This window comes from Haliotis asinina, chromosome 11 (assembly GCF_037392515.1).
Source record: "Haliotis asinina isolate JCU_RB_2024 chromosome 11, JCU_Hal_asi_v2, whole genome shotgun sequence".
NCBI lineage: Eukaryota > Metazoa > Mollusca > Gastropoda > Lepetellida > Haliotidae > Haliotis > Haliotis asinina.
In genome coordinates, this window is record NC_090290.1 from 41,357,997 (window position 1) to 41,430,085 (window position 72,089).

The 72,089-nt window shown below is 39.9% G+C and overlaps 4 protein-coding genes across 4 annotated transcripts; 1 reads left to right on the plus strand and 3 right to left on the minus strand.

Annotated features, from left to right (window-relative positions):
- Nucleotides 1-1,557: 1,557 nt before the first annotated feature.
- LOC137255434 (uncharacterized) lies at nt 1,558-2,736 on the minus strand. Its single transcript, XM_067792875.1, has one exon. It carries the CDS (start codon nt 2,734-2,736, stop codon nt 1,558-1,560), a length of 1,179 nt encoding a protein of 392 aa, XP_067648976.1.
- Nucleotides 2,737-9,925: 7,189 nt separating this feature from the next.
- On the plus strand, nt 9,926-11,086 carry LOC137255435 (uncharacterized). The gene has a single exon (XM_067792877.1). It carries the CDS (start codon nt 9,926-9,928, stop codon nt 11,084-11,086), a length of 1,161 nt encoding a protein of 386 aa, XP_067648978.1.
- Nucleotides 11,087-22,143: 11,057 nt separating this feature from the next.
- Nucleotides 22,144-39,634, minus strand: LOC137256195 (E3 ubiquitin-protein ligase ZSWIM2-like). The gene is made up of 12 exons (XM_067793913.1): nt 39,466-39,634; nt 39,052-39,169; nt 36,836-37,055; nt 35,188-35,430; nt 32,122-32,206; nt 31,747-31,874; nt 30,801-30,972; nt 26,214-26,338; nt 25,307-25,531; nt 24,324-24,580; nt 23,200-23,333; nt 22,144-22,580 (listed from the first exon to the last, which is right to left on the minus strand). The coding sequence occupies exons 1-12, from the start codon at nt 39,613-39,615 to the stop codon at nt 22,353-22,355; spliced, it is 2,085 nt and encodes a 694-aa protein (XP_067650014.1). The 5' UTR covers nt 39,616-39,634; the 3' UTR covers nt 22,144-22,352.
- A 9,990-nt stretch (nt 39,635-49,624) lies between these two features.
- On the minus strand, nt 49,625-55,514 carry LOC137255882 (uncharacterized). The gene is made up of 4 exons (XM_067793464.1): nt 55,223-55,514; nt 52,075-52,092; nt 50,361-50,546; nt 49,625-49,827 (listed from the first exon to the last, which is right to left on the minus strand). Exons 1-4 carry the CDS (start codon nt 55,512-55,514, stop codon nt 49,625-49,627), a joined length of 699 nt encoding a protein of 232 aa, XP_067649565.1.
- Between the last annotated feature and the right edge of the window lie 16,575 nt (nt 55,515-72,089).

The following is a 72,089-nucleotide window of genomic DNA, read 5'->3' on the forward strand; positions in this document are numbered from 1 at the left end:
GTCAGAAATGTTAAACACGGAAATAAATTAAGAACTTACAGAAAATTGTAAAGAGATAGGGTTCCAGAAAGCTACTTAATCTACCCAATCTCAGGATACAAGCGAATACTATTAGCTAATCCACGATGTGGGACTCTCCCACTGTGTATATATATATATAAACTGGGAGATACACTCGGCCACCGACACCCCTTGAATCCGCCACTGTCCATTCTGTACAGATGCCATCGAAGATGATAAACATTTCTTGATTGACTGTCAGATGTGCACAGATATTAGATATGAACATTTTAACAGTGGTCATCTAAGTGACAATTTCATAAACTTCATCTCTACCGAAAAACTAATAAATGTCATGTTGTTCCCTGAAATACTGAAAACATCTAGCCAACTTTATTGATTGGATGTTCCGGAGAAGAAAAACACTGATATATAAGATAACTCAAAATTGCTACATTTGTATGTGCGTGGCTGAAAGTACATGTGTGTTTGACTGTGGTAGTTGACTGTATATATGCACATGTGAACAGTGTATGAAACTCCTAAATATAAGAGGAAGCCCACAGCGCTGATAACTGAAAAATCTTCCTGGCCCTGCTAACATGTAACCAGCCCTGTAATTTGAAATAGGAAACAGAGATGAGGAGTTTTACCATTACAATAATGTAAAAGAACAACATTGTTCATTGGGTGAAAGCATTCTTTAGACCAATCACATTTAGTGTTAGATAAATGGGTAGGTTGATGTGTGGAAGTTATGGTTAGATTGATCATGAACTGTACAGACGTGTCTAGCTCCGCCAGCTGTAAATCATTTTTGAAATATTTCCCGTAGTCAATGACATGATCAAATGTATACCCTTGGAAAAAGTTTTGGTCAACCGGGATGGCTGTAAAATAAAGTTGTTTATGCCTGACATGTAACTAGCAAGCAGCGGGCCGCCGGGTAGACGTTATTTCATACAGTGATGTGAGTACAAATCTGGTTGTAGGTGTGTGTTGTATGTGTACGTATGGGTGACGGATGTGAAAAGAAATCCAGAAAAATACCTATGCACGTTTCTGTGTGTAAAGCGCCTCGGTGATTACCACTGATACTCTGTGCGTGGGTGCGTGCGTGCGTGTGTGCTTGCGTGTGTATGTGTGCGCGTGTGTCTTGTTTTATCTCAGCTGCATCATTTTATGAAATTGATTTTAATCATTTCATCCATTTCACGTATTTTAACGATCTTTAACTCTCTTATAGCCTTTTGGCGTCCTGTGCATGCACAGTTTTATAAATATGTGTGTGCATTATGTATACGCGCAAGATGAGACTAAAATAAACATATATCTCTCACCCTCTCTCTCATTTCCACCCTCATTCGTATCACGAACATCGCAGTACCACATCTGGTAAAGAGGGTGCCCTGTTCTGTTCAGTCCAGGCCATCGTGTTATAAAGAGAACCAGTGTGTATGATTGTATGAAACATTACTTTAAAGGATAATCTAAAATATAACATATGTAGTATGTCCAAAATTTATTTAACCAATTTATTTTAACATGACAGTGACTTTAATAAATGATAGATGGATCTAATCGTTCGCTTCGTGTTATGTTCTTCAGGGTAGCAAAAAAAAGTCCATTATCAGATCCCCTCACAATGGCAGCCATTCGGCCGAAACCACTTTTCGACATTATCAGAGTGTCGCACGTTGAGAGGATATACTCATCTAAAATAGCTTTCTCCATGCCAGAACAAGCATCAACCCCTTTTGTGAGGCCAATGTGAACTATCTGACCTTTAGTAGCGATGAAGTGTTCAGGAAATGCTCGTTTGAACACAACTCTAGCCTCATCTGAGTCTGTAGCGATGAACACTCTACACGAACCAGCCATCTTTACTTGTTCCTTCAAGAACAGGACAACTGTTTCAAGATCAGGCCGATAAGTGGTTCTAGGATGATCACGGGGTATTGTTTCAGACTTCCCCATCCGTAGATGTGCACAAATTAACTGTTTAGATGCTCTTTCTGCTTCCGCGTTGAAGGAATCGAACTTTGCCTGTGTTTTGGGTGCAAATCGGAAGAGCTGTGAAAATGCAGTTCTGTAGATATCATGGAGACTTTTGTTCTGTGCCCATTTTACCGAGGAAAACAGAGGGTTCTTCATGAGACTTGGAATGTAATCTCTATTTCCCATGTAGAAAGTGACGTCCTTGTCATACATCGTTTCCAGGTTACTGTGTTCCATTTCTCTACCAAGCCGTACGTTATCCATAGCTCTTATAGTTTCTTGACTCCGACCTTTAAGCTTTGCCTCTTCAATCCTCCATTCCACCAGATTTGGAATGACAAATTCTGAAAACTCACAGGGGGTTTTCATGAATAATCCAAAGTTCCGTTTCAACATCTGTGAGACTATATAAGATGTAACTATACCTTTCTGTCTGTCTGCCAGACCACCGCAGTGAGAATTACATTCATAAATTATGTATTTATCCACCAAGGCGTCCATTGGGTGTACAACATCCTTCACGACACCAAACTGACCTGATTGAATTGTCTCCTCATGCTGAACAGTTCGGCTAAAAATCGGTATAGCCTGACGAGTGAGATTCTTTTCTGAAATATTCATCCCAGAATGTTGCAAGACGTAATCAGGAACAAGATATTTCATCTGTGAGACACCGATGAAGCACAGCAGTGATGATACGCAAAGGAAAAGGAAACATGTTTTCTTCGTTTTCTTCATTTCCTGAAACAAAAATGAAACACTGCAATACTATACTGTCCCCTAAGAAGAAACGCATAGACGAGAAATCTGTTACGAAAATGTTGTATTTTCAAACATATATCACTCGTCCACAAATGGACTTTAGTAAATGACATTTTACACCAGTTTAGAGGAAGGTAATGTCTGTACAACCAAGTGGATAGTTTTAGATAAATGAGATGCTGAGCGCGATGGTGACGACGTAGCACGACCCCAATGTCGGGTTTCCTGGTTGTAAGAGCAATCTCCTTCAACCTGTTCCGTGCAGTTTGACCGGGAATGCTCTGAAGTCCAGACACCCTGGCTGCTGTGCAGTGCAATCACGCAACTGCAGTACCCGGATATATCGATCTTGGGCTGAAGTGGTAATTCGAGGTCTGCCTGTGCGGGGACGGTCATTTGTGATACCTGTTTGGTTGCCATCGAGCCATGACATCTTGCTCAGACTAACATTCAGACGCCTGGCAAGAGAAGATCGCTGATCTCCAGTGTGCAATGATCTCAATGATCCATGTCGCGTAGTCAAGACCTGACGTAGTGATCTGATCTTGAAACTCCTTCAAAACCAATTTCTGAAATTAATCTGTTTTTTTAATACCAGACAGTGAATGCTCTTTGCTACACTATTTCAACTGGAAGGTGACTTCTATTGAATTCGGCGATGCCTTTATATGTAAGAAATCTCCTCAAAATCATCATTTTTAGGCAAAATCGATTTTCCACTTTGGCGATTCTTTGTACACAACTGGTAACTGATCGGTTTTTAAAATACAAATCGCCAATGCGTTTCTTTTTTTTCTTTTTGAATAGTGTAATGGATTGTTTGCTGGACTGGTTTTACTGCAAAGTAGATCGTAATATATTGGAAAGAGGGTTTGATGCGGCGGTATTTAAGAGAAGGCTCATCTGCTTCGACATAAAGACTGTCAAAAGCGGAATTTCGAATAGATCCCTTAGGCCTTGGTGGTGGATAGAATCAAGAAGTTTAAGGTTGCTTTTGCAGGCCCCACCATAAGCGATGGAGTAATATCCGAGTTTTGAACGGATCAGAGCCCTGTACAGTTGGAGGAGGATCTTCTGGCTCCCTTCCCTCCTCGAGTTGGAAACAACTTTCAATATGCCTTCAGACATTTAGTTTTAAAACATTTTATATGTGGTTGAAAGGTCAAATGTTGATAAAAAACAGACCCAGGAACTCGGCCTCTTTACCGAGTTTGATAGATGTACCGTCTAAACTAATTCAGTGTCCTTGTGTGGGTTATATGTTCTACACAAATGGATACAATTAGTTTTTGACTTCGAAAATTTGAATGCGCTTTCTGGACACCATTTATGCACAAATGTACTTGTAAACACATATAAGATGATCCACGACCTGACAAATGAGCTCAATTTGCATACTTGGGAAAGCCCCACAGAACGATCCACTTGAAACAAGAGGGAGACAGATTGTCTGATAAATATCGAGAAGTTCATTTTCCCCGTGCGTTTCACGCATGAATTGTTATAGCACACTCGATTTGGGAACAGGTACAATCCCAACGAATTGAATCAACACAATATACTGAGCAAATATGTTTGGGACCACCGATCCATTTCACGAAGCAAATGACATTTTCCTGGTTTGTTGAATATCTAAAATGCTTGTCAATGCCCCAATCATCTATTTGTCTTCGTCTTAAATAAAGGTTAGCGTGGAATATCAGTATCTTATGCCTGAATTTGCAGTCTTATCATTCGAAGGAATATGCGGTGTTGTTTTAATGGGTAAAGTTGACTTTTCGTCTGCTAAATATTAAATAGATAATAACTACAAATAGTTAATTGTGTTTCATTTAACTTTTTAATATGTTAAAAGTTATCTGTTACTGAATGGTGGTGTAACAGAGTAGCAAGGGGGAAATATTTTTATCCCATAATTTTGTTCCTATTTCTCTGTACGGGCTGATTTTCGTCCATAAATCCGCTGTTGATCGACCGGGAATACATGTCTTGGAAATTTATATAACCGGTTCCAGAGAAATGGTCAGTATTCAGACAATATGTCCAAATTTATGTCATATTTTTATTATGGTCATCAAAATTGTGTACAGAAAACTGAAAATACCTTTTGACATTGATAAGTCAGTGAGAAATATCTTTGTACACAAATTTGTCGGTTTGGGGATTACTCAGTACCAGACTCAGTAGATTTATCAGTGACTAAAAATTGTAAAATACAGACAACTCACCAAAGATGGGAACAGTAAAAACATGATATACATATAGTATGTGTCAATTATTATACAAGACACACCAACGCTGAAAACGTTCGCACGTTACACAGTAGCGAGACAGGTGTTAATCAGTAGCTGTGTTGATATCATTTCACGGTTAGCATGTATTGCACGTGTATAATCGTCAAGCTACATGTAGCAGCCAAGTGTACTCGCCCAATTCGTTGTACCGCCTCTCTTGTCACAAATGCGTTTAGCGCGCAGGATCATCTAATATGTGTCTAGCAGTTGTTGCCTTTTTATAGTGTGCATGCTTTTGCCATCACAGGAAAACATTAAAGTCATCCACAATCACCCACAAATAACGATCCATCAACTGAATCACTTAGAACCATTGATAAACTATTAATCTTTCTGCTTAACAATGTTACAGACTAAGTATAGCTTTGTGGAACACCCTGACCCTGGCTGTAATTTCCTGACAGGGTAGAACTCAATCGGACCTGAAATTGCTGTCCTTTAAAAATGTGCCCATTATTTGAGGCAAACGGCCTCGCAATCCAAAATCGTGTAAATCTCTCAAAATGTCATGTTTCTATCTAGTGCCGTATGCTTTCTCTAAATCGATAAGTATCGACACTCATGTTTACGTAAACGACATTGTATATTAGTTAGAAGACTGTTAGTTTCCAACAACCAAACCAGACGATCATTTGACATGTAAGTGAAAATCGGTCGATAATTCCTTTCTCCCTTCCCTTCTAGCTTGTTTGCACTATTCGTTAAACCAGGGTTGTGGAATGTGTGGAATTGCAGAATACGTTTAGGTACGCCTGTTAGCTATGGTAATTAGAACATCGGCAAAACAATTTAGTGAGTGAGTGTGTGAGTGAGTGAATTTGGTTTTACGCCGCACTCAGCAATAGCCTAGCCATAAGGCGGTGGTATGTAAATAATCGAGTCTGGATCAGACAATCCAGTGATCAACAACATGAGCATCGATCTGCGCAATTGGGAACCGATGACATGTGTCAACTAAGTGAGCGAGCCTGACCACCCGATCCCGTTAGTCGCCTCTTGCGACAAGCATTGTCGCGTTTTATGGCAAGCATGGGTTGCTGAAGGCCTATTCTACCCTGGGACCTTCACGGGTCAAAACAATTTAGAGCATCAGAAACATCAAAACGTAGTTGAAGTATAAGTTTGCCAGGAGACTGCGATTCACATAAAAACCATTTGCTTTTTTAAAATTAACAAGCACCCACCACGAAAAGGTGGCTCTTCACGGGTGAGGAAGTTCTACAAGATGCGCATTATTCAACCATGGTAAGACTGAATACTTGATTATAACTGGTTACAGATAAAGCGTTTTGGTATCAGTTTTACATTAATTACAAATCGGTTAGATTTATCTCTCTCACACAGAGGAAGCCAAATGACCGGAAATACGTGACAAATATCATCAAGCACTAGACAGTGAAATTCGTGAAAATTATATTCATGTACATATTGTATTTGTTATATTTATATTCAGTAAGCTATCACATACCAAATACATACGTAATACAGTAGTTAGATAGGGAGGGAGTGAAGTAGAAAGAGAGAGAAGGGGAGCCAAAACACAAGAACTGACCGTTGCATGAAGACAGACAGACAGGTTCCTTATCATTACAAGTGTCATACATATGTTATGAAGGGCAGTACGTACCAGGACAGATGAATGGAAGGATGATCCTTACTGCAATATGCAGCGTGATGTGACTAATTTCAAGCGCAAATGGTAACGCCCCATGTCGTCAGACAATCGATGTAACAGGTGCTCGGTGTTCTGGGTACTAAATGTGAAACAACACTCGATAATAAACTGCATGAAGAAACTCAAAAATAAATATTTCTCATAAAGTGATACACAATAAAGTATGTAGATATATATGTAACATGCTTACTTGTGATTTGAGAAATTCAACAAAACGTTCTTTTCAGAGCAACCCTGTACATTAACTCTTTCTTAGTAAGCTCTGTAGAACGTTGGCACCTTTATCCTGCTGATATTACACAAATACTACTTGGTAAACCTTGCACAGATAAAATCTCAAACAACCCGGGTATTTACATTTGCATATGGTACACATTTTGGAAACAGATTCTCTCAAATTGTGCACATATACATCGATTACGGTGTAGTGATACAATGATACCGTATAAACAGAGGAAGGAAGGTCAATTACCATGTGCTTGGGACTTAAGTAAACACACTCTCCTCATCCTTCTGCGACAGTCTGTGAATAATCGAGCCTGGACCAGACAATCCAGAGATCAACGTAATGAACATCTGTTTACGCTATGACCGTGAGGGTCCCGGGGTAGAATGGGAATCCAGCAACCCACGCTTGCCATAAAAGTCGACTATGCTTGTCGTAAGAGGCGACTAATGGGATTCGGGTGCTCAGGCTCGCTGAATTGGTGAGTGAGTCAGCCAGTCCAGTGGATAGAGTAATGTGTGTGTTTTTAACAGTGAAAAAGCCATATGAAGGCATGGAATCTCCAAGCCGGAAGAAATTGTCGTCTTCCATAGGCAAGAGATTTACTGTAAAAAGAATATATATAAAATTCCATTTTCTTTCATTACCAAATGATACTCAGATAATGGAGGTATAGTTTACATTGATTAGTGGGTTTATACCTGGTCTGTTTATAATTGCAAACCAAAAAACATACTCGGCTCTTTCTTTGTTTGTTGTTTGACGCGGCACTCAGCTATATTCCAGCTATATGATGGGGATCTGCATCAAGTAAGAGATATGGGCCAGGCAATCAAGTGGTCAGCTGTACGGGCATCGATCTACACCAATGACAAACGATGACGTGCCTCAACCAAGTCAACGACGCTGACAACCCGATCGAATAAGTCGGGTTGTGTTGACCAAATGTCCGGATCTTCACGAATAACATTTGGCTCTTAAAGACCATGGTGACTGGTATGCAATGTTTGGTCGACTGCAGTATTTGAAACCAACAAAATACCAAATCATTGTAATTCCAAATTGTGTCAGAGAATTATGTATGTGACGTAATTAGTACTACCTACTTGTGCAACTAAGGTTATGGGTTGCGCTAAATTTTGAGCAATAATCTAATCTATCCCCTAAAGTTAATTTCCATGATATAACAACATTTCATACGTACTGGATGTTTCAAAATGGGATGCCCCAGCAAGATTATTACTGTATGTTATTGCTCAAAATTTAGCGCAACCCATAACCTTAGTTGCACAAGTAGGTAGTACTAATTACGTCACATACATAATTCTCTGACACAATTTGGAATTACAAATATTTTGTATTTGTTGGTTTCTCACTGATACGAATAAGACAAGGGGGATAGATTAGATTATAAATATGTTCGTGATAGATATATTCTGCATTGATATGTTAATGCAACCTGTTACACCTAGTATCCTACCACAGGCTGTCACAGGACCAGATGTGTCTGAAATTAATCACAAAACGCTGTGCATTGAAGGAAGGATCACCCTTCTCTCCCAGTAAGTACTCTCTATATGACACTCTATGCATGCATGCACGCACGCACGCACACACAAACACACACACATACATAGATGCATACATACATACATGTGTACATACATGCATGCATGCACACACACATACACACACATACACACATACACACATACACACACACACACATACATACATACACACACACACATACACACATACACACATACACACATACACATACATACATACATACATACATACATACATACATACATACATACATACATACATACATACATACATACATACATACATACATACATACATACATACATACATACATACATACATGGTCAAGACATTTTTTCAACACAACCCATTCTTGTAGTAAGAGACGACTTATTCGATCGGGTTGTCAGCCTCGTTGAGTTGGTTGAGGCACGTCATCGTTTGTCATTGGTGTAGATCGATGCCCGTACAGCTGACCACTTGATTGCCTGGCCCATATCTCTTACTTGATGCAGATCCCCACCATATAGCTGGAATATAGCTGAGTGCCGCGTCAAACAACAAACAAAGAAAGAGCCGAATATGGTTTTCGGTTTGCAATTATAATCAGACCAGGTATAAACCCACTAATCAATGTAAACTATACCTCCATTATCTGAGTATCATTTGGTAATGAAAGAAAATGGAATTTTATAAATATTCTTTTTACAGTAAATCTCTTGCCTATGGAAGACGACAATTTCTTCCGGCTTGGGGATTGCGTGCCTTCATACGGCTTTTGTACTGTTAAATACACACACATTACTCTATCCACTTGCCTGGCTGACTCACTCACCAATTCACTCACTTGTTGATTCGTGAAGACACGGGTGAGAAATGATCTTCGGTAACCCATGCTTGTCGTAAGAGGCGACTAACGGGATCGGGTGGTCGGGCTCACTGATTTGGTTGACACATGTCATCATATCTGAATTGCGTAAATGAGTGAGTGAGTTCAGTTTTACGCCGCACTCAGCAATATCCCAGCTATATGGCGGAGGACTGTAAATAATCGAGTCTGGACCAGACAATCCAGTGATTAACAACATGAGCATTCATCTGCGCAATTGGGAACCGATGACATGTGTCAACCAAGTCAGTGACCATGACCACTCAATCCTCTTACGACAAGCATAGTCGACTTTTATGGCAAGCGTGGGTTGCTGGAGGCCCATTCTACCCCGGGACCCTCACGGTCATAGCTTAAACAGATGCTCATTATGTTGATCTCTGGATTGTCTGGTCCACACTCGATTATTCACAGACTGTCGTAGTATAGTTGGGATATTGCTGACTGCAGTGTAAAAATAAACTACCTCACTTGTTACCTCGAAATGTGCTTTGAAATGGTAATGCAGTGTTTCAAATTCTTTTCAGGAAATGAAGAAACCGTGTTTCTTGCTCCTCTGCGTATCATCGCTGCTTTCTGTCATTTGTTTTTCACAAATGAAATACCTTGTTCCTAATCACCTCTTAAAATATTTTGGAATGAAGAGTTTTGAAAAGAATGTCACTCGTCAGGCTATACCGAGTGTTAGACGAACTGTACAGCAAAAGGAGGCAACTCATCCAGATCAGTATGGTGTGCTGAAGGATGTTGTACCCCCAATGGACGTCTTGGTGGACAAATACATAATTTATGAATGCACTTCTCTTTGCGGTGGTCTGGCAGACAGACAGAAAGGTATCATTACATCTTATATAGTCTCACAGATGTTGAAACGGAACTTTGGATTGCTCATGAGAAGACCTTGTGAGTTTTCAGAATTTGTCATTCCAAATCTGGTTGAATGGAAGATTGAAGAGGCAAAGCTTAAAGGTCGGAGCCGAGAAACCATCAGAGCCATTGATAACGGAGGGCTTGGCACTAAAATGAAGAACAGCAGTCTGGAAACGATGTATGACAAGGACGTCACTTACTACATGGGAAATATTGATTACGTTTCTTGTTTAATGAAGAACCCTCTGTTTTCTTCGGTAAAATGGGCACAGAACAAAACTCACTACGATATCTACAGAATTGCATTTTCACAGCTCTTCCGCTTTGCACCCAAAACACAGGCAAAGTTCGATTCCTTCAACGCTGAAGCAGAAAGAGCATCTAAACAGTTAATTTGTGCACATCTGCGGATGGGGAAGTCTGAAACAATACCTAGTGATGGACTTAGAACCTATTCTCGGCCTGACTCAGAATCAGTTGTCCTGTTCTTGAAGGAACAAGTAAAGATGGCTGGTTCGTGTAGAGTGTTCATCGCTACAGACTCAGATGAGGCTAGAGTTGTGTTCAAACAAGCATTTCCTGAACATTTCATCGAAATTGAAGGCCGCATAGTTCACATCGACCGCATACATGGGAGTGATGTTTGTTCTGGCATGGAGAAAGCTATTTTGGATGAATATATCCTCTCAACGTGTGACACTCTGATAATGTCGAAAAGTGGTTTCAGCCGAATGGCTGCCATTGTGAGGGGATCTGATAATGGGCTATTTTTGGCTACACAGAAAAACATCACACGAAGCGAGCGATTAAACCCAATTTAAATGCTTAAAGTCACTGATATGTAACATTTAGTTGAATGATTTTGGACATGTGATAGTGGTTATATATGGGATTGCACTTTCCCTCATTCACCGAACTCAGAGTTGGTACCACATCTCCAGTCCGCAATCTCACAGCCATCGACTTTTTGGACGCAGTTATTCGTTCTTGTCTGTTTGTGTAACTGTAATCCCGCCTGTCACTATCCTTCCGTGAAACAGGATCTCATGGATGTTTCAAGAGACATTTATGGATTTCTGCTATTATTATAATGCCAACATGCACTATTTTACACATGTTGATTCCCGTGGGAATTTCGGATTTCACTAAGTTTGCTTATACTGCCAGAGAATCTTTACTAAACGGGGCTTCGAATGTCCTCATCTGGATTCGGCTATGAGTACTTTCGTTTACAATATCAGTAATGTGACTTAAGGTGTGTCTGTTTCTGGTCACCTGTAAATGTCGTTGTAAATAATTTTGAAAATGGTTAGAAAAAGATGGTACACACGTGCACTAACAAGAAAAAAGATCTGACGATCATGGAAGTTAATCACCTTAATGCAAATGAAGCGGAACAAAGATGTAATCACAAATTACATACGATAAAACCAACTGCAGTCAGTAGGATGACAATCTTTCTGGGTTACTATATACATGTAGCAGATGTAAAGTCTCCATAGTCAAAGGGTCCCGTTTCACAAAACTCCCGTAAGCCTAAGATCTCGTAACTTTTCTCATAGCATCCGTACTCCCTATGTTACAGTAAAAAAGTAGAAAAGTATAAAAGTTACGTGATCTTAGGCTTGCGAGAGTTTTGTGAAAGGGTGCTCTGGTCTTGTGGTCCATCGGTGGCTGCTGGTGACCTATAGCCCAGTTTTATTTTATATGGTCATGACTAAACACATTTGTTTCTTCAATAGTAGTTTCAAATATGCGACTGTGATGTTGGAGTTAATGAACTCTACATTTTTGTTGTTGTTGGGTTTTTTTTAAGTTAGATGGGGGTCGTATTAAGTAGTGAGTGTTACAATTATAACATTGATGAAATGTTGCCGACATAGATCCCCACTCACTAATTACAAAATCTTAAATTAGTGTTAGATTGATACTGTCAAATAGCAGCATGCCACCAACCCTTGGCTCTGACCAATAAACGTTCACCAGCCATCACATTTCAGTGTAGGATTCCATGGGGAGCCACAACAGTCAGGCAGACTGTGAAGAAGCTCTCTCGGATCAACAATCGTTCCCCCGCGATCAATTATCAGTGTAGAATTCACTTTAAAAACACAACGGCTAGGGAATACATAGACAGAGAAACAGCTCTCTCGGACCAAAAACCGTCAGCGTAGGATTCCTTAAAGGTCACATGCAACCAAAAATTGAAACATAATTAAAACGCATTTATCACTTATTCATGACATATAATATACATTGCTGCTTTTAAAAAAACAAATAAACACAATTATAAGCGTACAATCGCGATTCAAAAGTGCAATATTTTGTACTTGGGCTTACTTTCCCCGAAACGAAGCCCTCGGGAGACAGAACCCAGTCATAGCGGGTGGATATGCACTCAAGTGTAACGACGGCTTCCGATTGGCTGTTTCATTTGCTGATATGCCGAGGGTTCATTGTGTGTACAGAAAGATGATCTGTTTGATGGGCATTTTAGAAGTATAGCCAGTCACAAGAAAGTAAGATTCTTTATGGATAACAACTTCTTTTTGTGTACTTGATGCGTCGTTTCAATATGGATTCATATACTGCTGTCAAACAAAATTATATACACTAAAAGAAGTTGTTATCCATGAAGAATGTAAATAGAGATGTTGGGTTTGGAAAATATCTGTTCTCTGAATTTGCGTTCGATCCAATCAAAAATCATGTCTGTAAAGATGGTAAACTACTGGGTGGCTGGAATCTGTCATTCGTCCAAGTACAAAGCAGGACTTAAAACTGACAAGAGTTTGCACCAGTTTCCGTCAGATACAGTCATCCGAAAAAAATGAATGTAGTATGTTTACAACCCACAGACATAAAAACATGTCATGTGTATCACACGTGCCTAATTACATAATGTGGCAGACACGGGACTCGGGTGCACGAGTCATAAATCAACATATTTTCTTTATGTCGTATAGTCTGATAGGTGTTAAGTTTAAATTGCACGTGGTCAGTGATTGAAGCTGTGTATTGCATGTTGTCTTTAGCAGACAGGCAGGTGTGAATAAACCAGACACTGAGCTTTCTCTGTGACAGAGACTGCTTACCACAATCAACAAGTTGTTTTTACGTAACAAGTAGATTATTTACTTGTTTGTGTACACAACCAAGACTAGACTACTGCTCACGCCCTCAGACGCTGGGCATGCATGTTGTTTCAAGCTCCGCGAGCCTATTCACTGCGCATGCGCTATGGACGCAGCGCAGCGCAGCTGTTGAAACCAGTTTTCCCCCCAGCGCTGGGGGGAATTTAGTGAAACGTTTGAACTCCGATTTCGCGGGCTTTTTTTCATCGCGGTTTTTTTCAACTTTATAGGTTGAATTGGCATTTTTTATGATTTGTTTCGGTAAGTGCACACCGAAAGGTACCAGAATCTGCAAAGTTGTGTTTTACGTTGCATGTGACCTTTAAGAAAATAGCCAAGGCAGAGAGTGAAACAGCTTTCTCGGATCAGCAAACAAATGTTCATAGGCCATTAAATATCGGTATACGATTTACAAAGAAAACACAAAGGACACGGCAAATGGTGAAACAGCTCCCTCGGACCAGCAAACATTCCCTAAATATTATTGCAACACAACAGCCAAGGTAGGCAGTGAAACAGCTTTCTCGGATCAGAAAATGTTCCCCAGCGATCAAACATCAGTGTGTGATTCAGTTAAGAGACCCAACAAAAAGGGAGATAGCGAAACGGCTCTCTCGGAGCAAAAAACGTTCCTGCGCCATCAAACATCAGTGTAGGATTCGCTATGGCCGAGCAGACAGTTTCTTACACAGACCAGTTTCTCATGAGTAGGTCACAGTGATATGCCCCAAAACACATCTTTCAGACTTATTTTTTCATAACGTGAGTCCCTTGCCCTTCAAACTGCAAGAAAAACTGGTTAATTGTGAACACGTCATCGCAAGATATTCATATAGGACGTCAATCTCCATCTGTTTTAAGCTGGTTTTAAGTCTTGGGTGAACACACCATGGGCCAAACCATATCGTTGTAAACTTACCTCATCACCTCTCAACTGAAAACTCAACTCGGTATAACCGATTGTTGATTTCAAGTCCTGAGGTTTATTCTTCCCACTGGCTGCCCAATTTCTTTGCATAAGGTCTCAATTATAACTTTTGAAATTAACTTTAATGACAGTGCTCGCCTGTTAACAATTAGATGATGGTCAGGGCGGCTGCTCGACACACCTGCAGTCACTAGAGGCTTTCAGTAATCCATTCAGATGGATTGTATCCGCTGTCGTTTCTGAAACCCGTGTAGAATGTCTTCAGCAATCCATGCTTGCCACACAAGGCAACTATGCTTGTCATAAGAGGCGACTAACGGGATAGGGTGGTCAGACACGCTGACTTGGTTGACTCATGTCATCGGTAGATCGCTACTCATGCTGTTGATCAGTGGATTGTCTGGTCCAGACTCGATTATTGGCAGACCGTCGCCATGTGGCTGGAGTGCGGCGTACACTAAACTCATTCCCTCGATTTTAACCTTTGATAGTGGGTTTGAAATCACTAATGACAATGCTCAACAGTTAACAGATGAAGGTCAAGACTGCTGCTCGAGACACCTGTTGTCACTAGAGCAATTGATCCAAATGGATTGTATCCTCTGCCGTTTATGTCAAATGAAACAAATAAAACGTTTCGTTCGATAAACGAGACTGTCACTGGCGTTTCAATTACACACACCTGTGACTGCTGTCATATACAACACCCAGCAAGGGGCCCGGTAATTACCTGGAAACAGTAGTGTAGCCTAAAGTACAGTCGGAAATTAAAATAAATGTTTTAGATTCTTACTCTGTATATAGTATTTACACAACTGCAAATAGCAAATGTCGAAATAAGGGACCATACATTAATTAGGGGTGAGGGTGATTGACATGATTAACATGGAGAAGCACGATTCCCCTACCTCCCTTGACCAAAATGGGTGACCAATCCTTAACGTCAGTCAAGTTTGGTCCTGAATATGAAGAAATCCATAGTAATTATTTTTGCGATAACTTGCTGACATGGGTAAAACGTCAAAAGTCCCCTTGTGACCTTGAAATGAAGGCCAAGGTCATCAAACCTGACTGGGTCCTAACCTAGGTAGTAAATATGAAAAGAAACTAGTAAACGGTTCTTAAGACATTCTATTTCGTATATATGTACGTACGGACGGATGGAACTTAAAACTATATCTCTTGCTTAGCACAAAACGCGTGCTTACCGTGAGGTGAGATAACTTATAATATACTCCTTCTCGTCATGCCGACATGTGAAGATCCAGATGAGAACTGATCTTCAGTAACCCATGCTTGTCATAAGAGGTGACTAACGGGATCGGGTTGACACATGTCAACTGCGTAGATCGCTGCTCATACTGTTTAGCATAGGATTGTCGATTAGACAGCCACTATATTGCTGGAATATTACCGAGTGCTGTATATAATTAAACTCACTCATTGTGCGAGTGAGGGGACGATTTGAGTTGCATGCTGCCTTGAACAGTATTCCAAAAGCTGAACACACTGGCAATTTACATTTGGCATTGCTTTTAGCAATATTCCAGCAATATCATTGTGGGAGACAGCAAAAATGGGCTGTAAACACTATACCCGTGTGGGGAGTAGAACCTGGGTCTTCAGCATGAGGAGGAAATACTTTAACCATTGGGCTACCACACTTCCCCTCAACTTTGGTGAAATCCAAGAGCACTTTTATAGTTCTGTCAATTTTTGGAGAAACTGGATTTGAACCCTCAAACTGTTGGGTCAAAGGTGCTGTCTACTTAATTTGGATGAAGGATGAAAAACAAACGTATCAATGCAACAATTTACATTTATCATCAAACAAACAATTTCAAATAAAACTTGGTACAAAATAAAGGTTCTGTCAAGTGTTGAAGAAACGCATTTCAACAAAAGCAATATCACAATCAAACTTAAAAGTTAACAAACTAAAACTGGCTTAAGGATCTGTTCCGGATACTAAATTTTTTAAAAAAGTAGGGAATATTGAATTTACAAGACTGATGAAATGCAAGTGATGAAACAGTTGATACAGAAAAATTAATGGAAATGTGACAATTTTTTCCATTCCTCTAGAAATATTTCATCTGTATGGATACATATTGCTTTTATTCATATACGTTGACATTGGCTAGTGGTATACTCGCAAAATAGAATATCCCCTACTCTTTTTAAATGGTATATCTAACCTACTAAAATCATCAGATACAGGGACATCATTCACACTCTGAAAATAACACCAGATTCATCCCTGCTTTACAAAATATGGAGACTTTATCATACTGAGGAAGAACAGGACTGGTCCAATGTTATCTTGATATCCAGCCTCGTTTAAATAGCATGCCCCATAATGGCAAGTGCTCACATTTGAGGCACTGAGGACTAAGACTGAGCCTAATTATATTGCTCAAGGTCTAATATCATGTTCTTACGAGGCATTTAACAGTAAGCCTAACATAAATACATGACACATTTTATGGATAACAACCTCAGTGACAGCAAAGTTCTTTTTTTACTCTATATTGGTGATAACTTCATTTTCATATTTTACCAGCGATCAACAACAAAATAAAAATTGTTATCCATAAAAGGAGCCATGTACTCATGTAATATGAAAATACAGAAAGACGCAAACAAGACATAAATAGTGACATGGAGGAAAGGAATTACTGATATTGTCACAGTTGGTGCCATTTGACCTGTACACATATACTGCTTGACAAGTATTAGATGAGCCAGCGCAGTTAACTCGTTTGTGACAAGCAGGCAGGGCAAGTAATCTGGATGAATACACTTGGTTGCTACAGGTAGATTGGCTACTGATTGGATCAATACTGCTACTGTTTAACATGTGTCTTGTACGGCGATTTAGTGCAACAAGACACCATCACAACATGACGAAATTGAACTTTTCAATATTTAGACGGCATCCTGTTTCCCTCTTGTTTCAAATGGAATGTTCTGGAGGCCGTTCCTATATATGCAAATTGGGGTCATATGTCAGGTTGTGGCTCATCTAATACTTGTGAAGCAGTTGTCTGTTTGCAGTGAAAACAGACCAATGAATGTCACTTTAAATGAAAAAAATAAATCAATTACAGTGAAAAAAAGATCGTGAAACCTCATAATTTGACAATTTTAGGGGTTGTCTCAGTTGACATTCATCATGTACCACGCATATATTTGTTTCACTGTTCAAGCTACTGCACTTATCTACTTGTAATACAACCCTTTAATGAAAAAACTACAATAACTACGATCTTTCGTTAAACAACTTTTCAACTAAGTTGAATAAAATTCTGAGATTTAAGTGGCCAATCGGCAAGATCAAATTATGAGGCTTTGCAATCTTCATTTCACTTTATTTGAATTATATTTTTGTTGAAATTCATCAGTACATTTTCACTACAAACAGACTATAGATGGGATGCGAAATCTGTAAAATTGAGATGACGAGTGAATCAACCGAGAATTCATCAGGCAGATTGCACGTGAAAGAAAATCAAAATATTGTTTCATAGTTCTTCAAATAATCACACAATCTTTCTAACGTAAAAAGTGTAGATGGCTTAAAAATTCCTGTATTTTCATCACTGGTTTTAAAATGTTTGACCATATTTAGTATATGGCAATCAAGAGATTTCAGGTTCATTTTTGGAGGAAAAAAATGAGAATTGATGTCATATTTTCATCAAGTCTCTGAAGTTTCATGGATGTTCACAAAACAAAAGAGTACAATACACTTCGGTTCTGTCATCATGATGATAAAACTTGAACACGAGTCTAATATTCAAAAAACTAATAAAATTCGTAAACTAACACTTCCATAAAAAAGAGCAAGTACAAAACCTAAACACAATAAGTCAATGAAAAAAACCAGACATAACATGTACATATAAATAACTCCAATAAAAGTGTGAGAACGCAATTTAGTAGTGGAAAGATGCCTCATTCTTTCAACTTAGAACAGAATCACAGTGATGTTTTGTGTCACAAAAGAACACTACAAATCACAGTTTTCATTTAAACACGAAAATAATTGCATGTAAACAGCAACAACATAAATAATAACAAGTAGGACATTTGGCATTTTGCTAATACTCAAGTTGTTTCTGTGTCAGATCATATCTGATAATCGTTTGTGCGGCATTCTAGAAGTTAGTGAGCTAGTATTGAAGTATATGATGCTGCGGAAAACAAATTCTTGTTTACTGCACAGTGTTGTGTCAATATAGATTCTTACACCATTATCAAGCCCACCACTAAATGGTAACAGTTGTTATCCATAGTCCTACTTGCTCAGTACATAGAGTGGTTTTTCTTAAACTGTTATCAAGCTGGCAAACTAAATATCACTAAGCAATAAAAAAGTTGTTATCCACAGTCTTCTTGCTTAGTGCATAGAGTGGCTTTTCTTAAACTGTTATCAAGCTGGCAAACTAAATATCACTAAGCAATAAAAAAGTTGTTATCCACAGTCTTCTTGCTTAGTGCATAGAGTGGCTTTTCTTAAACTGTTATCAAGCTGGCAAACTAAATATCACTAAGCAATAAAAAAGTTGTTATCCACAGTCTTCTTGCTTAGTGCATAGAGTGGCTTTTCTTAAACTGTTATCAAGCTGGCAAACTAAATATCACTAAGCAATAAAAAAGTTGTTATCCACAGTCTTCTTGCTTAGTGCATAGAGTGGCTTTTCTTAAACTGTTATCAAGCTGGCAAACTAAATATCACTAAGCAATAAAAAAGTTGTTATCCACAGCCTTCTTGCTTAGTGCATAGAGTGGCATCTCAAACGAACAAACTCAATATCATTCTAAGCAATATACAAGAAGTTGTTATCAATAAACCTTCATATTTATTACACAGAGTGACATTTTGGCATAGATTTTTACACTGTTATCAAGCTGTTGTATGATGTCTTTTACTGGCATTTAGAAGTTGTTATTGATATCAAGGCCATTTCATGGATATAAGCTGTGGGATCATTACAGCTTAGATCATAAATGTTTTGTGGGTACAATGAATATTGTGTCCCTGGAGATGCAGTGAAGGTTTATTCACTGTCCATTCTCTACATTTGTATATACTGGACACCCGTCTAAGTAAACTTAGCCCCAGCCTTATTTTCATTTGTTGAGAGATCATTGTCAGTGACTGGTGTATTTTGTAAGTCCCATCAAACCCATAACAGTAGCCGTTGTCTGATTGGTTAAATCTGTTTAGCCGTTTTGCATTTGATTGGACAGTCATAGGTCGCTCACAGGTTACCTGACGCGACCTCCTACTAGGTTTTGTTAGACCCAGTGTAGGAGTGTAACGAATAACAGTGGGGCTACGTTTACTTAGACTGTACTGAACACATATTTGCGCTTCACATAAAACCCCGAATATGGGAGTTATGATAACTTCAGAGGTAAGATCGCTTCAAACTCAAGTAGGGCTGGGATGGGACTAAATCTTCTACCCAAGTACCACACCCCTATTAACCAACCCTACCCAGATACCCATTTGTTAATTCCTGACATCAAGTTTGTAAGAAATGGCAATTTCAGCTTTGACGCTCAAATTTTTTAGTTTTCACAATATCATAGCCATGTATTATATTCGAAACAGGTAAATTATGTCAGAATCTTCAAAGACAACACAACCTTTTAATCATGAAGGAATAACATTTCATTGTTTAATCTAGTAGTCACATGATCAAAAGGGGCAGGATACTGAGATGGGTACCCGGGTCCTACTCATTATCCAACCATCTCAGGTATCCAGGATACCCGTCCCAGCACTTATACAAAGGCACCCCTTATATTTATGCAGCTCTGAATTTCACATGCACTAAAATGGGTATAATATTGATAAGTCTCATCAGTTATTGTATCTACATAAATCACAGAACGCAACATCTCCGTGACTAGATGAATATACATAACAACTAATCATAGCATAAACATTCTCATTGCTATCTCAACTATTATCTAAAATATAACTGGGTCATAAATAAAAGTATACTTATCTTTTCACTGTCATACTTTTTGTCAAGAAAAATTTGTGTCTTGTTGGAAGTCTATGAAGTGTTATACTCTTATGATTTGTTAATTCATGGCAAGAGGGCAAAATCAATGACAACAAGGGGTGTCAAAATTCATAGATGCACCAACAATTCAATACACAATACCCATACCATATATTATTTCATATCTTGATTTCTAATTTATGGTTTGTAAAAGGTAACAATTACAAACTTTGTTATAATAGCCTTTGGAAAAAGTAATACACTGTATTGCCTTGCATCTTTAAAGAAAATAAATGCCAAATGTGAGATTGGACAAAAAAACCTACATGAAAAATTCCTGTTTCATATGCTTTTTTACATCAAACTTTGATAAAGAGAGCTGAAAACTTTTTAAACAAATTCAAGATCATTTAAATATGTCATTTTAAACTCTGTTAAATTGAAAGTGATAACAAATGAGTTTATTTTCCTTTAAATATAACAAATTTCTGATTGGCCAGAATAAAAACCAAATGCTTCCCACATTTCTGTTCTTCAAGTCAGCAGATTTGACAGGCAAATTTGATAAAACATACATATTTGGCCTTAGATATGTTGCACATGTACATATAAAGTATTGCAGTCATAACCCTGTCAAAATTATCATCTGGGCAGTATATCTCCAACAATCCCAAAGTGGTGGGGTAGCCTAATGGTTAAAGCGTCTACTCATCATACCAAAGACTGGGGTTCGATTCCAAACATGTGTACAATGGGTAAAGCCCACTTCCAGTGTCCCCTGCGATGATATTGTTGGAAAATTGTTAAAAGCAGCATAAAACCATACTCACTCACTCCACTCCCCTCACTCCCTCCCTCACTCCAAATTGTCAGAGCAGCCAAGCAATGATGATTAGTTGGACACAATGTCAGACCAGGCTGATGATGTCACCATGACCTGTTACTCATTCACTCGATCACTTATCACGGGTATTAAACACTCACAGGATCAGGTAACCATAGTACCATTTAAACAACAGGAAATATACTCCATTGAAAGTAAGTATTTACAATATCAAGAGTTTTCAAAAACATTTGAATGTACAGTGAAACCTGCCAACACTGGCACCTGTTTAATCTGGCACACCATCAAAACCCACATTTTGGTTCCATGGGGTACCCATTTAAACAGGTTTCCCCGTACTTGTTTTACTCCATAACTTCACTTACTTTCAGCTGCTGTAAGACATGTAAACATTATAAAAAATACAGAACTAATGCATTCAATCTGTCATAAATGGCAAATTGGCTTTGTGGTGTGATACCATAATACTGTCTGTGAGTAAGTCAGGCACCATGTAACATACGACACTTAAGACACCTCCTTACCCTATCATATATACAGCTCATATCTTAAATACCAGAATGTGCATAATTGCATACACTCTCAAACATAACTAACTTACAAAAATCAAGAATGGAATATCCATCAAACTAAAAACTGATCAGTATGTAGTAAATGATCTCTGTTATTGGTATTGATAAACTGCCTTACTATAAGCTAAACACTGGACATGTAAAATGATACATATCCCTTCTAAAACTGCCACAGCTCCTAAGTGGCCAGTGGGCTAGCCAAGTTGATAAAGCGTTCGCTCCCCACACTGAAGACCAGTGTTTAATTCCCCACATGGGTACAATGTGCGATGCCCATTTCTACTGTGCCCTCTGTGATATTGCTGGAATATTGCTAAAAGCAGCTTAAAACTAAACTCATTCGGTCATAGGTTACCATAGTGACAGCAAAAAACCTGTTTCAATAACAATTTCTTTACTACTGAATTCAAACTATTATGTTGATGATACTCTTTAACAAACATACATAAAAATATAATAATTTAAAACTTATACAAAGCAAGGATTTAATCTCAAATGTTACACTGACAGGTCTCCGACCTTAAATATGTCACGCCTAACCAAAGATCGGCCTACTGAAAATGTGCTATCACAAAATGTGCTGGCATCAGCGAAGGATGTCCCTGAGAGTGAGGCTGTCTATATGACACCCTTCCATTACAATATCCACAGTTCTCTGTGCCTGTTCCGACAGCTGTGGATTCCTCTTTGACCTGGTGGACAAGGATGTGTTTCTTCTGTAAGAGTTTGCTGGTTGGCGCTGGGTGTTTCCAGTTGTCTCCCCTTGTGGTGGGTTGATACGAGGGTTATTCCCCAAGTACAAATCTTGAAAAGCCTTTAACAAAGAATGTACCGATATATTAATCATTTTGTTTAACAAAAAACACTATAAACAGGTATGTACTGATATGATTTGTTTTAAGGATCTGTGAATTGAATCTTACTCCACTTCTCAAACCCTCATGATCCCTACCGGTGTGAGTGAGTGAGTTGGATTTTATGCTGATTTGGCAAAATTCCTGCAATATCGCAGTGGGGGACGCCAGAAATGGTCTTCACTCACTTTACCCATGTGGGGAAATCAAACCTGGCTCTTTAACTTGACACACAAACGATTTAACCACTAACCATTTAAGAATAAGAATCTGGGCCCCGTTTCACAAAGCTCTCGTAAGCCTAAGATCTCGTAACTTTTCTCATAGCATCCGTAGTTCCTATGTTACAGTATAGGAGGTACAATGGCTACGAGAAAACTTACGAGATCTTAGGCTATGAGAGTTTTGTGAAATGGGGCCCAGGACATTCATCTACACTGAATTGCACAGTATGTCTGGACCAAGAAAACAGCTCATTTCTGGTGTCCCTTGACATGATATTGCTGGAATATTGCTAAGAGCAGCATAAAACCTAACTCATTCTTGTAATATGCCCTTCAATTAGATCAAAATCAATACCTGTATGCTTCGCAAAAGGTTCTGACGGTCTTGTGAACTACTCCGCTCACGGCTTGATGATCTGTGTCGAAAGGAAGCGCCATCTGTTTGGTTCATGCGATGTCGACCACGGCCATGCCTCTCTGCAGTATCCACTACAAAAGCAGGAATTCAGTTCATAAAATTAAAATCACTGGCTGCTTTCAATAAATTTCAATTTTCTGAAGAGCCTTGTGGGTTACCTGTCCTATGAGCTACTGTGTTTTTGTTGAAAAATGTTGCTGGTGGGATAAAAAGAGTATTTTTGCACTATTGTTTTGGGCAGCAAATGTTGAGTGCAAACTTGTATGGTTCATTGTCATTACATTCATACAAAGCTTAAGCCCAGTGGCCAAAGGCTTTTAAAATTAAGAGATTAAAATATTTCTAAACTTTGGTTTCAAATAATTAAAATATCTTAATGCAAACTGAAATTAATATAATACTACAAAATATCTTCACCAGATGAAACTGGAAAGCCCAGAATCAGCTTCATCTGTCCAAATGCCGAATCTTTACAACTTACACGATTACTAGGAGTCAGAGGGTCATGTTGCCTTCTTATCAAATTTCATAAAATCACATGAAGAAATGGCTGAAGTATGGCTGCCACAGTGAAATTTTACAAGAACAAATCTGGAGTCTCTTTATTTGGAAAATCAACAGGGCTTGTAGTTTGAGGGAAGTTTTAGAAAATGCACAATTACTGGCAAACAAGGATAAGTTGAGCATCGACCTGACAGTTGACCAGTATATACATGTATGAGTGCCCCCTGCTTGCTATTGTGAGTAAGGGCACCACTGGTTGTCTGCAATCAAGTGCGATGGGTGCAGCATGTCGACTGTCTCAGCAAACTCCTATGCGCAAAATCAATTTCATCGTCATGCACTGCATGTTCCCTGGCCTACATCTGCTCTCCCAAACCAAATGGGTTTGCTAACTGCCATGCAGTGCCTCTCACTCTCACTGCTCACTGCCTACTTCTTGTAAACACGTTCCCTGCACCGGTCCAACTTAGCCTTGTTTGCCAGTAACAAAGGCATACAATACACTGTAACATTATATCCCTAGGTGTTCAGTCTGCAGTCCTTTGATGTAACCCTACCTCCAGCTACCCTGCTTTGTGTCAGTGACCCTGAGGGAGGTTTCCGTTCCACTACTGGTGGGGCACTGTTGCTCCCTGCTGCCCTCAGTACATCACCCAGGTCAGTCTGAGCTGTGGGTAGTGGTGGCGACGCCCCAGACTCCCCGGCCTGCATGTGAGCCAGTTGGTGTACGAGTTCGTTCCGATGCTGCATGGCTCGCTGGAGGAGTCTCGAGCCTGGCAGTGTGTTCTCCATCTCATGTTGATGTGTGTCTAATCTGAGAAAGGATGTGAGCATTTGTAACATTGCAGTCATCTATATTCCATCTGAAAAATCCATTCCAGTTTAGAATTGATCTTCAGTATCCATGCTTGTCGTAAGAGGAGACTAACGGGATCGAGCGATCATGCTTGCTGACTTGGTAAGAATCTTAAGTCTCAATCATGTGTGATGCTATCCTCGATATATCCAGGGTATAGGTTCCAGTAAATCTCCACTACACCATGGATGCATCTAAGGCTTGGCACAATAATTTTAGTACCTCCCTTGTCTGGCTCTGGATTCTCACAGTAGCCAGTCAGCTAAGCCAAAATTACAACCGAGCGTGAACTAAGACGGTGGTTGAAGCTGCAAAGGTTTGTTTGCAGTGTGACTCAGATTGAGACGAAATCATACAAATTGTCATGTATGAAACTTTTAATAAAATACAAGAAAGAACTCCTTGTATATCATTCAGAGTTACCTATGCTATATTTGGGATAACACTTTCTTCGTAAAGTACAAATTTTTGTACTTTTTTGGGTTGAGTCCTGTCCGGGAACTCGAACCCACACCCTCAAGAGTCCGGCACCTTATCGCCAGCACATGACGTCAACCACCAAACCCACTCAGCCACCACATTTTCCAGATTAGAATAAATGACTGATCTGCTGCTAACACTGACAGCATCACCAATGAAGTGAACTGCAATGACAACATCAACAATAATGACAGTGAATCTCACCTCTCCCCCTCTGCACCTAGCGCGACCCCTGCTAGTTCCATGCTGGATGGGGGGCGGTGGGGTGCAGCCGTGTTACGCACATGACGACGCATCAGTCCCCCTGGGTCCTGCCTCCCAGCTGAACCTTGCCCAAGAGATGCTAGACCTACTCCTGGGATTTCCAGAGTTATTCCCCTTGATGAAGCTGAGTCACTTGGTAGAGATGCATCCGATGGACGTCTGGACCTGTTTCCAACAATTTGGGCGAGTGAATAAGAACATGTTAATGATGACTTGTCTAATGGTTGGGTACAGCAGAAGTGTATCAATATTGAAATGAACTATCCGAAGTTTCTACGGATATATTGATTCTTGTAAAGCTCTCACTTTACAAGCATTCAGAACTGCCTGTGAGTATAAAATTATGTGTTGGCCACTTTCCGGGTGTTACTGAGTATTTGAAGCCCGGGAATACATTTGGAATTTCAAATGAAATATTCCCAGGCTTCAAATACTCAATAACACGCGGAAAGTGGCCATCACATGATGTTTATCGACATTGTAAACAAATAGGCAAACCAGAGGGTTTTACTGTCTGCACTCGTTTACAATGAGTATGAGTACAGTAGTGAAGTGTCACCAGCTGTCCGTTTGAGATGGTTCCCATGACAGCATCTGGAGTTGTTCATTTCTGACATCATTCTAACTTTACATCACAATGATTTGAATGATGTCACCACTGTTGATGACAACAAAACAATTGTCTGCGATGTTTCTATGGGTCAATACACAGTGAACAGTCTTGCAGTTTCCAGGAATCAAATACCATTTGATCATGTTTTTCAACCAATCAGATTACAGAACACAGTGACTTTTGGTTTACAATTTCCTACAACACCAACTGTCACCCATACAGAGTGTAACTCACTGCAAGGTTCGCGGTGCTCCAATCTGATCAGCGAGTCCTGTCACAGGGCTCCAGACTGTCAAGCCATCAGCTGGACATGTTGGTCGAGAGTGAAGCAGCCAGTTGTCAATGCAGTCTTTGTGAAACTAGAATGGATGGAACATGTTCAACACTGACCAGTCTGTTCCATAAACTATACTGGACAAAATAAGTTATAGAGATTTCATCAATGTGTCAATGATCATTATTCATAGTTTCCAAATTTACCAATATCCCTAACTATTTTTGTCCAGCATATAACCATATCAATTCACGTAGCCTCATCATCAATATAGTCCGTTTGCAGCGAAAACATACCAATATACTTCACATTAAACAATAATGCATATTATACTACTTTGCCAACTGAACATCTAAATCTCAGAATTTTATTCAACTAAGGATAAAAATTGTTACCAAACAATCATATTTTCAAACAGCTTAATTTGCTTGTATTACAAGGGGTATGAGTGAGCGAGTGAGTGAGTGAGTGAGTTTGGTTTTACGCCGCTTTTAGCAATATTCCAGCGATCTCATGGCTGGGGACACCAGAAAATGGGCCTCATACTCACAAAGGGTATGAACATTTAACTCATTAAGCCCTGGAGCCGCTCCACTGCCCAACACCTGGCACCCCTCGCTGACTGCCTGATTGCTGCGACGAGACTAATTAGTGCTAATCATGCCTGATTTCCCTGGCAGGTCTCGGTTATGACAGGAAACTGTCTAGTCTCACAAACAAGTACTGATTATTTAATTGTGTCGTAAAGATGGAAAAGAGGCAGATTTGAATACATATGTTACAGCATTTCATGTAATATATTACCTGTGTCTCTCATACCCCTTTGCCAGTGTGTGCTGTATTTTTATCAACACCTACGCGGTCTTTGTACGTACGAGATGAACAAATATACAAATTCCTCCTGTCTCTCTCATCGTATTGACTGAATTATAATATATTATTTATAATAGAGTTTAAAAAGATGGGGGGAACTTGCATTATAATCGTCTAGATTTTTTGCCAATACATTGCTCGTGCTTACTGACTATTTCAAGGAAAGTATCAATAGGTGTGTAAGTAACATGGAGCATATAGAAATTTATAGTTTGTCACTTTGTTCATCTTAACTTAACGCTGTAAACATACATCACCATTCATACACATACATACTGCATGATACATTTATCATTACTCGATGCTAAACAAAGCTTCCCGTCATGTGATGGGATAACATATCCCGAATGTAACGCATTATATCTCACTTACTCATTATATTGGCTGATACTTTGACCAATCGTATCGTGAGAACCTGTCACATAGGAAGGGCAAGGTGATGGGGCGTGGCCTAAATTTCTGAAGGGCACGTTTGGTCACTCAGATTGGATACATTGATTTTTTATTGTATTGTTGACCAGTGGATATGTTGTGTTTTGGTTGTATATTCTCACTATCATGTAACAATTTGTGTATTGTCTGATATCGTATCGCTATCAAGGTTCACCAGACTGCACCCATGTGTGCATATACAGTACAGAGAATGAAGCGTACATAGCACCATCAAGTGGGTTGTCCAACAAAATAACAACACATGTTTATTTTATGCTTGTCCCGGGACAGTCAGTTCAATAACAGAGTAGGGGCGTGTCTACGTATAAATTCTACCGGAGACTGTTGTTTCAAGACCAAAAGTAGAGCTAAATAATCTTATTACTGTAGTCTGAATGATGATAAGCAAGGGTATCAATACCATGATTAATATGCTATCCTGCTTTTACTGATGATGGATCAACGGAATTAGTTGCTACATGTGATAATTACAGAGAGGTGTCAAGAAACTTTCAATAGCACATAAAGTAAGGGATTATATAAGTGTGCCTTTCTTCAGACATGTTTCGAATCTTTGTATGTAAGACATACTTTAACCAAATGATGTCCCTCTCATATCATTGTGTGAGATTAAATTGTTCAAAACATCTATGTCAATGGCAGTAAAGACGAATTTTCGCACATACCTAATAATCTATGAAAGAAGCGTTTTCGCTGATACATTGCTAGTGTTTACTGAATATTTTAAGGAAAGTACTAATAAACTAGTCTGTGACTTACATATAACAGAAAAGACAAAGAGTCATGGGGTGGGCGTCATCAAAGTTCCCGAATAGGACGTTTTGTATCTTAACTGTTCAATATACTCCCTGATTTGTTATCTATGACCAATCGTATCATGATATACCTGTCACACTGGAAATGACAGGTGATGGGGCGTGGGCTAAATTTCTGAAGAGTACGTTCGGTCACAAGACAGCTTGGATACAGATTGACTATTGGTTAGATCGTTGACCAATCGATATGCTAGATTTTGGCTTTATCATCTCTAGCTATCATGAAACGCTTGTGTATGGTGAACATATATAATCGTAAGGATGCCTGAAATGTACACATAGAACTAACAAGCACTTTGACGAGTTTATGTTTCTTTGAAGCGCTCAAAGCGCTACAATCCGATTATTTTTACCCCGGATAACCCAGTCCAACTATTGACTAGAGATGGTATTTATTTGTATATACTTTTTGCGCTCACTACTTGCACATCAAACATAATGGTTCGCTGAACATTTCAATTTAATCTGCACATTGTTACAAATAAATACCATAATTCAAGTACATGTATTATAGAATTTAAAAAAGTAACATGATACTAATTTATTGTGATGTATACACTTGAAGTTGAATCTCCACAAATATTTATGAAGATGGACATACTTATATTTGTTGTGAAAGCAAACGAGGTTCAGAAGATTGACAATGGGCGTGACTCCACAAAACAGGTTGTCCAATGATGTAACAGCGCATTAGTTTGTTTTACACTTGTCACGGGACAAAAGTTTACCTGGACATGCATTCGGCCAGAGGCTGTTATTTTGAGGTTTAAAGAGGTGTTCACATATCTCATTTAGTGTTGTCTGATTGAATGATTATACGCATCAGTTCCGTAACTGATATATTATCCTCCTTTTATTGACGATGGATCTGATACACGTGATCATTACACAGGATAAGATAATTACAGAGATCAAATACAAACGTTTCTTACACAATGCTTATGTAAATTGCATTGAAAAATCACATTTCAAACAAACATGAAACAGCTTGAACAAAATACCCCAGTTACCTTTGTATGGTTTATGTGTACTATATATGTATATTATGAATAGATGCAAGAGTTATCACTTCATATTCGATTATGTATTATTGTCAGCTTTAAAAATCATTAGTCGCAAATGAGTTTGGCCTAAATTAGTAACTTGGTTTATTTAAAATATACACGAACATGAGTGTAACACAGTATTGCTATTTATGTCTACGATTCATTATATGGACTATTACAACGAATGAATGAATGGTTTAATTTTAGAAGAAGGTTTTGTAACCTTGTCACCGTTAATTCAATCAGTGTGCAAACATAGTATCTTAGTATTCACTCCCAATGACGAGGAACAAACACGTACCTCCTGTAACAACATCTCATAATCCCTTTTCTCGCAGACATGTGTTCATTTGCCTGTATAAGCCCCCGACATTGCAAGCAATTGTTATCAAAACACATTAACAGCTCTTCTGATTAACACAGAAAGTAACTTCTCTCGTAAGAAAAGCTAATCTTTGATCATTACTGCTAAATTGATTGAAATTATAGGCACAGTACGAATTTAAAATGTAAAACCCACAATACGCGGCTCTCGCTGAATGAGAGGTGCTTATTACCCCCAATAAGCGACTCTCGCTGTGAGAAACTAATTAATTTGCCGCATATATGCGGCTCTCGGCCTTAATGAGTTAATGAAACACCAAGAACAAGTAGGGTTTGTCCAAATTAACGCTCATCACATACCGCACATGCATTTGTGTCACTGTTCCAATTACTGTGCATACCCCCTTGTAATACAAACCAATGATAATGATTTGAATCTATGATTGTTTTGTAAAACAACTTTTATATCGAGTTTAATAAAATTCCGAGAGTTAAATTTTCAATTTGCATGGTATAACTATAACATTTCACAGTCTTTTACTTTGTTTGGTTTCCTTTTTTGCTTAAAATGAAATTCATTGGTACACTGCAAACTGACTATAGGTCTCAGTGTTAATACATGGTTTGATTTGATTTGGTTTGGTTTGGTTGCTTAACACCACTATCAGCAACATTCAAGCTATATGGCTCCAAATAATCACTGCAGGTAATCCAGTGATCAACAGCATGAGCATCAGTCTACACAATTGGAACGTGATAAGATACATCACATCAGCAAATCTGACCGTTGATCCATGTAGTCACCTGCTACAGTGAGTGAGTGTGGTTTTACAAAATTCAAGCAATATCTGAGTAGGGGACACCAGAGATGGGTTTCACACATTGTACTTATGTGGGGAATCAAAATCAGTCTTCAGTGTGATGAGGGAATGCTCTAACCATTAGGATATCCCACCGCATCCCTATTACAGAGGAGCTTGTGGTTTATTATCTTTAGTTATGAGGCAGGTATATGTTTCTTTATTAGTTAGCTCACCTTATGTTTACAGGGCAGTTTGCGCACATATTGTCCTGGCTCAAAGCAGCGGAGGCACACACGACACTGAGATCCAGGGGCAAGGAGTTTGCTGCGTTCCCTGACACGTTCCAAAGGTAGTGTGTTGATCACTTCTTCTGGCATGTCGCTTGTCATGCTGGTGTGTTGGGTGCTGGAATCATATGCATACAACTAGAATAAATACCTCACAAAATCGATGCAAGTGAGGTAGGTTTCATGTTGTTTTTAATACCTCACAGAATCGATGCAAGTGAGTTAGGTTTCATGTTGTTTTTAATACCTCACAGAATCGATGCAAGTGAGGTGGGTTTCATGTTGTTTTTAATACCTCACAGAATCGATGCAAGTGAGTTAGGTTTCATGTTGTTTTTAATACCTCACAGAATCGATGCAAGTGAGTTAGGTTTCATGTTGTTTTTAATACCTCACAGAATCGATGCAAGTGAGTTAGGTTTCATGTTGTTTTTAATACCTCACAGAATCGATGCAAGTGAGTTAGGTTTCATGTTGTTTTTAATACCTCACAGAATCGATGCAAGTGAGGTGGGTTTCATGTTGTTTTTAATACCTCACAGAATCGATGCAAGTGAGTTAGGTTTCATGTTGTTTTCAGTACCTCACCGAATCATAGTGAGTGAGGTGGGTTTCATCTAGCTTTCAATGTTGGAAAACACAAAAATGACGCATATATCAGATGATTGCCAGTTTTTCACACCCTGTGAAATGTAACTTAGAAACATAATCTGAAGCGAATGAGGTCAGTTTCATGTTGCTTTCAAAGCTTTGCAGAATTAAAACGAGTCAAATGGGGTTCATCTCACTTTCAAACTCTCAAACTTTAGTTTGAAGACCACTTCAGACAATGACTGGTCCAGAGCATTAAGAGAAAAGATGAGTAGGTTATTATTATCAAATATATACTGACTTGTCCAGCTGTAGCAGCAGGTCGTAGTCGGTGGCAGACAGCTCTCTGTTCATCATGTCTGTAGCTACAGCCCGTGGAACAGACGCACCAAACATACGCTCAGCAGGACGCCATCGCTGGTTCCTCTTCTGCAACAAGTGAGACACAATAGAAGTTGAATAATATTGCAATTTCCTGAGCAAAAATTCTGCATTCAAGATGTGTGTGTGAGTGTGTGTCCTTCAGTGAGTGATTGATGTGATGTAACCGCTAGATGGGTTTCTAGTATATCTGACAACTCTTCTCTACACAACCTGTAAAGACACCACTAACCTGATAAGCATGTTACCAATGTTACATAGCTGGCTGCAATAGTTCCTATACAAGTATACTCACATGTCTGTATTCAAAGGAATGCTGTGTGTGAGTCGGGGTGTTGAAGCAAGACTGACACAGATAATACTCAGTACAGTGAGTGCACCTGTTGAGTAAATAATAGGAAGAGTCAATAGTAATCGTAATAGTCCGCTTATATGGCGCTCATATCCAGGCACACTGCCTGCTCAGGGTGCTATGTACATTACTATCCCTGTTCATACGACACTATCATACTTTCCAGTACTTTTTTTCAACTCCCTGGGGATCATACAGTTATGCTGCCTTTCTGGTACAGTTAACAAAACACTTACATTGACAGCACATCCTCTCAGGTTCCCACTTTACAGATGGGTGAGTTGAGACAATGTGGATTTAAGTATCTGGTCCAAGGATACTACACAAATGTGCCCACCTTCGGACCTCAATACCAACATATTCAACACCTCTCTTGGGCACTACTGACGTTGCTTAGAGGTTAAAGTGTTTCCTTGTTACACCAAATACACGAATTTGATTCCCAACATGGGTACATTGTGTGAACCCATTCCTGATGTCCCCTGCCGTGAATTTGCTAAAATATTACTAAAAGTGGGTGCAGTGGGTGAGCTGTCTAAGGCGCCAGGCTAGTAATCGAGTGAGCTTGAAGGTGCCGGGATCAAGCCATCTGTGGCATGTATAGAACTTTGGTGTCAACTCTGAGTGCAGACTCCTTCAGTGTTGTCACAACCCCTAGTGTGCAGTACACAACCCTGTGCACTTAAAAGAACCCATGAATGAATCCATTGGTAGATAACCAGATTGTGGCCACACAAATACATACAAACACCTAGTTGCGGGTACAGCAACGGGCAGTAAACTTTGACAAAGTACTTTGATTATGTGTCCCAGTCCAACCAGCTGTGAATGGGTACCCCATAAGGATAGGAAAGCCACAATAACTTTATGTGCCTAGTAGGCTGCTAGAGTTGTATGTTCCCCAGGGAGTTGAGATTGAAAAATACGATGTGCAGTTGTGACTGACATCCAGTGATCAGGGAAAAACAAAGCACCCGTAAGCAGCTGAACTGGCAAACTGGATATCAGCCCCATACAATGTCTAGCATAATAATTATGAAAGTGGCGTAAAACTGTACTCAACACCCGTGAAATCCAGAATATATGGCACATGAATTGGTCAGCATGTGCAACAAAGGGATCCTTCCTGGCCCAGTAGGAAGCTCCTTTACACAAAGAATGAGATGGACTGCCCCTTCAGAAGATCAGGAGGCTGACAGAGGTATGAGGAGGAGAGTGCTCTCAGTCAGTCAGTCAGTCAGTCAGTCAGTCAGTCAGTCAGTCAGTCAGTCAGTCAGTCAGTCAGTCAGTCAGTCAGTCAGTCAGTCAGTCAGTCAGTCAGTCAGTCAGTCAGTCAGTCAGTCAGTCAGTCAGTCAGTCAGTCAGTCAGTCAGTCAGTCAGTCAGTCAGTCAGTCAGTCAGTCAGTCAGTCAGTCAGTCAGTCAGTCAGTCAGTCAGTCAGTCAGTCAGTCAGTCAGTCAGTCAGTCAGTCAGTCAGTCAGTCAGTCAGTCAGTCAGTCAGTCAGTCAGTCAGTCAGTCAGTCAGTCAGTCAGTCAGTCAGTCAGTCAGTCAGTCAGTCAGTCAGTCAGTCAGTCAGTCAGTCAGTCAGTCAGTCAGTCAGTCAGTCAGTCAGTCAGTCAGTCAGTCAGTCAGTCAGTCAGTCAGTCAGTCAGTCAGTCAGTCAGTCAGTCAGTCAGTCAGTCAGTCAGTCAGTCAGTCAGTCAGTCAGTCAGTCAGTCAGTCAGTCAGTCAGTCAGTCAGTCAGTCAGTCAGTCAGTCAGTCAGTCAGTCAGTCAGTCAGTCAGTCAGTCAGTCAGTCAGTCAGTCAGTCAGTCAGTCAGTCAGTCAGTCAGTCAGTCAGTCAGTCAGTCAGTCAGTCAGTCAGTCAGTCAGTCAGTCAGTCAGTCAGTCAGTCAGTCAGTCAGTCAGTCAGTCAGTCAGTCAGTCAGTCAGTCAGTCAGTCAGTCAGTCAGTCAGTCAGTCAGTCAGTCAGTCAGTCAGTCAGTCAGTCAGTCAGTCAGTCAGTCAGTCAGTCAGTCAGTCAGTCAGTCAGTCAGTCAGTCAGTCAGTCAGTCAGTCAGTCAGTCAGTCAGTCAGTCAGTCAGTCAGTCAGTCAGTCAGTCAGTCAGTCAGTCAGTCAGTCAGTCAGTCAGTCAGTCAGTCAGTCAGTCAGTCAGTCAGTCAGTCAGTCAGTCAGTCAGTCAGTCAGTCAGTCAGTCAGTCAGTCAGTATGTGGACTGCCCCTCCAGAGGATCAGGAGACTTGTTTGAGTGGCATATTTATAAGTTGGAAATCAAATAGAATAAGTGCATATGGATGACAACTTCTATAATACTAGAACACGATGTTTCGATACAGGTTCTTGTATCGTTTTCAAGTGGTCGGTCGGTCGGTCGGTCGGTCGGTCGGTCGGTCAGTCAGTCAGTATGTGGACTGCCCCTCCAGAGGATCAGGAGACTTGTTTGAGTGGCATATTTATAAGTTGGAAATCAAATAGAATAAGTGCATATGGATGACAACTTCTATAATACTAGAAGACGATGTTTCGATACAGGTTCTTGTATCGTTTTCAAGTGGTAGAGGTATGAGGAGGAGAGTGCTGTCTCTCTGTCAGTCAGTCATGATGTGGACTGCCCCTTCAGAGGATCTGGTTGCTTGTACAGCAATGTGCTGTCAAAAGCTTGTGAAAGTAGTGTGAGTTTGTGTCCCAGTCCACACAGCTAGGGTAGAGGAGGCAATGTCCATGAGCTGCTGATTAGCCTCACCAGACTGTCAGTGCCAGGATCACCCGAACCCTCTCCTCTGAATATTTATCTTAATCTGTAAAACATAAAAATATTAATCTGGGCTGGATGTAGAGGGGGGCAAGGGCCCTGAGCTGAAGATGAGCTTTACCAGCCTGACAGTGCCAGGATCACCGAACACTCTGTGCAGCATATTTATCTCCATCTGTAAAGCATAAATCAATAACCTGCACTTAGTCCTCCCTGCAGGTACATGAGGGGATTCTCTCTACCCCTGCCCCTTACCTGTAGCACTTGCCCTCTATCGGAGCGATATGACAGCTTCTGCAGCAGGTTCCAATATGTCTGTTCATCCTGCCTGCTGCGTCCTGCTTGTCTGCAGCATTCCGCATCTCAAGCTTGAGGAGATTGAAGGGTCCGAAGTCTTCCCGACACATGGGACACTTAATGTTCTTCTCTCCGACACCCTGCTGATGCTCGGCCCAGATCTTCATACACTTGATGTGGACGCTGTTTCCACATCCGAATCTGCAGAATGACGAGTGAGTGAGCACATTTTTTGCAACTTAAAGTGACACATCGAGTATCAGTGGGTGACAACAGGATCAGGTTTCACATTTTGTGCTCAGTTGGTGATTTAAACCTTGGGCTTTTGACCTACTTAGCAGACACTTTAACCACTCTGCTACTCCACCAGCAAGTGCAGAAATAAGCTGATGAAGAACTGCCACAGAGTGACACTTCCATTACGCTAGAGTTTTAATCTGGTTTGGTTTGGTTTGCTGTTCAGCAATATTCCAGCTTCATGGAAGCTGTTTGAAAATAATCAAGACAATCCAGTGATCAACAGCATGAGCATCAGTCATCTATCATCAATCTAAAATGGGATACAGTGACATGTCACAGCACAGACTGCTGAAGACCAGTTCTAACTCAGATCTCCAGAGTTTTCAAGGTATTAACAACACATTGCTGGTAGAGAGAATGCATGTCCATTTGTACCTAGATAAACAAATTTTGAAAAAGTTACAAAAAAGTTTGAAAAAGTTTGTTTTAATTCTCATTTGTAAAATTCAGTTATTACTTTAAAAATTGTTTTTATGCAATCATCTTCTTCACTGTTTCTGATAAAAATGAATGAATGAAAATGAATGATGATCTGTTTGCTGTTTAGCAGAAAGTGAGTGAGTGAGTCTAGTTTTACACCACACTCAGCAATATTCCAGCTAGGGCTGGAAATAATTGTGCCTTGACCAGATAATCAAGTAATCAACAGTGTGAGCATCAATCTACGCAATTTAAAGAATGATTCATCTCATGTGGGTACTGTCCCACTTGTTTTGGGGAGAGGGTATTGTGGGTATTATGAATGTTGAGTGGGTGTTGAGTGTGTATTATGAATGTGGAGTGGGTATTTCATTTTCTGTTACCCACTGCTTTCAGATATGTATGTATTTCAGTGATTTTACTCACCATAGTACATGTTCTCCAGTAAGTTTACTTAGCAGGTATGTAATCAAAACCAACTAAAACATAATGGATATGATTTCATTAAAATCACTCATCCTGCTTATACTAACAGCACAACACTAGTCCTATACTAACAGTACAACTTGATAGCAATCGAGGTCTTTTCATCACGCAAGTGATTTTCACAAATGAATGTATATCCTGTATGTATATGTTCTAAACGCATGTGCAGCTCATCATTTTAAATGCATATTGGTATGCATCAATTATTTTTCAATGCATATCTGGAAATTTTCTATGTGCATTTTAAACATAAACACAAGTTATCTGGACCTCTGGAAGGTTCAACCTGTAGGTACTCATCAAAATGCTGTGAAAAATGAATTAATAGGTGATTAGAAGAAAACGAATAAGTAGGTGACTGGAAGAAATTTATTGAGTAGTTTCTCCTGTTGAGACTTACTTGCAATATGTGACTGGGAGGCGTTTATCAAGTAGTTCCTCCTGGCATATTGGACAAACATCCTCCTTCTCGATGTCTCTCTGCTGCACTGCCGTCCTCCCATCACCATCCACCGTTGTGTTTCTGGATGCCGGCTTCTTGGTCTGGTTTCTCCGTGGTGACATGTGCCCACGCAGTATCTCGTTGATCTCTCTCTCCACAAGCCCCAGCTGCCATGTGACTGGAGACAACATAACACGAGACTAAGTCCAACAAAGAAGATAGAAACATGAACAATCCAGTGATCAACAGCATGAGCATTGATTTACACAAATGACATGTCTCAGCCACCTGATTCCAGTTGTCCCTTATGCGGGGAAGCCAAAGCTTTAACCACTAAGCTGCCTCACCCACCAATGGAAAGCAAGGAAAATGGCATCAAACCCAAGATCATGAGAATCGGGTACACTTAAGGGACACAACTCTGTACAAGTGTCTCTTTAGAATGGCGCCAGACTATCTGTCCAGCTTCCTCAATATCAACCAGCCCATCAAATATCTCAGATCAGAAAACAAACAACTACATGGACCAAACAATTTGGCAATGTAACATTCTCTTATTCCATTACTACTGCCTGAAACAGCCAGCTCACTGGAATTAGACGCTGTCAAGACTATTCTTCTTTTCGACCTTATCTCAAGACCTACTTCTACACACTCATCTATTCCAAATGATTTCCACCACTATAGTTTCACTTCTTTTCCACGGCTGTAATGGCAGAACGTTTACGTTCAGCAGGTGTACAAGCCACCTAGCTCACTTGCACAAGATCACTGCAGTGAGCACTGTTGAGGAGCTGTGAAGCATCAGACAACTTGCCGACAACAACCTTGGTGTTCACATATGCGAGGCAAATTTGTACATATTTGGCTGTTTTGTTACCAAAATTGACTGGTCGGATACCGAAACCGAACATTTGGAAATGCAATGTAAATTGTAACTAGAAAATTTTGTTTTTGTGGAGAATGTCTAAAATGGAAGCATTTGGATATCTAGTGTCTGGATATATGAGTTCTGATTACATTCTGTGTTCCTTCTTGAGTGCAGCTTCAGCATGCTGTTACGAGAGTGTGTCTTCTGTAATATGTATTATCACTAATTAAGTGATAGTTATCATTGGGTCACAATGTTTAGAGTTTTGAGTTGTGAGTCACATTTCGTATCATGGTAATAGTGTCTTCAGTGGCAGGCTTTTTTAAGATAGCTCTCCAGAGTTATGTGCCCTTGGCAATCTATTGCTTACCTCCTGTTCCAGAAAATTCCAAGTGAACGGCAACAGCCACATTTTGCTTGAATGTTCTCGACTATGTGTCGTATATTTAAAGGCTGGTTGTTGAGTTGTGCAACATGGACTAACACACAGACTTACACTCAGAATATACTGGAATTGTGCACATATGTCTTGCCATCTGTCTGTCTACATTGATTCCCTACATCAGTGCATCACCATCTTTTGAAACAGTCTGCCTGACCACTGAATTTGTAAACAAACTCTCATAGCAAATGCCAAAACTCAAGTGAGTTAATGTTTGATATCTGTGACCCATTACCTTAGACTTGTGACTCAACTGCATTGTACTAAAAATCTGTATTGTGATTCATTGTAACTTGCTCATTGTTTTCTCAATATATTATTGAACATTTTAGACTTGTCTGTGTTATATTTTGCTGGTTCAAGAGGGATTTCTTATACCTTTTGTCACGGCAATTTATTATCAATAGCAATACATTGTGCAAATCATATCATATCTTATTAATCACCCGTTGGAGACATCACTTTAATAATTTTACAAAGTTATTACACATTGTGTAATAACATCGCATGATGCCGTACATATAACATCAAAGTGTTTTACAGTTACAAGATGTCACAATGCTAATTCCTCTGTCACAATAGTATTAGACCTTGCTTGACTTGCCGAAAACTGAGTGTCACCACACTCACTGACTTCTTAGAAGAGAAGGACTTAGCTTCTGTGAATGGTATCGGCATCTAACTTGCTTTTGCTCGTTAGATATCAAACCATTCACATGTTTCATAAATATCATATTACATGGGACATAGTTTCGTATTCACTATATATTGCATATCATTTCACATCATATCACATCATATCATATCATACAACAAACTACAGTTACTATGTCCCAAATATTCCTTGAAATAAGCAGGTACCAGGATTCTCCTTCGGGACCCGGAACTTCTTGAGAAGCAGCCATGATATGTGTTTACACAGATCCTTCTCCTTCTTGAACACAGGACATGTACAGCTGTGAGGATCTCCAAGGAACACCTGGAGAACACAGTGGAATCCAAAATACTATTGTATTAGGTTTAAAGACTCAGATTCATGGGGATCACAAATCACTCGTAACTTAGACACTTAAGATCATTGGTAACATTATAATATATTTACAGAATGTTAGCAAAATGGATCACAAAGGATTGCAAGCTCTATGGACAGTCAGCTTCTTTATTGTGTGACATTTCGGTGTGTGTATTTAAATCAAGACTGGGGAAAACTATGGAATGAGAAATCAAAATAATGTTGTACTTTGTGCCAAAAGTCCTCATTTACACTCAACATACTTTGAAGTTCTTGTTTTCTCCTTCTTCTTTCAAAAGAAATCCCGTCGGTCCTGTTTCTCGCAGGATGTATATAGTTGCATTTTGGGCTTCAGCCTGGTGCCAGCAACAAGCATCAGACAATGTTCGACGCCAAGGAACACTTCGTGACATCTTCAGATATGAGCTCCTGTATCATCTGCCATCCCAGAATAGATAAACATAGAGTGAGTGAGTGAGTGAGTGAGTGAGTGAGTGAGTGAGTGAGTGAGTGAGTGAGTTTAGTTTAGTTTAGTTTTACGCCAAACTCAGCAATATCCTAGCTATAAGGCGGCGGTCTGTAAATAATCGAGTCTGGACCAGACAATCCAGTGATCAGCGTGAACATCGATCTGCACAATTGGGAACTGATGACATGTGTCAACCAAGTCAGCAAGCATCACCACCCGATCCCGTTAGTCGCCTCTTACGACAAGCATAGTTGCCTTTCGTGTAAACATAGAGAAGTCTCCTAACATGCTTAACAGTAAATGTGTGTTACAAGTATTTGTTATAATTTGTGACTTTAACTTACTGTCTGAAACTCGAGGCAAGAAAAAGGTTTGTTTAGTTCAGAAGGTAGTGACTTTGTTTAGTTTTATGCAGATTTTTGCAATAATTAAGCAATATCACGGTGGGGGGACACCAGAAATGAGCTTCACACATTGTGCGGAACTAAACTTTGGTCTTTGGCATGTCAAGCGAATGCTTTAACCACTATGCTCCCCCACCAACCCACTTTAATCCTGTAAGGCTTGTAATATAATAGTACCTATAATAAAAGTCCTCCTGAGACTGTACGCAAGTCTCAATACATTCAGGGTAAATTCAAGCCTACTATTATTTTTTGATCATATATCGTTTTCATTTTGGCCTAATTTACCAACCATGTAGGAAGCAACAGTACAGTATGTCCCCATGGCCCCTAGTATGGTAATCTACCTTGAGCTGTTGGCGATCAGTTGCCTCTTCTTATTTTGTATTGTCTACAGTAATTTCATTTTATGATGGTGTACTAGTTTTAAATTCTAAACTTACTGATTTACTGTTTTAGATTTAACAACTAGTTCTGTGTCTATTTGCTTTACTCCCCTTCATTGACAGGTGTTTATAATATATTTTTAATCACGATAAATCCATAACTTGTTCTTGTCATGATATGGCAGAAATTGTGCCAATGCGACTTACAATCCCAACTCTTTCATTCCCTCAGTTTAAATATTACTAATAAAACAAAAGTCTGCTGAAGATTGAGAGCAAAGTTTGAGCTAGATATCTCAAAAGCTTTGATCACTGACTGATTTCATGGTTTATGACAGTCAGCTGACCGATTTCATGGTTTATGACAGTCAGCTTTATGAAATCTGCAAAAACTGGTTCTTGAACAGTTTCCTTATTCATTCATTGTCATTTATATAAATTTAACATCATGTATTATCTTATCTCACTCATAAACATCCTTTTCTGACTGACTGATCACTCTTTTATTCTTTTCAATGTTCCCCGCTTACAAGCCAGTAGCATTTCTCAAAATCCCCTGGGAATGACAACACGATGGTAATTCGTGGCAATAATCTTTGTCTCATGTAACATAGAATTGTGCATGAAGTACAGAAATTATCAATGTTTTACAAACGCAAATCGATGGAAGGCAGATAATTCTAAATCTGATTTTCTTGTCTGTAAAATCCAATGATAGCTACAAAGATATTTGTACCCATGTTGCTTCAAAGAATTAAAAACATTATCATTGAGGTTTCAGTAAGATATATATGTTGTTCACTGTTCCCTTAGGGCTCATGGGTTGATGTAACCTCAATGTTTGTTTACTCACAGTACAATGCATGGGTTTACAACTCCTGTATCAAATGCATAGAAGATAAGTTGTTCGTTGGGGCATAGGTTGTTCACAATCACATAAACAAACAATGACAGTACATCAGCCCATGCACCATTATGACCAGTGAACAACATATGTGAACAACATATGTGAACAACATATATTGTATGCATTAGATACCGGAGTAGTAAAGCCATGAATTGTACTGTGAGTCCCCAACCTCGATATAATACTGTATCACCATATTGTTACAGTACCGCTCATAAACAAGTGACATGAGCCTAGATATGTGGAATGTGGAAATATCTAGAGAAATCTATTTCCACAGTCATTTCTGGTTCGACATGATAAAACACTGAACATCATGAATACTGATTCTAAAATTTCTGTAGCTGATAATGTGACATTTACTATAGCAAACACGTTTGTGAGAGACATTAACAGATGGAGAAGCTATGATCTACGTACAGGATTTACTCTTATTACTGAGAACATTGTGGACACTATATTATGGATAAAATGTGATGTTACACAATTGGCAATTATTTCACAGTTCGGTAATTGTGTTTGTTTACATAATTATGTCTTCCAAGTGACAATATTTCGCAAGAGGGAGTGAGTTGGTCTTCGCAATATTCCAGCAATATCACGGCAGGGTACACCAGAAATATTATAAGCTTCACACATTGTACCCATGTGGGGACTCGAACCTAGGTCTTCAGTGTGATGAGTGATCGCTTTAACCACTAGTCAGTCCTACTGCCCTATACTTTACAACGAAAATGTCTGAGTCAAATGGTTACTGATAACTTTACTTATCTATAAGAGTCAGATCTGTTTGAAAAGTAAACGTTTGTAAGATCAGTGGTAGATTTTGTTCTCGTTTTTTGTACATGACGATTTGCTTTTCAAATAATCTGACCGTCATGTAGAACCGCTGACACAATACCAAGAACAGTTATATAGCGACTAAAGGAAAAAATTGTGTAATCTTAAACATCATAGTTAAATTGCCGCAGTCATATTGCTGCACAATCAGTTGTGACATTTTCGGGCTCAACACTCGAAACACGTCATTTCGACTAACACATAATTTGTCTTCCATTTAAAAATTGTGAAAAGTATAGCAAGAGTACCATCGTTTCAGAAAGTGATAAAAAATCCAAATTACTCTCCAAGCCTTTCAGAGCGCGTCTGATCCACTTCTACTTGCAGTGTTATGATCGCCGCCATGTTGTTTAGGAGTCTCCAAGTACCTTTGACCTTAGAGTTCACTCCCTTGAAGAACGCTCGCCAGATCTCGGGAAGATTCGGCAGGCGTCCAGCCATTCGTGACCAACTCGTGTTATTCCGGGACAAGTCAAACAGCGACTCGTGCCCTTCTCGAAGGATTTCATATTAGCATTGGAACATTAAGAACTACTTCAAACAGGAACGATAAAACTGTTCCTCTTTGCATTTTTTGTGATTGCAGTGTTACTTATATCACCGAGGTACTCATACATTGTCTTGCTGTTTTCGTTTTCGCTTATGTATTTTAAAGAAAAAAACCTCGTTGATACAACTAAAAGAAGGTGAAAAACGTGTTTGAGACATATTCTGACGTAATTATTGACAGATGTTCACCTTATATTTCCAGTTACCTTTCAAAAAAGGGTTTACTAGTCACAAATTATATTTGTTTTATTATATGTGCAAACAAAATTTATGTGAAAAGACACAGCTACATACAGCTCCCAAAGCAGAAACTAAAAAATAACAAATGTTTCTCAAACTGAACATTCGTGTAACCTTGCTGTCGTACCCTTTGTGGAATTTCAACTGAATTCTCTTAAAAATACATGAATGACTAATAGAAAAGTCAGACATATTCCAAGACATGTGAAATATTCGCCCCAATGTTAGAGATTAATGTTGATTAGTTACATACAGATATAATATTATTGTTTTGAGACTCGTGGCGATTTATTGTTATATTTCCTGAAACTGTTGGAAGCACGCGTACAATGACCACAAACAAGCCCACGCAACCGTCAGAAACACAACTGTGAGAGCCGTTGTTAACAAACGCATGCGCACGTGCATGTATTTGCGCTCGCCGTCGGTCGCATGATTCTTACACACACACACACACACACACACACACACACACACACATATCACCGAAGTTATCTATAACATCTATCTATCTCTCTCTCTCTCTCTCTCTCTCTCTCTCTCTCTCTCTATATATATATATATATATATATATATATATATATGTATATATATATATATATATATAGTAATATTGCTGATATACTCCCCGCGTTTCGGACTGACGGTGCCCTGGACGTCATTCGTCACCACTCGTCCCTCTCTCGATGCTTGTATGCTTGTTATGTGTTATATATTTATTTATATTTGAATATTCATCATATCTGACAGCTCAATTCTGTTAATTAGGTACGTTATTAGTACTTTCAATATGACGATTTATTTTTTCGTGATTTTAAAAACAAAAAGATAATGCAATAAACGATTTAAGTACTCGCGATTGTGTTATTATCAAAGCACTGCAGTCATTAGACACGTTCTGATCGGTTTGTACATGTCGTACATAACAAGCATCGAGAGAGGGACGAATGGTGACGAATGACGTCCAGGGCACCGTCAACCCGAAACGCGGGGAGTATATCAGCAATATTACTACTATATGGCGGCAGTCTGTCAGTTATCACGAGGGAGAACCATGGATTGCCTGGTTTGTTTTCCTTGTGTTTATGTTTTGTTTTGTAATATTTTTTAATGTTAGCACTATAGTTAGTTATGTGGGACCTTATAAGCGACCTTAAAGACCAGATTCGATAAGCCATTTACCATAGGGCCGAGTGGATTCTGGACTTTCATCCTGTGTATTTGGTCGTGTACTGTAACTTACAAAAATATTAAGCTCCCGAAAAGGTATATGTGTAAAAGAATTTAGGAGGGAAAAGAACTGTAAATGCCTGTATATATACTCTTAAAACAGTAGGGGATAATGAACTTTCAGTTTGGATAGGAAGTATAAACGTTCACAAATATTTCAAGGACAGACATTTTATGAACGCACCATTTCCCTCTATTACCACCCTTAAACACAATGCATGATATGCACGTGCACAACGCAGTAGTCCCATACAAATGCATGGGGTCCCATGCCATTCTTGATTTTGACGGTTTTTTTCCAAGAAGGTCCAGAAATCACTTAGGACATTAATTTGGACACTCATCTTGCATCTCACATTTGTTAGTGTTTGGTTCTAGTCGTTTGTTTTAACATGAAAATGGTATAAAGCAAATTACATGCCATATACGAATCATCTTTCAAAATACCAATTAACTATGGTTGTAAGGAAGTGCAAATGGTGATGCACACTGAAAACATTCAATAATAATATCATATCAGCATTGATTGACCCCAATAAATGTCCTAAATATTTTTAGTCGCAAAATCAAAAAAAAAGATCCGCTACTTGTTTTGAAGAGTATATAACGGTTTCATTGATACTTAGATGGTGTGTACATGTAAGAGCGTCATTAATTAGGTAGTATGTATGCGTCCGTATGTGTGCATGCTAGGATACTGGTCATTGCTGGGAGGATAGGGCTTATACATGTCCGTGAGTGAGTTGGATTTTACTCATTTTCTTACGACAGAGGTTGCTTGTCATATCATCCTTCGAACCTTTCTTCTAATTCGACCATATTTCCGTGTTCTTGTAAAATGCCCTGGCGGCACGGTCGTTATCTCCCTTCTTTCTGTCCAATCTGATCTTCAAGCTCTCCATGACCAACTTCTGAAACCGTGTCTTATAACAGGTAATCTCAATGGCCTTTTCCCGATCTGGGGTGGCAGAAAGACTAAGTCTATTGGTAAATACCGGAAGATTCTCCCTTTTTGACTGTATTGCTTTTGCCAAGGGATACATATTTCAATGTAAAACCGTTTAAATATGGTAGAATAAATTAGCAACTGTGACTGTTAGTGGCTGTATCCTCGAAATTTTGTCCCTTTGAGAGGGTACGGCAGTCCCAAGACATTCAAAGTTAAATATAAGTTTACCAGATGTTTAAAACGCTTTCTTGTCCTTCGCTTACAGTTTTTCCATTATGTTTTAGTCATGATTTGGATGGATACTCCTGATGCGATTTAAAATTTTAACTCACTCAATCACTCATCATATTTTTTTTAAACTGCAAGGAACCACGAAAGCTATTTATGTTTGTACTGCGACGAACCATTGGTGCTGTAATTAGTTTTTACTGCAACGAACCATTGATGCTATTATAAGTTCTTACTGCAACGAACCATTCAATGTTGTTACAGCAAGGAACCACTATTAATCGTTTTTAATGCAACAGGACAAACAACATTATAGTACTGGCAGGACTTGCGTCCATCTTGAAAGTGTTCACGCTTGAAACGGTATAATTGATCAGGTGAATATGAATGTTCTACGATGTTATTATAGCCAGCGTGGTTTGATTTCGGAATATTGGAAAGGTTAAATGTGAAGAGATGTACTTCACTATTTACTAAGATTTTGGTAGATAGTTTTACAGGATGCAGGCTTAGGTTTTTTGTTCTTGTTCTGATATGCTAATCGTATTTCATGAATTCAGTGATTTACGCACTTGGAGGTCAATCTCAGTATTTAGAAAATGACATTTTTGCACAGACACCATGAATGCAGCCACCATGCACATTCGGACAAAGGTGATTCCAGCTATATGGTAGCGGTCTGAAAGTAATCGAGGCTGTACCGACAAACCAGTGATTAACAGCATAGGCGTTGATCTACGCCATTGGGATAGATGTCATCAAACCTGACTATCCGCTCTCGTTAATCGTCACTTGTGACGAGTAATGTTAGTAGTATAATGTACCTATTATATAATATAAACCTAGTATGATATAAACCTATTTGATGTGAGCCCGTCCTACCATTACTTCTACTACTATGGTTGCTGAAGAGCAATTCTAACCCGGATCTTCTGGACTGAAACATGAAATCACAATCACGATGAAGTTGTTTCTTGCTTCATGAGGTTCATCCCGCTATTTTGACATGTATATGTATAATATTATGTTCATGACAAACTCGCATGTATGATTGAATATAATTTATTGAATAATGTATATATGTATGGTATTTTTATTGAACAATATAGACAGGTATGTCCGTGATTTTGTTCTCTTGTGACAGTGGCGGCGGAAGAATATTGCACCTTAAACTTGATTTATCTCAATGAATACAAATATTATGAAATGCGGTATTATACCCACTTCAATCACCAGATCGTGAATTTCATCAGCAATATATGGGAGATTTGGAAGATTGAAAAATTCCTTGATTCTATATTCCTATATTTTCACAAACAAGATCATATACACAGAACATCCAGTTCCTGGTTCACAGTCTTCACCTGTATCAGTACGCATGTCCCCAAACTTTCAAAATAAATTCAGATCAACCATGCTTTTTAAACGTTTCACGAGTACTGTTAATAGTGGGCCCGGTTGCTATTGTTTTGTTGTTTGCACAAGCACTTTCATGAAGTGGGCGATTATTGGAGTAAGGACATTCATTTGTAACATGTCATTATATCCCCCAGCTGACAGCCACGATGCGATCCCGCTAAATTCCCCTTCACCCTTTTATACTTTCATTTTCGCGTAATCGGAAAATTATTATTAAAAGATTTCTCATATAATATCCATGGTCGTCTTTTCCCCAATATAAATGGTTTTCCGCTCGGTAACGGGACACAACAGGGGCAAATACCTCCATTTTCGAAGTTCTGTACAAATAACATGTGAGGCGATACGTTTCATGGCGGGTATCGTTCGAAAGCTCTGAACATCAACCTTGCCAAGAGAATATTCCGATTTCTAAGAAGCAATCTTTTTGGATAAAAACTAGTTTCTAATGACCTTAATTTGCCTAAGTATGCCATACGGATCGTAAATGGTCAAAATCAAACACGTGACCCAAGGCAGCCAATCAGATATCAGGAATGGATAATGTTCTTGTAAACATAGATTCAGACGAAAGTTTTGGATAAAAATATGCTATTCTAAACGTGTTACACAACACACCACCACCTATACATACAGTATGGAGCTTAGTGCATGTATCGTGCTAGGTTATGACCTGTGACAAAAATGCTTTATGCACATTTTTTAGCATTACACATCGTGCCCGTGCGTCAAGTTGGAGGTGAGAGAATTACTGCACACAATCGCTCAAAAAAGATGGAGGTAGTAACTTACTATGTTCATTTGCACAACTTGTACAAGTACTGTTGTTGATTGTATTCTTCAGCTTATTCACTTTGATTAATTATCTCTCTGCTCTTTGACAACTTGATGATATGGACCCGTTTATGAAGCACGTGTACGAGAAACATACATCTTGTTTGTTGTTTGAACTATTGATCGTCGACATGAGAAAGCAGCTTTAATCAAATGCGACGATTTATTAATGCGACACAATAAACATCGCATTTTCGCATTAATTTATCGCTCGCAAACATTCCTGGTTTACAGTTTAAAGAAACTGTGCATTGTCAAAATATTATCCCAGTTGATAAGTACGATAACAATGTCAAAGGTACATAAAAATGGAGGGATACATAAAAAAGGCGGGATCATGAGATTCTCCAAGTCGGGAGAATTTCAACTGAAAAGTCAATCACAATGACGTCACAAGTCCACAAGCGAGGCAGGGATCAACCGATCATGTCACAAGCTCAAAAACGGGTATTTCCACCAGCGGGATTGAGAACGGCAGTGCATCGACTGCGCATAGAGCCTATCAGAGGTGCAAGGAAGGCTCGTGTGATGTCACGACAGATTCCCTCAAGTTCTGTTGCAAGGTGAAGAACGTTATCTGGCGGATGAGGAAGACGGCATAGACGTCGATCCATCTCGTCCCCTAAATGTTCTTTCAGGGAGAAATCCGGTGAATTTGCAGACCAAGACAGTAAGTCAACGTTGTGGTGTTGCAAGAAATCCATAGCAACCTTTGCCGTATGAGGGCGAGCATTGTCCTGCTAGAATGTTAACCCTGGGCCATGACGTTGCAGAAAAGGAATTGCCACAGGTCTAATAATCTGATCCCTGTAGCCCAAACCATTTACGTTGCCCTGAACAATCACCAAAGCAGTTCTTGGGGAGTGCTGTTTTTGCACCCCAAATCATCAAGGAACCATGGAACAAATCGTTTCTTTTCCAAGGCACAGGTCTGTGAATAACGTTCCCCCACGCGTCTGTAGGCATGTTGACGTCCATCACTATGGGAAATGCTAAACCTGGACTCATCTGTAAAAAAAGACACTTCTCCACCAAAACAAAGGTCTGCGTACATGCTTTCGGCACCACATTCGGCAATCTTGTCGACGACGTTGTGTCACTATAGGTCGCATGGCGGGACGTCGTGGTCTGATCCCGTGATGACGTAAACGGTGTCGAATTGTGTTTGGGTGAATACGGCGAAGCTCTGGGATGGTCCGTGCAGTCATCACTGCAGTCTGAAACCCGTGGCGAAGATAGGTCACCCTTATCCTTCTGTCCTGTCTTGGCGTTGTTACACGTGGACGTCCAGATCGTGGGCCATTTGTGTTCTGGTAGCGCCTCACCAGTGCAGAAATGTTGTTCCGGTGGCAATGGAAATTTGCAGCCACATGTAGTTGAGACATTCCCCCACGGACCATCCCAATGGCCTCATGACGTTGTGCAGACGTTAGCCTTGGCATGCTATGCGTTTCAATAGCCGTTTAATTTTTTGAACGATCGCATGGGCAGGGGTTAGCTTTCCAAAGTGACAGTATGGTGTGGCATTCATTTGCTCTGTTTCTCTTTCCCTGAATGCACGTGCAACAATTGCACGTCTGAAGGACGAAACCACTGCCGTCACGGAACGTGGCACGTTCATGCATGTTGCATACATATCACTAATCTCTGAGTTTAAATTATTATGTGTCTACACATGTTTGATAAATTTAGATTTCAAATTTATGTGCCTAGTATGTATACACAAATGGAAACAGCGTCCAAATTTCAGAATTCATTCCTGACAGAGAACCATTCCAGACAATTTGTCCGCTGTAATTTGGAAAGTGTACCTAAGTTTTAAGGAAAAAATCGAAATGTGGGCAATCTGCACATTCGATAATGAGGACAAATTCACAGCAGTGAGCATAAACGCTGTTGATCGCGTCAAACTGTTGTCCTGAACAGGATAACTCTACTGCATTGGCTTCAAATTAAATTCCTTGCTTTTACACAAATATTTCACAGATGAACTTTTGCTGCTGATTGTCGCAGCCACTGTCATCATATCTCCGGCCTGGCTCCAGTTCTAAACACTGCCCTCCACTACCAATGAGTGTAAACCATGGAATTATCGAATTATCTGCTGTCCATCGCCACTGTCCATCAACAGTTTCTTTTGCGCCTAGGAAATACTCCTCATTACCGGGATCTGCAAGTAAGAGAAAGTTAACAAATTTACGACGGACGGGGTAACACAAGGTTATATTTACAACCCAAAAATTTGAAATATTGCCGCTGTGACAGTACATATTAACTCACTCACCCTCTAACAGGGTTGAAGTATTGTTAAAAGATTGTCCTTTGATGGTAGCATCTTAGTCTAACTGGTATTGTAGTACTTTGCAGTTCTTATGGCTAGCTTGCCTACAACTGCCAGCGATCAAATGTGACGAAAAATGTTAACTTACTCACTCATTCGGAAATTTGCCTCTCTGCCTATAGTCACAATATACATGGAAACATTCCCGACGGGATTCACTCACACGAATAACACGTGTTTATTGATACCGAAAATAGTGAAGGTGATAGCTTTTGTATAAAATGCTGAAAACAGTGCATTACTCTATCCCATTTCCTATGGCATATTGGCTGTGTAAGTAACCTTTAACCTTTAAGACATACACTGAATAGAATGTTCATAAATGCTGAAAATACTGATTTTAGATTTGTAAACAACCTGACCCGCTTCAACGATGCCCTCAACAAGCGTTTTTCGTGCCCCAGTGTTCAACATGATCAGCAAGCCTCCTTCATCTTGGCACGCTTGTTCAGCTTGCCATGCTTTCTGCCGGTCTGTATGGACTTTGTAGCAGAGGTGGGCTTCCTGGTTTATCTCGTATCCCGGATTGTTCGTACAAGGAACATATGCTGACATAGATACAGAAGAATAGCAATAAACAGTCAACAACAGACACGGATACAGCTTTTTTGAGAAAGTTGGGGTGGACACCTCATTTTCACCTGAGTTTCAACTGTCATTTTACATAATTTCAGGACATAAGGTGGGATGCACACCCCTGCGGCCCACGTCTGGTATCCCCTATGAACGAAAACATCAGTAAATGCACACATGAGTGTATACAAACATCAGTGGAAAGAAAGACCAGTATATGCAAACATCATTAGACAAAAACATAAGTATATACAAACATCAGTGTTATACAAACATCAAAGGATGTAAACATCTATAGACATAGACATCGGTAGATGCAAACATCAATAGATGCAAAAGATCAGAAGGTGCAAGCATCAGTAGGCACAAACACCAGTATATAAAACACCAATAAATATAAACTTCAGTAGGTACAAACATCAGCAGACACAAACATCCATAGATGCAAACACCTATAGATACAAACAATCAATAAATACAAACGTCAATAGATGAAGACAAGAGAGAGAGATATATATGCCGCCTCAATTGTCCCTAGTGTGGTGATTTAGCTGTTGCTCTGTAGCTTGATATGTTACTACACCGTCTTTAGTCGCAACTAGTTTTACATACATGTTTGTGATATTCTAGTTATCCAACTGTCCCAGATGGACAAGTACTTGATTCTTACTGATGCCTAACTACACCGTACTTTTGAATGCTGCACATTGTTGGACGCACAAATATGATTCAGTCTAGGAAACGAAAAGGAAACCAACAGTACGTTTCAGAACAAAGACTTACTAATCCTTTTCAGTGACAACGTTTGAGTTCGATCGAAGATTTTAGGAGAATGACGTTAAAACCAATAACTGTTTCGCTAACAAATCCCCTGGGGATATCTGGGAGTTATATCGAACCGATGAAGAAAACAAAGCTGACGGTGTATTTATAGGACTGGCTTCTTCTGGTTTACTCACGCATAAAGAAGAAAGAAAAGAAAAGAAAACAAAACTTGCAAACTGTATGATGCCGCTGAGTTGCAGGTAATGTACTTGAGGTTAAGTGTGTATTTGAAGCCTAGGTGTCGACAAAGTTCTTTGCATTCTCTAGATCAAAATAGTTTACGCCACACTCAGCAATATTCCACCTCTATCTGAATACAATCGAGTCTGGACCAGACCAGTGCATCAACAGCATGAACATCTTTCTACAAAACTGGGAACCAATGACTTGTGTCAAAGAAGCCAGGGAGCCAGACTACCCAATCCCGTTCTTCGCCTCTTACGACAAGCATGGATTACTGAAAATCAATTTTAACCAGGATCTTCACGTCCCAACTGCGAAAGACGGTGCTCTTGTGCAATCTTTCAATACAGGTGACAAAACCGATTCTTGTGGAGAAGTGTGTGATCACACACCCTGATAATGTTGTTGTAGATTCGTGGATTGTCCGGTCCAGACTTGATTATTTACAGACCGCTGGAATATTGCCAAGTGCAACAAGAAACTAACAAATCTTACCTCCCGGAACTGGTCGACCTAGAAAACAACGAAGGTTTGAATAAGTTGGTCAAAGATTATTGTCATATTGATTCATTGTGTCATGCGTGTGCTGATGTTTTGTTTGAGCATGTACTAGTTGCGTGGATATGTGAGCAATTTAAATATCCCTAAAAAGCATACGACTCTGTCCCTCACGAATGGATTCTGCAGTCTCTTCATTGCATACTAATTACGATCATGCAATGCTGGAGAAAATAACTGGGTCGTTTGTCTGTTACACCTCACCAGATTGCCTGAAAAGAGCTATCAAAAAGTCCAAATCTAGCACAGCTTCAAAGCTCCATGGCATTCGAAACCATTAATGGAAGCTGTTCCGTCTTGTCCAAACGCCATTACATCTCTGCTTCAGGTTTCTCGTGGTGTTCCTCCATGGTTCTGCAAGGGTCTCACAATACTCCTTCCGAAAATGGCTGATCTTCAAAACGTCCGCTCTGTTTCAATACTCATCATGAATTTTTTGCAGGATGTGTAACAAACCTCGTGTATCTTACTGCTGTTGCTGTGATATAATTTATGGAGAGCAGAAGAGAACTAAAAAATTATTTTGGCGGTGCAAGGATAGACTTCTTGTACAAAAGATTATTTTCGAAGAGGCTAAAATATATCAGTGCAACCTCTCCATGTGCTGAATTGACTACAAAAAGGCATACGACTCTGTCCTTCATGAATGGATTCTGAAGTCTCCTCAGTGTATTGGCATCGATTACTGTCTTTTATGAGATGCTGTTCGGCTCAACTTGAGATGTACTCGCAAGGGCAGGTCATTAAACCTTTTGAGCTCTCTGCTTAATAGGGAGAAGGGGTACCATCCCTGAACTCCTTAGCAGATATCCCTAACACCGTTTATCTCCTTTACAGGAGATGTCAGTTTGAAAGAACAGGTTCTCCTTGTCCTTTTCTAATGATATCGGCTTGATTTTTGGACTCGAAGTAGCATTCTTCATTTAAGACGTGGCAATGTAGTTATGGTGCATCGATCACGTTACAATGAGGATTAGTTACTGATCATCTTGTGGAAGATCAGGCCTACACCTATCTTGGCAAGTTTAAGAAAGATCCAGAAAACAAACTTCGGGCTTAAAGAAAATCTGGAGCTCAGAGCTAAATGGTCGAAACGCGGTTACAGCCACCAATAATTTCGCTGTGCGAGGATTCTCAGTTTCTATTGGCAGTTTATTACACCAAACAAGACATCGAGATTCTCGACCACCTGACCAGAAGGATCACGTCTGATTATAGAGCCAACGTTCCTCTCTCAATCGTTTAATGTTCCACTGCTTAATGTTTAAATTCCACTACTGTTGTAAGCATGACAAGGTTGTTGGACAGAATCTGAAATTTGAGGTTGATGGAGATGTACTCCTGGACGGTACGGCGACGGGAATACTCCAGGTGAAGTCCTTCACCAGGCCTACCAAGAGTCGGTCATTTGTGGACATACTTTCTGACAAACCACTGCGTTGTGTGTATATGCAGTTTGTGGAACAGAACAGTAATCCAACCGACTCCTTCGCTTCGATGAAATCGTCTGGTCTTAAATGTGAAACTGAGGGCTTTTTTTCCCCCTATCCACAACGAGTCACATCCCACTCGCAAATGTATAAGTGTGATTCTAAATTATGTTCCAACCTGTCGTGAAAGGACAGTAAAATAACTAGAATACCACAGAAAATCAAAATTACCAAGTAACTTTCAACATTAGGCAAATAGTACAGGCAATATAACATAGAAATGGGCTGGAGAACTGAAAGCCTAACACCATGCGAAGGACTCCAGGCACAAGAAGTGTGTGAAATCGGACTTTCGTTACAGCAAGCAAGGAGCACTGGGGGTATATGGGAGATGGTGTTCGTAATTCTTTGCTTCCCCATATGGATACAATATGTCATCACATTTCTGGGGTTCCCCGCGGTTACACTGCGTGAATATTACAAAAAACGAGGAAAAACATACTCACTCCAACAATCGAACGCTTTTACCTCTAGGCTACCCCATGTCCTCATGCATAGTGGATTTGGGTGGTAGGATCAGTCATAAAATAAAACGGAAATTACTGTGATTGTCATAACGACACTGGAAGTGTCGAGGTGCTGGGTTCAGGCTGGGTTCAGGTTCGTGTCTGGAACAGGGTTCGATTCCCTACATGTGAGAAGAAATAAAATGCAGCAGAAAGTTCGGGTGACCCTGGCACATCCAGTCTGCTAAGGCTCGCCATCGGCTCAGGGCTCTTGCCCTTTCTACACGTGGGGAGTCCCGCCCAGGAAACGTTGCCTAGTCGAACCCACCAAGAAATCCCCTGAGAATACGTAGACTCCTGCACCCTTCTGAATTACCCAGAATGTCTGAAGGACTGAGTTCCCGGTGGAGAACTAGGGCACTCTCATGATCTGCGCCAACAGATCAGGAGGTAACAAACCAAAGGCACCGAGAACAACGGGGAGTCTGACGACAGTGTACATGGGATGCAAGCGAGACATTTGGAAGGCGAGGTCCACATATTTATCATGTTTCTCCTGAATCTTGCCAATCACGCTGCTGTAAAAAGGGACAGAAAATTGAATGATGTAAATAAATTTATTGGCTTTATAAAAAAGGACAAGATCAGGTTTGTTAGCAGGAACTCGTCTGAGGCTGTATATGGGCCTATTCCAAAGAAGTTCAAAAGAATCATTTTCCAGGACGCCCTGGGCATATTTAGGGTCGTACCATGGATGGACCTTGGAGTGAAAGCCACATTATCGGGTGGTCAGATTTACTGACTTGGTTGAGTGTCATTGGTTCCCAACTGAACAAATCAATGCTCATGCTGTTATCACTGGATTGTCTGGTCCAGACTCAATTATTTACAGACCCTCGCCGTATACTTGCTGAGTGCTTATGGCTAAATAATCAAGTCTGGAACAAACAATCCAGTGATCAACAGCATGCGCATCGATCTGCGCTTTTGGGAACCGATGACATGTGTCAACCCAGGTCAGCGAGCCTGACCACCCGTTCCCGTCAGTCGCCTCTTACGACAAGCATAGTTACTTTTTATGGCAGGTATGGGCTGCCAAAGGCGTATTGTACGCCATATCTACCCCGGTCGATGGGGCAACAGACTCACCTTGAAAGTCATATCCAGTCCAACCAGATTCCCCTCTCAAGTTCAACACTTTAATTCGTCCACTGTACAGGCAACAAGTTCTGTCCTGTGTATAGTAGAAGAAAGACGCACAGGTCCAGGTAACGCCACATGTAGCCGCACAATCGGCCAGGTGGTCAGATGTGACTGTCTTGATTGACAAATATGGCGTTGGCTTGTGCTCCGTCGACGAAGCCGATAAAGCTATGTTAAAACACAGATTTGAAGAAAGAACCGACTTCACGAAATGAATTAACAGTAGAAGAAATATCATTTTGAATTATATATATATCTCCGAAGATATATGTAAGATTAAAGCCAGAAAAGCTTGTGTCGATTTACCGTGAGTCAGACGCCATTCGATGAAGAAGCAAATGCGAAGTTGGTATCTTGGACCAGAGTCTGATAACAATGGACATAAAATCGATCAACATTTTTTGTTTAAACACAATGCAAAGAATGAAGGAAAAATCCCGGAACAACTGCATCAGTGTCTAAAGCAGCCTATTGATCAGATGTTTTGTAGTTGTTTAATCATCATTACGACAGAAGACCCTGTTTCGATTTCCCCTTGGGTACAATGTACGGTGCCCATTTCTGGTGTCCCATGCCGAGGACCCGGCACAAAACAATACTCACTAATCATCATTCGCCATCCATCCGTATGCTCTGTGTTTCTTATCTGCAACTTCTGAACACTAGAAACACAACTATCTAACATAGAAAAACAGTTTTTTACTATTTTCTAACGTATTCTTTATGAACTTCTTAAATTACAGATTACTTAGTGCTTCTTTTACAGTTAATTTATAATGTAGACTGAGCAGCGTTTGTCCTAGAGTTTTATATAAAATGTGAACTAGGATTGGCTTTTATCAGTGTCAATTAACATCCCCGTAACCCGTGGGTTAGCACTGGTCTCCAGGCAACCATGCTTGTCATAATCGGCGTTGAACGGAATCGGGTGGTCAGGTACTCTGACTTTGACGACACATGTCATTGTATCCCAACTGTGTGGATTGATACTCATGATGTTGACTGCATTGTGTGGTGAAGACTCGTTTATTTAGAGACACCTGGAATATTGCTGAGTGCGGAGACAATTAAGTGATGGTCATGACATTCAGCTAAATCTCAGCACATTTACTGACTTTCACAAAAATCTAAACTTTAATTGTGAAATACGTCTTCTTTGTACAACCACAGGGATTATATGCTTACAAATAAAGAAAATTAATTGATTTACCACACCGCAGGGAGAGGTCTCAAGATATATAAATCAATGACATAAGCAATACTCGGTGCGGATTATATTTACTGACTGGGACAATATTTATTTGTAAAAATGCAACACATGCTGGATGCGCAGGATATTTACACACGTTACTTAGGCCATAGAACTGTTAACATCATGTACATAGAACTGTCACATGTATATTCCTGTGTCAAAAACAACACTATGTTCAAGCCGATGCCACTCTTTATGTGTTAAGTCTCGGATAGCTCCCCCCTCCCCGAGACATAAAAAAATCAAACAAAAAATAACAAAACAAATAAAATTCACGTTCCGTAGTCCCTCGGTTAAGTCTTTATCACTAATAGTCACTTGAAATCGAAGACAGTTTAATAGCAAAAGGAATAATATGGAATTAGATTTCTCTACATATATGCCATCCGTTACAGTTAAATTGACTAAATTATTAAAAGAAACAAAACAAACAAACAAACAAAACAAAAACAAAAAACACAACAAAAACAAACAACAAAACAAACAAACGTCTAGGCCAGTGAGCCATCTTTAAAACATCGCGGTATCCATTTCCGAACTCTTCTGGTGCTTCATGCTAGTTCTTCTTTGTCTCGAATAACATTCAATCACGGATGAAGCACGGAAATTACCGATGTTTTGCGATTAAAAATCGATGGAAGGGAGATAACTCTAAATATGTTTACCTTGTGTCGTCTGCAAAATGGCGATTCTTATAATTTTTATCTATGTATGGTTTGATAGGTAAACTGTCGAGGAGGGCATAGCATATATTGGGTTCCAGTGAATCTACGTAAACCTTGACAAAATTTCAGACATGTTCTTTGGGACCGTTCAAGGGACAGAATGTGACTGTGGTTAACTCCTAACCATAACTCTCACCCACATAATCCTTTCGGTAAAGCAATGGTCTGGAACAATATTGTGCTAGTCATGGATTAAGAGCATTCATGGAGTCAAAATTTGATCTGAGCTTGAGCAGCTGATTTAGTTTTAGACCTGACTGTTGCAGCTCTGTCCCAAGCGTCGAAATTTGCGTCCCGCTGTATTCCCACATGTTAAGGTTTGAAGACTTGAGAAATCGTCACTCACTGAGCAAACACGATGTACTTCAAAACGGGAATTTGCTCGGTCATCATGTTTGCACGCATCACTCATCAATATTCTAACTACATGCAGGCGGTCTGCAAATAATCGTTAAAGAAGAGAAGATAGTCCGGTGATCATCAGCATGAGCATCTACTCATGCAACTGGAATTCGAAAACAAGTGGCAAGCAAGTCAGCGAGCCTAACCCCCCGATCTTGTCAGTCGCCTCTTAGGACAAGTCGGGACTACTGAAGACCAACTGTCACCTAGAACTCAGGTCAAACGTTTTTCCAGTTTGATCGAATATTTCTTTTAGTCTGCACCGTAGGAGGGTCCTTGTAATACTGGAAGAAAAGTAGTGATCGATTGTCCTTCAAATGTAAATACGATGAAAGTACAAACATGCTCGTGAAATTTGAGCACACTTTTACTGCTCGCGACTCACAAATATCGCCAGTAAACAGATCACATGTATACTACCCAGGCTGTGTGCCATTCTGCACTGGATAAAGACGAGTATGAACAATTCAACGCACTTTCGTCTGAGTCCATTCTGATCGACATCATTCTTAAGTGACTCTCTAGTACTGTATAACTGTCTTATAATCGATGTGAGTAATATTAACCAGTCTTCGAAACCAACAGCTTCCTGAGCTGAGCCACAATTGCCTGAAATATGGTAAATAGTGTCGGAGGCGGTATCTAGGATTACTTCAGTGATACAAATTGAACTGGTTTCTCACATTGTACCTAGGTTGGGAATCGAACCCGGGTGTTCAACGTTTCAAGCAAACGCTTTAACCACAATGCTACTGAATCTCGGCGATGTGGCCAATCGTTGCTTGCTGGTGAGGGTGAGTTGCAATGGATGGGTTTAAAAAAAAACAACAAAAAACAAGCGTTTTTAAACACTAGGCTACCCACCATTTTTGATGGTTTACGTTTGTATGTAATACATTACATTATATTGTTACGTTCAAACATATTTTACGTATATACTTTGGGATATCGTGGACGTGTTTCGGTGTGCTTACAGATGGATATACTCCCCGGTGCGGTAGAATACAAACATGACGTCAAATATTAACTCATTGGTTCTACGGTTTTGTAAACGGTTTTGTTTTAAAAAGTAAATATGCTGACAAGAAGCTCTTCGTCGCGTTAAATATTTATGGCTTGAACATCTTCATAAGATCAAAAGGATTGGCTTTTCAAAATATTGAACCATTACGAAAGCCGAGAACAACAAATACGTTCAGTGGAGCATAAACGCTCTCATAAACGTCCCGTTCTTTAGCGTTCGAGGGAGTATTAGAAAGTAAAGGGTTGGTGGAGCATAGACACCAAGTAGTGTTCATCCGTCTTCTGACAAAACATTACTAATGATTATTGCGATGTCAGATGTACCATCACAGTGAGTGAATCGCACTAAAAAATAAACAGTCACGAGAATAGAAGAAGTACTACTTGAAATTATGTGACGAATGTTTAAATAGCCGAAGGACATGAGAAAAGCAAGTTACAGAATAATATATTGAGTTGTAGTTCCAAGTTACAGCTACTGCCCTCTTCCACTGTGACAAGACAGGGTCCCAATCCGCAAAGCTGTAACTCTAGGTTATAATAGACATGTTTATGAATGTCGTAGCGCTAAGAACATTTTGTGCATCGGGACCCAGGACTGCAGCGTATCTTAACTGATCACGGGTGTTGTGCTCGATAATTCCCATCAAGACTTTAGATTCGCCATATAACAATATATAACAACTCAGATCATGAAACCATTCTAAACTAAATTTTGCAAAATATTCCGTCCTGTTAACAGATGCACATTCTCTTCCCACAGAGGTTACTTGTCATATCTTCCTACGAACCCCTGTTCTAATACGGCCATATTTCGCGGTTCTCATAAAATCCCCTAGCGGCTAAAAATGGCAGCAGATTTATCTCCCTTTTTTCCTGTCCAATCGGAACACGTGTTACGTCGACGTAGATTCAACTTGACGTAGATTTCTCCTTTGGAGAAACAAAAATGACAGAAAAATTTGAGTATCGCGCTCGGGAAGAGATTCTAGTTTTCACGATGCACCCGGAAATTACCGAGATCTTTCGAACGATCACTATGAAACAAGGTCGCTAATTCCACTACTAAATCTGATTGCCTCCAATCACGGAGGTTACATAGGAAGATGTGACAAGTAACCGCTGTGGGAAGAGAATGACTGATGCAATGTAAAACAAATTTGTACAGCATATATTGTACCTAGGTTGGGAATGAGTTCAGTAAGAGATAGAAATCACCGAAGAACAAAACTTTACACTAAAAGGTAGCTGTTAACATGCACGATATATGCACGATTTTAGTATTCTGAAATCGTGCATTTCATGTCCTTATAGTTTGCAGAAGGTTCTCCCAGGTCAAATCAAACTGGATTCACACAAAAAGTGCTTAGGCAAGCAGAGTAAACTGTTTATATGGCTTCATGCGAGCGTTCATCCAGAAAATGGACAGCACAAGACCGAATTAGAGCACTAATTCGGGGGTTAGTTGTAGCAAACTACATTTCACTAAAATCACCGTAAAATAAGGTGAAATAAGTATGGCTGTCGGGGACGTTACAGCAGACACGGTTCACATTTCATTAATGTCGACGACACCAGTTAGGTCCACAACAACTGGAGGATCACTTGCCCTACCCAAAGTCCCAAACTTACCACAAAAGCTCAGGATTCATGGTTGGACTTCTGGCTGGTCATCTAAATGGCATTGTGTTGGAGATGCTGTACAACAGCTGTAGAACGATGTGCCCCTGCATTGTCGTCCATGTAGACTGGACGTTGGGCCAGAACGGGGTTATGGAAACTCGACAAACTGCACCTTCCAGGATCAAGTTCTGGTACCTTTGTTCATTCAATGTACCGACAGCTGTGATTAGGTCAGTTATATAGCCACAGGCATAACGCCCCCACACCATGACGGATCCCTCTCCAAATGAAACATCAGCTTGAATCCTCTTATGATATTGTTGAGCCTCTCTGCCGTCCCGTCTGAATGATGCAGCAGAAATCTGCTTTCATCGGACCAGTGAATCTTGCTCCTCGTCTTCAAGTTCCAGCGAGCACGTGTTTGGCACCAGGCTGAACGGGCATGGAGGTGCTGATTTGTGAGGAGTATGAACTCTCTTCTTGCTCTCAATCCTGCAGAAATTAAGCGTCGTCTGATGTTGCTGATGGACACGCTGTTGTATGGATGGACTTTGGGGCTTCGTCTGGCTTGGCGTTGGGGAGCACGACCTTCCATGTTATTGGTGTTTCTGGGAGGCCAAGACCACAGCGCATCCTTTACTTCACCGGCAGTATACGTACGCATTAGCCTGTTGATGACAGTGGTCAGCTGTGCACCAATTACAGGACATAACATACCAGTTTGGTGAGTACCAATTTACCATATTTGGTTCAGAGGCAGCGAACTCTTCCATTTTACTGGTTGACCAAAATTAAGCTTAATGTATGCCCATTATCAAATTGTAGCTGTCTCTGTCAACATAACACACCAAAAGAGGCTATGTACACACCGCAGTTTTCACAAACACATGAACAAGCAAGTTCAACGCAAGCATGCACTTGCAGCGTAGAACAGGATGTGTTAGTGATATTATGTTCACAGATGGTGTTGTATATCCAATACGTATTTGTGGTGAAACAAAACTGATAACTATTGTTTGTAATATGACTAATATGACATCGGGAATTGGCTTCACACAATGGTGGCGTGTGGCCCTGTGCATAAAGCTCTGGTCACAATCAGGTGAAGTTAAGCAACGATTGGCGCGGACAGTGCTCTGAAGGGTGATCAACAGCTTAGCTACTTAGAGTTTCTAGGACTTCAGTTTTGCCACATAACGAAGCACATGTGGTCTCACCTTAGGCAAGTGAGTTTCTTCAAAATTGTCTCTGTTCACCCAGCAGAAAATGGGTACTCGGTGGGATAGGCCATGTGACTATAACATTCTAGCGCCTAACAGGCAGCTTGGGTAACCTGGGGTGATGATATGCATGTTTTGACTCTTACCGCTATGAACATTCACCTCGTGAATGGAGTTTGGCGCAGTATAAATGCACATATCATTATAAGTAGTAGTATTGTATCCATGTGGGGAATCGAACACGTGTCTTCGACGTGAAGAGCGAAACCATTAGGTAGCCTTGCCCCTGTGAAACAAATACTGATACTGAAGGTGTCAATGCAGTTAGATTACTTAATATTTCACATTTATGTACTGATGGAAATGAATAAGAGAGACACGAAAGTGCAAGTACTCCTGTATTCTTGTCCATGTCTCTTTGCATCCTTTTACATTGCCCTGTGGGAATACACATATCAACAGATAAAGGGAAACGTGGATGTTTTCCTGATTTTTTCCATTAGTATTTTGTTCAATATTCGATGAGACCCGTGAAGGTCCCGGGGTAGAATAGGCCTCCAGCAAGCCATGTAAGAGGCGACTAACGGGATCGGGTGGTCAGACTCGCTGACTTGCTTGACACATGTCCTCGGTTCCAAATTGTGCAGATCAATGCTCATGTTGTTGATCACTAGATTGTCTGTTCGAGACTCGATTATTTACAGACCGCCGCCACATGGCTCGAATATTGCTGAGTGCGGCGTAAAAGCAATCTCACTCACTCACTCACTCAGTCAATATTCGATCATATTGAAATAAAGTGTCCATGTACATTCAGATTATAGCTATCTGTCTGGGAACCTATATGAAACTCAAACTCAACAGCTTGTATCTATGGTTTTCCCGTTTCGATGTATACTTAGACTACATCTTCATGGAAATATGATGCGTTCATGCACCGCTTAACCCATATTGCATTTTCAGTATAGCAATCACGGCAGACGGAACCGACATACGCACCATAGAATGTTTACAAGTCTTTCCCAAACAGAGATGCTTCGCTACATCGGTTTTCAATAAATATTTGGTCTTCTTGATAAATGAAGTCTGAATTAGTTCCCAAACATTCGACGACTGAGAGTCAATATTTCACACACCAAGTATGAGACTTGCCAGAGAGATACAAGCAGCCAAACAAACAACATTGATGTAGACAACCAGCACCAAGGGATCAGTATAGGCAGGAAGTCTAATCATGTTTGGGACACTTTTAAAATCTCTGCGGTGAAGAAAATTGATTAAATCTATGTATTCAATTCGTTTTTCAACACAGTGATAACACTTGCGGCAATCCTAAACACTATGGCAGCTATTCCTGTTAAACGGAACCAACTGACGCTTGAACAAAGGGCCCATATTTCTTACTGGGAATGTTTAGACAAGATGTTTAGAGCGCGGTTTCCAGGTTTGGAGCAAACAAGTAAAATGTTCACAATTAGAAAAAGAAAATGCACCATTTCGCCATTTCTCGGATATATACTAGTGGAAAAGGTTCCGAGCATCACAGACTATCATAAACAAAATTTGCAACTTAAGCTTCAGGTAGATCGTTCCATACAGTAATTTAGCCAAAATAAACGAAAACATTGTTACCACACACTTGGGTTTGTACATATTAACTGACACACAACCTTCACAAGACGCCAGAGGGTTTCCAGTTATTTATTCAGTTAGTGGTTGAAGACCCTCTTCGGCTTCAATTGTTGGAATTAGCATTGCCAATAATAATAATTCTATTTTTTGCGCCTAATGTTGCTCTCTGGCATTACATTATTACCCAACGGAGTTGGACTTTTAAAGCTGCTACTACCATGCGCTAAGCACGACCGTATGGGTTTAAACAGCTGGGTGGACTGAGTGCAATGTGGACGAAGCGCTTTGTCCAGAGACACAACGCAGTATGAGACACAGGTCACAACTTGTGGTGTCTCCACAGGTATTTGAACCCCGGGCCTCTGGAGAAGCCAGCATGCTAACCACATTACCACTGTGCTCCACAAGCAATTGCTGTTATTCTTGAAAAAATATATATCATAATAAAACATTGCAACTCGTCTGTAGACAAAGAATGTTGCCCCTCAAAAATCCAACCAATGGTTTTCAAGTTAGAGGTCGTTAAAATGTCCTTAAACAACAAGTATTATCTCTTGCACTTTCGCTATCTCTACTCTGTTTTCAACCCATCGCGTGAGTGTATACATTGAACAAAGGTAAACACAATGGGGAGATAGTTCTCATGTGATCTCAGTAAAACATTCTGAAACTAAAGTTTTTCTCCTGGGCAAATATCAGTGATATACGATTGAAAATGTTACATCCAGGAAAACGATCTATCGAATATTCGTTCAAAAATAAGTGTTGAATCGTTAGTTGTCTTTCTTCCAGGAGAGAGATGACTTGATGTACGTTGAAGTATCAGTGAGCGGAAATATATTATTTCCGCACACGCAAACCACATACATCAAAAAGTGCATTCCGTTCAAGTGTAATAACACGTGTTGTGTACATCTAACGGCGCTAACACTGGTTTGGGAAAAGGCAGCCAATACGTCTCTGTACCATGGATGCTTTCTCTGACACTGCTGTACGTAATGACTTTCACTATCGTATCGGGAATATTTTAGCTAATCATCGACGCGAATAAATAACTTATACGTTCATAGAAACGTTGGGTAAATATCCAGATTCATAATGGAATATATTGGATATACAAGGTAAAACGCATCTTCACACTGAGATAAAAAATAAAATAAAATAAAAATGGATTGTTTTGTTTTGTTATTTTTTTTTAAAGCCGAACGTTCCAGTTACTGACTTAGTCTAGAAGTAACTGAGTTTGTTCAAGACGATCTTGAGCATCGATCTGAGTCATTAGAGGTGATGTGCATCAACAGAAAACTTAGCTACTCTATTTAGATGGAATCTTGTTACAAGTGTCGGGTATGTTTCAGAGCTTGATATATTCTGTTATGAATCATTTTGGTTATGGACTTTTACACAGCGTTCAGTTCCAGTGATATTTAGCAGATCCTATATCTTTAGCAGGTGAGTGAGTTTAGTTTTACGCAGCGTCTAGCACTATTCCATCACTTCTTTAATTGTTCTAGAAGTTGGTGAGTCAAAAAATGAAATATACAGCTTTATGGATTACAACTTCTTGTTTATTACGTTGAGCGACGTTTCGATGTAGATTCTCACATCGCTTTCAAGCTAAAAGTGTGAAACGAAGTAAGAATCTACGTCGAAACGTAATAAACAAGTTGTAATCCATTAAGCTGTATGTTTCATTTTTGACTATTCCAGCAATATCACAGACCCCAGAAATAAGTTTTAATCTGAGCACCCAGATTCGTACCCGTGTCTTGAGGCACGCGAAGGCTTTAACCACCAGGCTACCCCACTTCTCCAGATCTTAATCAAGCTGTATCCAGTGCGCAAGACATCTTCTCGAAACCAGGAAAGGACGTCTCAAGAAGTAAATTCAACATGAAGTTGAAGTTATCCTTTACCGAAACGGAAGCAGTTTGTAAAACATTTTGAAACTGAAACACTAAAAGTGCAGTCCAAGTTGCATCAATACACAGTACTGTTTCGGTGTGGTGTAAAAATCAAAACAATTACGAGCGGTGTCTTTAAGACCAGGGTCAAGATGTCCGAGGCTCTCTTAGCGCTAAGATAGTCGTAAGTAACTTAGGTAGGGTAAATCCAGGTAGGGTAAATCAAGGTAGGGTCCATGCAGGTAGCATAAGTACTGTCAGTCCCCAATTGTCCCAGTATGGCGATGAACCTTCAGTTGTTGGTGGTATCGTTCTTCTTTAATAATAAAATGTTTTAATTCTACAAGCTAGATTTATAATTCTATGTGGGATACTGTAGTATTTTTACTGTCCATCGTCGACAATTTTACTCATCTCAAATTGTTATCAACTTTAATGCATAAACTGATGATACTGCCGATGTGACGTTAAATATCTACTAACTATGGTTATAGCCTAATATCTCCCCCTTAATTATTTAATGACTGATTATTTAACAATTAAATTTCACTGTATTTGCAAAACATTTCACGTCACTATATAGCTGAAATATTTTGCTTGAGGCACTCGTTACGACAAGCATGGGCTGCTTAAGACCCGTTTTAACCCAATTCATCACGATATTCCATCTATCCCGCCATTTTTACAAAACAACATAAGAGCACTACAAAGCTCTGTCATTCACAAAATCAAATTAATCCAGCAACGTTTGTACATCTATAGGTCTAAAAAACATAAAGGCCCACAACATCGATTTGTCAGAAACAGCTATATTCTAGATAAAGGGCAATCGTCTGATGAGGTTGTACAAGTATTGTTGGGGTAAGGAATGGAAGCCTAAACATTAGGAAATTACAACACATTCCTTGTTAAGATTTGCGGAAAGAATGTCGCGAAAGATCGATAGATGCATTTTTGTTCGCTGGTTTTTTTGCGTGACCATTGTCCTTTAATTACATGGTAAGGGCAGAACATATGCGTTATGCTGAGACAGAACACTTTAAGCTGGCGTTACACCTATCAAGAAGTTTAATAAAATCAACGATCAGTGATGTCAGGTAATGTTCCATTTACGACACACGTTAAATCATGGTCAGAATTGTCTTTTGACGAATCAAAGCGATGTTATTAATACGCAATAAAAACCAGGTCAGGCTCCAAACATCTAAAAATATTTCCTTTAACAGCAAGCGGAAATGTCGTCACCCAGTGTCTCACTGTTGCACCAGCGTATCCTGTCTTATATGTCTTAAGCAATACGGGAGACATTGAAACGGGCTTCACACATTGTATCCATAGCGGAATCGAACCCGGGCCTTAGGCGTAACGAACGAGAGAGAGAGAGAGAGGGGGGGGGGGGGGGGGGGAGTAAAACTGTATCAAATCCAAAGTGAAGAATTTCATTCTTTCGAAGTGTTAATGGATATGTAAATACTTCAATATTAGCATGTACACTCAAGTGAAAAAGAAACGTCCACATGTACATTATTCTCTCTCAAAGAACAGTGACAAATACAATAAGTATGTTCAAGGCTTTAGATTAACAACAACAACAGCAACTATATTTTATAATACGGTACGCTGTCATAGATATCAGGCTTGATTTAACATGTTTATATACTATGGCTTCGTTTACAAACGACGGTTGACCGCTCGGTTTTCGGTCACATGCCAACATACACATCGCAGCAAATTAAGTTCCAAAAGACAGGAGAATCTCTAGTAACGCGTGCGGCCATCTCCGGCAATGCCGCATGCCTCTACACCGGAGATAACACAGAGTGGACAAGTCGATTGATCAGCCATTGACCCTGCAGAATGAACGCATTCCTGGTCAACGGAATCGGTAGAGTTGGTGCTCAGTCACATACCCGACCATCAGGTCTGTCAGTTTAGAACCTGCTGTCATTTGTCTCAGGCGTGTGACCAATCTTCCAACTGTTCGTTTTGCGAAACCCATGATTCTTGCAGCATGAGAGTACGTGGCTCCTATCTCCACCATACCAACTGCTCGTTCCTTTTGCTCTGATGTTAATCGAGTCATGCTTTGTTGGTCATACGGGTGTAAGTGATGACAGAGAACAGTTCAGCTCGTGGTTTAAATACAGATTGCATACGAGTACTTTTTTGCACGTGCGGGAAGAGTGTAATTGCCTTTGGTTCACGTTCCAGGTCAGTACACTCCCTTTTCTGGCTGTCTGAAAGTGTTAGGAAGAGATATATGTTTGACACGGTTAATATCACAAAAATCGCTGACTTGGTTGGCACGTAATTTTATACATTGAGTAGATAAATGCTCATGCTGTTGATCACTCGATCGTCTGTCGTTTTTTCAGTGACTGCCACCATCAGGCTAGAATACCGTGGTGGTCGGCGTTAAACAAGAACCAACTGAAAACAGTTGTGTGTGGAAAAGTGTGGTCAGCTGGTGTTTGTGAATGTATGGAAAACTCGTTTGGTTTACAACAAGTTGGAACCTTCAAATCCTGAATCGCCAACAACTTAACGTAGATCACCATACTAGGGACAATGGGGCACATTTAGATACTTTGTGCCAGCCATCGACCGTATGTTACCATCCACCCTGTACGCAAAGTGGTGAATGAGAATGGAATCATAGATTTTAGGTTTGCTTCTTTCAATGAAGCTATCAAAAGACACATGACGCTCAAAACACAGAATGAACTTGTAAACAAGGAACAAAAATCTTTGAGGGTAGGCATTGGAACATTTTGTCCAAGACAAAATAACCATATGAACTGGACACTAAAACTGTCTGAGTTTGTCTGGCAAATCGCAGCGACATGACCGCGCCTCAAGAGCACCGCCGCAGTACACCACTTTGTTTAATGTGGCAGGGTAAACTGGTATTTACGCCGCTGGTATATTTCAGTTGGGATAGGGGACACCAGAAAAGGGCTTCACACATTGTGCCCATTCGTCTCTTTGGCCTGTCTAACGAACGTGTTAACGACTGTGTTATTAGGCCATTATTAGGCCATTCGACTCCAGCCCTATCATCGAGAGAGAGAAATAACCTGAGCTTAGGTGATGCAGAGCTCGAGATGCAGCGAAACTCCTGTTGCTGTTTTTTTTAAAATATCTATAAATTACTAGGTGGTAAGGCAAATGCAGTACATTCTATTTCGGTACCGTGTGTACGGGGACCTGGAAGGTTCTAAATACGGTTGTCTTTTAACAATTAGTGAAAAAGTCCCTAAAATATTTCCAATGAGAATTAAAGAGGCTTACCGATCTCTCAATACAGGGAGTAAATCGAGCTGTGTTTTGCGTTTGTCAGTGACATGCTAGATGCACCTGTTACCGGATTTTTTCACTGAAAGAAAAAATTCGAATGACATTTAATAGGGAATTGTATGGTTGTCAGCTTCGGTGTTGTGCACAACGTCACGGGATTTATGCTTACTTCCTCATGTGCTCAATCAAAGCATTAAAGTAGGCGGACTAAACACATTATATTATTTTATCTAACGTGTGCAATAATTTTCTTGGACTGTTTAACGCTGCACTCAGCAATAGTCCAGCTATGTGGCAACGGCCTGTTAATAACAGACAAGACATTCCAGTGAACATCGCTTTAGTTAAGTGGAGAATGATGAGTCGAGTGAGCGAGCCATTATAAGGGGTGGGTATTGCAGAGAAATTACATACTGCGGTATACTGCGACGAGGAAGCATGTATTGCGATATGTATGCCAATATATTGCAAGGTTTTATACAAACTAAAAAAATCCAACCAAAAACACCTTAATAATCGAGTTAATGCTTCATTTAGAAAGCAAGAAAAAACTACTAAAAAAAACTACACCAAGATGCTTGATTCAGTGTTAATGAAAACTCATAATCATGACAAAATGAGTAGTATTTGGAACAACATAAACAAGGAATAGAATAATTTAGCATCAACTGTGGTTACCAGATTGTACAGGATTCTCGACTTTCAAACATATCAGGTCACATCAAAGATCCCTGGTTATTAATGAGTAAAGATTTGACACATTCAGATCCAATTCAGATGTAAAACACTTGAAAAAACAATCACAACTCCAAACTGAACTTAACTTTCGATGTGAAAAACGGAAACATTCGAAGATTTCCGAATGTTACGAAGATTTCCGAATGTTAAGAAGATTCCCGAAAGCATGTTCCGATCAATACCAGTTTTCGATCAGCGCATCGCATTACGTATGGATTTTATGTCTGAACCCGTAAGTACCAGAAAACCGGTTGTATTGCGCAGCCCTAATAATTATAGGTACGAAGTCTAACTGATTGCAGGAATCGGCGTGACAGGCAAACGCTTTATCCACTACGCTACTCCGCACGAGCGTTATATGAATAATTGCAATAACATTACAGCACCATAAATACATCCAAATAACATGGTATGTAGTCCAAGGGCTTTACGATTCATTCGAACGAAGGTTGTCCTGAGTCGGTCGCTGAGCAGATTGATGGCCATTTTGTTCATCACATGATTGCCTGGTCCAGAATCGATTATTTACAGATCGAGAACAAATAGTTGAAGCACTGCTGAGGTCCGCGTTAAGCAGGAAATAAATCTGTCCCAGTAACTCAGAGAAACAAATATATCTGTCAAAACAGTCCCCTCGTCGGTTTAATAAGTCCCATAAGGAGGTCGAGAACAAAGTCTACAACAACCAACTGCCTGAAACAAGTGTGAATGAAAACACGAGTGTAATCGATCAGTTGCTCAAACAACTGTCCTAGCACAAATCAGTCTTCTCCTGTTTTGAGAGACTTCCACTGGCACAATCGCTTGCGGTGGTGTAGTAGAGTCTTGACGTGGAACCTCAGAAACAGGAAGCGAGTCTGGGTCAGTGATTAATCTCGATTTCTTCTTTGCCGGCGAAATGTAAGAAAAAACGAACGTTTTGCCGCTCACTGGATTTGACAGTTCGACAGATTCGGTCGGGAGCGTCATGGTATGGGTTGGGATACACAACAAACAAAGATCTGATTTAGTGGTGGTTTAGGGGAATTTGGCGGCAAATCAGTTCATCAACGAAGTTCTTGCACGTCACGTTTTTCCAACTATGGACCGACAGAGGTTGTTGATAAATGTTTGTATATAATAAATTACAAAAATGATGTACAAAAGCATTTGAACATTTTCATTAACCCAACGGAATTTTAACCTCTTGTTAATTTAGAAAGAAATGTCTGACAATGAATGAGTGAGTTAATAAGCAGAAATACGCTCCGAGGGTATATTTGGTTGTAACTCCTGCAACGTACTGCACGTAAATGTCCCATGACGTTAAGCCCATACCGCTGATATTGCTGGAATATTCCTAAAACATCAAAGGTGTGAAATCTAATAACCCCGCAAAGTCAGTGTTACGTCGGAAAACATAAGTAAACCTTGGATGATTATCTGTATTTCATATTGCAGATGGGTTGTCTAAGCGCACGGCGGAAATGTATATTGTACCTTCAATTGAGCATGTGCTACGAAGTATTACAAATCTGCGTTTTCGCCAGCTCACATCTATCTGTAAACAACCATAAACATGGAATGACAGTATATATACAAAGGCTAATATGAGTCACGAATACAAGTTAATAGTAGTAATATTTACAGCAAATTTATTACACGTATTTTACATAGTAACGGTATTTCCTACGGTTCATGACACGACCTTGAGTCATCAGAAACAAGGTCATCTCGTTGGTGAGTTTCTCCGAAGAATCACAGAACGAAATTGCTTGAAACGTATTTTCTCAGTAATTGCTTCTTGAATGTAGCTTGATATCTGCTAACGAGACAACCCTGCTTCATAGAACACACACATGAGAACAAATAACAGTTCAGTTCGACCTGAAACAGTGGAAACTGTATGAATCAACACATGCATGTATATGAGGCTGTGTGAAACGTTGTCCTTGGCTGCACTATAAGGAACGACGGAATGAGCCCAGTTCTATTAATTAGCATGTCATCAACGCTGTGTGCATAAGCCCCTGCCCTGTTGACTCTGCATTACTTGCAATGATTGGAATTTAATTTGATCGCAAAGGATCCGAGTGTACAGAAGATCTCATCTGTTTTTATTGTAAGGACGGACAAATACGTAGAGTCGTCTATATCCGTCTTTTGTTGAAAGATATCAGTATAGTCAATTATCAAAACAACTCATTCCAGGATGCTTTAAAAAATATCTGTGTCAGCCAGTCTCTAACATCAACGCAATCATGTACGGCTGTTGTCTCTCATATTTCTTCCATTCTTCTGGATCTAAAGAATGTAAAACAGTCTTGGGTAAACACTGAGCGACAAATTAAGAACCCCTTTAAGATTAGGGTTAGTACTGAGTCTTCATCAAACATACATGCCTGCAATAAGAAAACTAACGGTATCGGGTGGTCAGGAGTGCAGACATGAATGTCCGTTAACTCAGAGCATGATAATGTATTTCAAAACATTTTACAGTAAGACGAGTCACACAGGTCAATAGTTTGATTTTTGCTAACAACGTCCTAACTCAGTCTGTACCTGTTGCTGTGAAGCTATCAACAGTTGAAACCAAAGATATATTTTGCAGTCTGTTCCATTTTCCATTGTTTAAATCATTTTCGGAATTCCCGACGAGACACACCCCCCAAAAAACGAATTAAGATCAGGGTTTAGACTGGATCTTCGGCAGCTATATACTCCTACCGTTGGGAAACTAAAGGGACCCGGTGGTCACGCACACAGACATAGAAGATACCATACCTGCAGTTAGTTACTAAACTCTAAATCCACCTGTGATTTACTCATAAGCATAATAAAACATACAAATACGAGGGCTGGTCAAAAAGGCCTACATAATTTCTAGACTGGTGAGACCAATTAATCTTAGGTGTGTTGTTGGAGAGTGTTCTTCATCAGCATGTCCAGTTATTTCCAGGTCCTCGAAGTGTAGTGGGGTATACATACGAGTATACATACGAAGAGTGATCAGCATCA

Bases quoted from the DNA above. Each gene is read 5' to 3' on its own strand.
- LOC137256195 (XM_067793913.1), bottom strand. From the start codon at position 39,615: ATGTCACGAAGTGTTCCTTGGCGTCGAACATTGTCTGATGCTTGTTGC. The intron at 32,207-35,187 runs GTAAGGGGCAGG...TTTACTCAACAG, and splicing joins ATAGAGGGCAAGTGCTACAG to GTGCACTCACTGTACTGAGT. The intron at 31,875-32,121 runs GTGAGTATACTT...CACTTGTTGCAG, and splicing joins ATTCCTTTGAATACAGACAT to AAGAGGAACCAGCGATGGCG.
- LOC137255435 (XM_067792877.1), top strand. From the start codon at position 9,926: ATGAAGAAACCGTGTTTCTTGCTCCTCTGCGTATCATCGCTGCTTTCT.
- LOC137255434 (XM_067792875.1), bottom strand. From the start codon at position 2,736: ATGAAGAAAACGAAGAAAACATGTTTCCTTTTCCTTTGCGTATCATCA.
- LOC137255882 (XM_067793464.1), bottom strand. From the start codon at position 55,514: ATGATATTTCTTCTACTGTTAATTCATTTCGTGAAGTCGGTTCTTTCT. The intron at 49,828-50,360 runs GTCAGGTTGTTT...TCTTACTTGCAG, and splicing joins TGAGGGCATCGTTGAAGCGG to ATCCCGGTAATGAGGAGTAT.